This window comes from Oncorhynchus kisutch, linkage group LG6 (genome assembly GCF_002021735.2).
Source record: "Oncorhynchus kisutch isolate 150728-3 linkage group LG6, Okis_V2, whole genome shotgun sequence".
In the NCBI taxonomy this organism is placed as follows: Eukaryota; Metazoa; Chordata; class Actinopteri; order Salmoniformes; family Salmonidae; genus Oncorhynchus; species Oncorhynchus kisutch.
Window position 1 is genome coordinate 30,148,913 of NC_034179.2, and position 69,513 is coordinate 30,218,425.

Genomic DNA, 69,513 nt, shown 5'->3' on the forward strand with positions numbered 1-69,513 from the left:
TCTTCACAAGGTTTTCACACACTGTTGCTGGTATTTTGGCCCATTCCTCCATGCAGATCTCCTCTAGAGCAGTGATGTTTTGGGGCTGTTGCTGGGCAACACGGACTTTCAACTCCCTCCAAAGATTTTCTATGGGGTTGAGATCTGGAGACTGGCTAGGCCACTGCAGGACCTTGAAATACTTCTTACGAAGCCACTCCTTCGTTGCCTGGGCTGTGTGTTTGGGATCATTGTCATGCTGAAAGACCCAGCCACATTTCATCTTCAATGCCCTTGCTGATGGAAGGAGGTTTTCACTCAAAATCTCACGATACATGGCCCCATTCATTCTTTCCTTTACACGGATCAGTCATCCTGGTCCCTTTGCAGAAAAACAGCCCCAAAGCATGATGTTTCCACCCTCATGCTTCACAGTAGGTATGGTGTTCTTTGGATGCAACTCAGCATTCTTTGTCCTCCAAACACGACGAGTTGAGTTTTTACCAAAAAGTTCTATTTTGGTTTCATCTGACCATATGACATTCTCCAAATCTTCTTCTGGATCATCCCAAATGCTCTCTAGCAAACTTCAGACGGGCCTGGACATGTACTGGCTGAAGCAGGGGGACACGTCTGGCACTGCAGGATTTGAGTCCCTGGCGGCGTAGTGTGTTACTGATGGTAGGCTTTGTTACTTTGGTCCCAGGTCTCTGCAGGTCATTCACTAGGTCCCCCCGTGTGGTTCTGGGATTTTTGCTCACCGTTCTTGTAATCATTTTGACCCTACGGGGTGAGATATTGCGTGGAGCCCCAGACCGAGGGAGATTATCAGTGGTCTTGTATGTCTTCCATTTCCTAATAATTGCTCCCACAGTTGATTTCTTCAAACCAAGCTGCTTACCTATTGCAGATTCAGTCTTCCCAGCCTGGTGCAGGTCTACAATTTTGTTTCTGGTGTCCTTTGACAGCTCTTTGGTCTTGGCCATAGTGGAGTTTGGAGTGTGACTGTTTGAGGTTGTGGACAGGTGTCTTTTATACTGATAACAAGTTCAAACAGGTGTCATTAATACAGGTAACGAGTGGAGGACAGAGGAGCCTCTTAAAGAAGAAATTACAGGTCTGTGAGAGCCAGAAATCTTGCTTGTTTGTAGGTGACCAATTACTTATTTTCCACCATAATTAGCAAATAAATTCATAAAAATCCTACAATGTGATTTTCTGGATTTTTTTTCTCATTTTGTCTGTCATAGTTGAAGTGTACCTATGATGGTAATTACAGGCCTCTCTCATCTTTTTAAGTGGGAGAACTTGCACAATTGGTGGCTGACTAAATACTTTTTTGCCCCACTGTATGTATTCCTCTGTTCCCCATCATGTCTTTGTGTGAGATTGTTTGTGTTACGTGTGTATTGTTGACGCGCCAGACTGGCTTGTTTTTTCCGTGTTATTTTTCACAAAGATGTTGATTGTTAAACATAATTATTGTGACTGTTCTGCGCTTTCTGCACTTTTGCCTAAATAAAGTGTGCGCCTGTTCACAAATCTCTGCTCTCCTGCACCTGACTTCGCTACCAGTACGCACACATCTGATACCTACTCTGTAATATTGTATACAACAGTTTATGGACATAATTCTTAAAATACTCGCAATATTATGAATTGCAACTTAGTTCACAAATTTTTCTGAGAAACCAAACAGACTCTTTGGATGTAGACTGACCCATTAGCTGCTCACACACACTCAGAGCACAGGGACAGATATGAGTCTACAAGGGTAGAGTAATAATAGCAGGAGAGAGGAGAGAGCTTCCCCAAAGATATAAATTATTCACAGATAATGGGGAAATTAATAGCGACATAAAAGTTCCATTCATAACTTGCAAGGAGAAAATGAACTGAACAGTTGTAATTTAAGGCTCTTGTATTTCACATGCCTGTAACAGATATCATCCTCTTCGTCTGAGGAGGGGTAAGGATCGGACCAAAGCGCAGCGTGGTAAGTGTTCATGATGATTTTAATTAAAGAAAGCACTGAACACTGAATCAAAACAATAAACGATAACGTGAATTTCCAAAACCGAAACAGTACCATGTGGCCCAAACACACACACAGAAACAAACACCCACAAACCAAAAGTGAGACCCAGGCTACCTAAGTATGATTCTCAATCAGAGACAACTAACGACACCTGCCTCTGATTGAGAACCATACTAGGCCGAACACAAAACCCAACATAGAAAAACAAACAGACTGCCCACCCCAACTCACGCCCTGACCTTACTAAAAAAAAAATGACATTTTCGTCTTTTGAGCTTCTAGTCATGAAATCTATGCAGCCTACTCAATCACTTTTTATAGCTACTGTTTACAGGCCTCCTGGGCCATATACAGCGTTTCTCACTGAGTTCCCTGAATTCCTATCGGACCTTGTAGTCATAGCAGATAATATTCTAATCTTTGGTGACTTTAATATTCACATGGAAAAGTCCACAGACCCACTCCAAAAGGCTTTCGGAGCCATCATCGACTCAGTGGGTTTTGTCCAACATGTCTCTGGACCCACTCACTGTCACAGTCATACGCTGGACCTAGTTTTGTCCCATGGAATAAATGTGGTGGATCTTAATGTTTTTCCTCATAATCCTGGACTATCGGACCACCATTTTATTACGTTTGCAATTGCAACAAATAATCTGCTTAGACCCCAACCAAGGAACATCAAAAGTAGTGCTATAAATTCACAGACAACACAAAGATTCCTTGATGCCCTTCCAGACTCCCTCTGCCTACCCAAGGACGCCAGAGGACAAAAATCAGTTAACCACCTAACTGAGGATCTCAATTTAACCTTGCGCAATACCCTAGATGCAGTTGCACCCCTAAAAACTAAAAAAATGTCACATAAGAAACTAGCTCCCTGGTACACAGAAAATACCCGAGCTCTGAAGCAAGCTTCCAGAAAATTGGAACGGAAATGGCGCCACACCAAACTGGAAGTCTTCCGACTAGCTTGGAAGGACGGTACCGTGCAGTACCGTAGAGCCCTTACTGCTGCTCGATCATCCTATTTTTCTAACTTAATTGAGGAAAATAAGAACAATCCGAAATTCCTTTTTAATACTGTCGCAAAGCTAACTAAAAAGCAGCATTCCCCAAGAGAGGATGACTTTCACTTTAGCAGTGATAAATTCATGAACTTCTTTGAGGAAAAGATTATGATTATTAGAAAGCAAATTACGGACTCCTCTTTAAACCTGCGTATTCCTCCAAACCTCAGTTGTCCTGAGTCTGCACAACTCTGCCAGGACCTAGGATCAAGAGAGACGCTCAAGTGTTTTAGTACTATATCTCTTGACACAATGATGAAAATAATCATGGCCTCTAAACCTTCAAGCTGCATACTGGACCCTATTCCAACTAAACTACTGAAAGAGCTGCTTCCTGTGCTTGGCCCTCCTATGTTGAACATAATAAACGGCTCTCTATCCACTGGATGTGTACCAAACTCACTAAAAGTGGCAGTAATAAAGCCTCTCTTGAAAAAGCCAAACCTTGACCCAGAAAATATAAAAAACTATCGGCCTATATCGAATCTTCCATTCCTCTCAAAATTTTTAGAGAAGGCTGTTGCGCAGCAACTCACTGCCTTCCTGAAGACAAACAATGTATACGAAATGCTTCAGTCTGGTTTTAGACCCCATCATAGCACTGAGACGGCACTTGTGAAGGTGGTAAATGACATTTTAATGGCATCGGACCGAGGCTCTGCATCTGTCCTCGTGCTCCTAGACCTTAGTGCTGCTTTTGATACCATCGATCACCACATTCTTTTGGAGAGATTGGAAACCCAAATTGGTCTACACGGACATGTTCTGGCCTGGTTTAGATCTTATCTGTCGGAAAGATATCAGTTTGTCTCTGTGAATGGTTTGTCCTCTGACAAATCAACTGTAAATTTCGGTGTTCCTCAAGGTTCCATTTTAGGACCACTATTGTTTTCACTATATATTTTACCTCTTGGGGATGTTATTCGAAAACATAATGTAAACTTTCACTGCTATGCGGATGACACACAGCTGTACATTTCAATGAAACATGGTGAAGGCCCAAAATTGCCCTCGCTAGAAGCATGTGTTTCAGACATAAGGAAGTGGATGGCTGCAAACTTTCTACTATTAAACTCGGACAAAACAGAGATGCTTGTTCTAGGTCCCAAGAAACAAAGAGATCTTCTGTTGAATCTGACAATTAATCTTAATGGTTGTACAGTCGTCTCAAATAAAACTGTGAAGGACCTCGGCGTTACTCTGGACCCTGATCTCTCTTTTGAAGAACATATCAAGACCATTTCGAGGACAGCTTTTTTCCATCTACGTAACATTGCAAAAATCAGAAACTTTCTGTCCAAAAATGATGCAGAAAAATTAATCCATGCTTTTGTCACTTCTAGGTTAGACTACTGCAACGCTTTTTTTTTATGGCTACCCGGATAAAGCACTAAAATAAACTTCAGTTAGTGCTAAATACGGCTGCTAGAATCCTGACTAGAACCAAAAAATTTGATCATATTACTCCAGTGCTAGCCTCTCTACACTGGCTTCCTGTCAAAGCAAGGGCTGATTTCAAGGTTTTACTGCTAACCTACAAAGCATTACATGGGCTTGCTCCTACCTATCTCTCTGATTTGGTCCTGCCGTACATACCTACACGTACGCTACGGTCACAAGACGCAGGCCTCCTAATTGTCCCTAGAATTTCTAAGCAAACAGCTGGAGGCAGGGCTTTCTCCTATAGAGCACCATTTTTATGGAATGGTCTGCCTACCCATGTCAGAGATGCAAACTCGGTCTCAACCTTTAAGTCTTTACTGAAGACTCATCTCTTCAGTGGGTCATATGATTGAGTGTAGTCTGGCCCAGGAGTGGGAAGGTGAACGGAAAGGCTCTGGAGCAACGAACCGCCCTTGCTGTCTCTGCCTGGCCGGTTCCCCTCTTTCCACTGGGATTCTCTGCCTCTAACCCTATTACAGGGGCTGAGTCACTGGCTTGCTGGGGCTCTCTCATGCCGTCCCTGGAGGGGGTGCGTCACCTGAGTGGGTTGATTCACTGTTGTGGTCATCCTGTCTGGGTTGGCGCCCCCCCTTTGGGTTGTGCCGTGGCGGAGATCTTTGTGGGCTATACTCAGCCTTGTCTCAGGATGGTAAGTTGGTGGTTGAAGATATCCCTCTAGTGGTGTGGGGGCTGTGCTTTGGCAAAGTGGGTGGGGTTATATCCTTCCTGTTTGGCCCTGTCCGGGGGTGTCCTCGGATGGGGCCACAGTGTCTCCTGACCCCTCCTGTCTCAGCCTCCAGTATTTATGCTGCAGTAGTTTATGTGTCGGGGGGCTGGGGTCAGTTTGTTATATCTGGAGTACTTCTCCTGTCCTATTCGGTGTCCTGTGTGAATCTAAGTGTGCGTTCTCTAATTCTCTCCTTCTCTCTTTCTTTCTCTCTCTCGGAGGACCTGAGCCCTAGGACCATGCCCCAGGACTACCTGACATGATGACTCCTTGCTGTCCCCAGTCCACCTGGCCATGCTGCTGTTCCAGTTTCAACTGACCTGAGCCCTAGGACCATGCCCCAGGACTACCTGACATGATGACTCCTTGCTGTCCCCAGTCCACCTGGCCATGCTGCTGCTCCAGTTTCAACTTCCACCTGACTGTGCTGCTGCTCCAGTTTCAACTGTTCTGCCTTATTATTATTCGACCATGCTGGTCATTTATGAACATTTGAACATCTTGGCCATGTTCTGTTATAATCTCCACCCGGCACAGCCAGAAGAGGACTGGCCACCCCACATAGCCTGGTTCCTCTCTAGGTTTCTTCCTAGGTATTGGCCTTTCTAGGGAGTTTTGCCTAGCTACCGTGCTTCTACACCTGCATTGCTTGCTGTTTGGGGTTTTAGGCTGGGTTTCTGTACAGCACTTTGAGATATCAGCTGATGTACGAAGGGCTATATAAATAAATTTGATTTGATTTGATTTTGATTTTGATTTGATTTAAAACAAATATTAAAATAACAGAACTATGGTCAGAATGTGACAATGCCAGTCTTGCAAAGCAGATGACACATTCTTCTGTTTAAATTAGTCAGAGATGCTGACAAAGATACCTCCACACAGAGCAAATGTATTCACATACCCATAGGGGTGGGGCAGAGGAGCAAGAGCCATTGCTAATCTTACATAAATAAAACAAAGGACAAGCCAAGATGCTTTGATTTAACAAAGCAAGACTTGGTGGTTAACAGCTATTGTCCTATGAGATAGGCCTATATAATATGTTCTTATCTTGTGTATCGCTTCCTGTATATCCTTAGACTTCAAACACTCATTTTTTGATATACATCTTGATTAATATCACTGAGAATTAGTCTTTGAGGCATTTTAGAACATTAGAGGCTGACTCTTTGTTGTACCATGATTCTGGGAAGAACAACCATCTTACGTCAATAACACGATGGTGACTAATTTGACACAAAACATTAACTGTGCAAAGCCTGAACAATATTGTTGCACAAGTCAGGGGTCATGGAAAAAGAGTGGTTCTTTGTTCTGATGCTCAATAGGCTCTCTCATAGAGGTATTGTGCATTTTGGGCTAGTGTGCAACAGTCTAACTACCAATACTGAGGGGTTTGAAGTGGCTGTATCCGTGCTTTAGGTTAGATTATTATTTACAGACTACGACTCAGAATAGTTCAGTGTGCAGATACATTACATCACATCTGGTTAAGGCCATGAAAGCCACATATGCACATTATGCCAAACCAGTAAAGCAAAATCACATCAATTAATCTGAGCTTGTTGTTTCCATGAGCCTACTTTATGAGGCAGCATGTCAACCTATGGTGGGCCTATTCATGTTGCAGTAGTGGGATGCATTCATGCTAGTCTTCTACTGCTTTCACCTGAGTGAGTGGGATGTTTGTTATGTCAAAGAGATTCATTGTAGTCGTGACTGAGTCTTGAGTCTGTTGGTGGATTTATTTAATGGGGGGTGTAATTGATGTGACGGTCAGCCCCTGGCGCTCTCCAGCCCCAGTGAACTGGGTGTGCCTTGATTGACCCAGGCTATGCTGACAGGCAGCAACATCCCAAGGCCTCCAATTGATATGTGTGAATTAAAGTTAGAATCCTTAATTGCTACATTCATTTTTGGACTTATAAATGAATGATATATTCTTCTACATCTGCATTGCTTGCTGTATGAGGTTTTAGGCAGGGTTTCTGTATAGCACTTTGTGACATTGACTGATGTAAAAAGGGCTTTATAAATACATTAATTGATTGATTGATTGATTGATGGATTGATATATACCCTTTGATTCTTTAAGAATATAACTTATAAATGAATGCCTCATGAGCTTAGTTCATCTGTCATACCCCATCAGATCCCAAAATATCAGCTTGTTTTCCTGTCAATGTGCACACTGTAATGCCTCAAAACATGGTTAAAACTAGAATTGTGATATCATGGACGGTCAGTTCTTGCATAACTCTTTCTATGAATTTGAGAGTGGTTATATTTTTCCAGGCCTCTCACTCAGCGTTTTACCAAAACAGGCGAGGTGTCAGCTTTGTAATTGTTTCAATTAAGGGTTTTTATTTTTAAGCAAGGCTAATTATTTTCTGTTAATGGATAAAAGCGCCCACTCTTTCATAACCAGCTTAGTCCTGTAATGTATGGTGTTTGTGTAACCCTGATACGGTCATATTTAATATAAATAGGCCTACAGTATCATATGCCTTCAATAGAAACTCATAATGCATAGTGAAACTATTGGGTATAAAACATTACAAATTGTGAGTTACAAACTTGTAATGGATGATTGTTCGGTTATTTCAAATAACAAAATATATATTGCAATGCCCTATGCCCATTCATTCTTCTCTTTCATACTCTCAATTAGACAGATCAATTCATGGTATATTGAATAGGGCTACATCTCAACTTTCTTCGTAATGGATGATAATAAGAGAGGGGGACATTACAGCATCCTCAGCCTCTGTTTACGACCGTATTTTCCGCTAGGCAGCGCTTGTATGATGGAGGCGTGAACAGCGACAAAGAGGCGAGGGAGATACAGTGAACGTGCATCTGATGAGGATTAAAAAAAGCCTGCAAGCGCTAGTGTGACTCAGTGGGTTGGTCTGAAGGAGAATACATGGACTGCACAATGCGACTGGGAAATACACCCACAGATGCCAGTGAATGCGTTCTCTATTGGATTGTTGGAGGCTGGCTGTATTGATCAGTTGATACTAGTCTGGAGATTAATTGGCGATAGGGTCGCAGACGGTTCCACCAGAATCATGCAGTGTTGGCAGCAGCCGACATGAATGACAAATAAAGGAGATATTCGCGATATTCGAGCGAACAACACAAGCACCAAGCGCAGAGGATTGTGTAGACATCTATCGGACTTGAATCAAGCCACGCATAACGTCGCCTCGGATCGGATGGACCTCCCTCGCCGTTGTTAGAAAACACGCAAACGGACTACAGAATCAAACATTGGTGAATTTGGTGAATGTAATAGATTGAAGTGTTAAAGCGTTTATTTTGTCAGGCGAGACCTGAAAAACTTCCACAATGGCTCTGGTCATGGAGCCTGTGAGCAAGTGGAGTTCGAGTCAAGTGGTGGACTGGATGAAAGGTACGCCACGGTTTTAAGATATATGTACATTAGTTGTTGGCAACCAACCTGCACACAAAATGCAGTGAAATATATATTCTCTTGACTCAAGTATAACGGCACTAAATGCGCCCACCCCGATCAATAAACAGTGCGAGGCTAGAGCCATCACTGGGGATTGGGGAAAACAAAAACACCTGCTGAACCTCAGTATATGTAGTCAATTATATAATGGCAACATACTGATATTTTATTATATTATTATATTCTATGTGGTATCTCTATACCACAAATGGAATGACATTTTCAGTAGAAATGTGGGGTGTGGAATTGGCAGTGATATAGATTTGGACCTGAGAGAATCTCAAAGCACTGGAGGATGTGTTGGTTCAGTTGGTTCAGTTCAGTTGGTTCAGTACAGTCTTTGCCTTTTAAACGGCCGATCAGAAGGGTCTGAATATTTCCATTATGGGATTAATGATCCACTGAAATTAAGGCATTGGGATGAATTTGACTCTGAAGTGAAAAAAGTATTTTTAGTAATGTAGACCTGTAGGTATTTGAAGTGTAGCATGTTAGACACTAATATATGTAAAATGACTTTAATTTCTGTAGAGGTTAGTTATAGGGAATGTAAAAGATGGATTTTGTAGAGAATATATTACTAATAGCTATTACATTCCTCTGGAGTGGATCAAGTGCATATGCTAAATATATTGATTATTTATGAACTACATCCCAAAATATTATTTCACATCTGCAATACAGCGTGTGATAATGCAGTAATAATTCAATCTTAAATGAAGACGAGAAGACAGACGATTCTTACAGTATGTGGTGCTAGTTCAGGGGATTCATATGAGAGATGTAGTGTGTGTGAGGTCATGGATCAAGGCTGGAGGTAGGCCCATGTTGTTTTGGAGAGATGCTTAACCAGATGGTGGTAAATCCCCATGTGTTGCTGAGCCACTGTGGATTGATGGAACAGCAGTTGATAAGACTATCTTTAACACACACACACATGCGCCTGTATGCACGCACGCACGCACGCACGCACACACGCAAACACACACACACACACACACACACACACACACACACACACACACACACACACACACACACACACACACACACACACACACACACACACACACTTTCCATTTGAGAGAGAGAATGTTTTCTGTTCATTCTATGGTTATTGATTCCATAGATTGTGTGTTACTGTCATGTGTTTCATGTGTATCTCATGCCTGTGTACCTCTGTGTTGATATGTATCATTATTACTGTGTATTGTGTTGGTGGTCTGTGCTGAGCAGGGTACTCATGTGGATGAGAATACCCTCGCAGTGATGCTCAAACTAATGTGTTAATTTACTTATTCATGCCTCCACACTGCCTCAACACACGCTCATTCACAGACGCAGTCACGCTCCAAACATACACAGGTGCTTGGCTGGCTGAGTCAGACATACTCCTGACTGGCTACTGGGATTAGACACAAAGCAGTTCACAAGTTCTGTAAAAGAGTACATATTAGTCTAGGTGTCTGTGTGTGTGTGCATGTGTGTGTGTGAGAGAGAGCTTTTGCTTGGAAAGACTAGTGGAACAGGAGGATTATGTAATGGAAGAGTAAGTGGGAATGGCAGAGGAGAGAGTAAAATGATAATAATGAGGAGATTCAGAGCTGATTTAGAGAAGAGAAAGAGATTGTATATTGGAAGAGATGGAGAGGAGATGAGGAAGGGAAGACATTTCAGAGGGAGGGCCCTATGGTAGCCGAGCCACATCTGATGACTAGAGCTGAGACAGGTTCTAGGCGCAAAGCCTATAGTAATGTTGATGTAAAGTGAGGGATGGAGGAATGGAGGGAGCCACAGTCACAGAGAGAATGAAAGGAAATGGAGTTTGTGTAATCTTGTCTAAGATCCATTCTTATACTCCCAGTCCCAAGGGCCCACAGCATCTCGGTCTCATCATTACCATTCAGAGGTTCCATTATTAGCATACAGCTCAGTGATATCCTGAGGCCATATAGGAGCACCCAGTGGCCTTCCCATAGTGCCACTCTCTGCATCCTCCGGTGTTTCCTGTGTCCAAGCCTCTCTACTCCATCAGCACCGACAAAGGCCTCTCCACAGAGAATACCCTTTAAATTAAGGGCGAACTGTGCTTATTTAGACATATATTGCAGTTTAAACAGCTGCAAATACTTGGTTCATGTTCGAGCTAAGTGTTTTATGAAAAGAGAAACAGTTTCATAAATTATAAATTATTTTCACACAAAACACCTGCCATACATTTGTGCTAAAGGCGATTAGTAAGATGATCATGGGGCTAGCTAAGCTCTAATGCACTGTCCAAGTAGAATCATGTTGAAAAAGACCAATCTCCTCACTTGGGTTGCATAGCATGCATATTTGATGTTTGAATATTATGAGCCATATGTTGGGTATGGGAGTGAATGTATAGCCTAGAGTATGTGTGTGCACATTTACACCATGTTTCTCTGGTTAGAGTGTGTTTATCATCTTCATTTATTTTTTATTTAACTAGGCAAGCCATTTAAGAACAAATTCTTATTTACAATGACTGCCTACCCAGGCCAAACCCTAACCTGACAAGACTGGACCAATTGTGCACCACCCTAAAGGATTCCCAATCACTGCCAGTTGTGATACAGCCTGGAATCAAACCAGGGTCTGTAGTGACACCTCTAGCCCTGAGATGCAGTGTCTTAGACCACTGCGCCACTCGGGAGCAGGTGAGCAATTAGGGTTAAGTGCCTTGCTCAAGGGCACATCACAAGATTTCCCCCCTAGTCAGCTCAGGGATTCAAACCAAGCTCGTGGATTCGAACCAGCAACCTTTCGATTACTAGTCCAACGCTCTTAACCGCCCCGTCAAACTTTATGTGAGTATGTTTTGATCTGAATGGCTGGCACCCTGCCCATGTCTCTTGACAGTGATAAAATATGTAGATTAACATAGTGCCCCTCCCCTAGAAAGCCAACTCAGTAATGTATCACAACACTAAACAGAATTTACTCACCTCAGCCTCAATTACTAGTGGATTAATAGTCTCTTAATCAGATCTCTCATTTCATCTCTCTCTGTGTCTCTTTGTGTGCTCTTCCCAGTCTGGGTGGCTGTCTGTCTCCTCCATTGATCTCATCACAAAAATAGCTCTGTTTTTTAATTAACAGAAGGCCAGGCCCGTTGATTAAGGGGGGATTTCTGGGGTAAAGCTATAGGCTAGTTTGTTATGGAGGGGTTGCTCTGCCCATTTAGATGGACGAAGCCCATCTCTGAATTGAGGTGTAATATAGATGTTTAAAGAACAAATACGTGTTTGTCCTTTAGAATGGTTTATCTGTGTGTTTATATATGTTATCTGGAGAGAGCATTCATACTTTCGACAATGTCCCTGCTTGTTTTGGTGGGTTGAAGTTTAGATGTTTTATTTCTATATCCATAACGTTTCAATTACATGTTTACTTACAGTATTGTTGTCTTGCAGCAGACTCTACTCCAAACCCCACTGCATGGTTTCTATAGCAACATGGGCATTTTTTCATTGACAAGTGGGTCTCCATTAACTTGGTAAAGAGGTGGATTTGTTAAGCCCTTAAATTGTGTACAAAGCCATGGAGCTCTCTTCTTGCAGCTTCTCCATCATTTAGCTGCCAGCTGAACTTGAGCTGAATCCTTCATTAGGTCTAGGCCCAAGAAGACATTGAGATTAAATCAAAAGGAGGAGATGAGGGCTCCACCGCCTTCTTTGTGGGAGGCAGACCAAGGGAGGAGAAAGGATAGAAAGAGTGTGAGAGAGTGGATGAGGGAGAGATGAAGAAACACTGAGATAGAGAGATGAGGGAAATGGAGCTGCTGTGCTCTGGACCAAAACACAGACAACCTGACTGGTTCTGCTTCCTCTCCAGTTCCTTCTTGTCTGTTGTATGTAAAAGTGTGTTTACATGGATGTTTGTGTGTTTATATGTTTATCTGTATTTTAGCCAATGTAAGGAATAATGGCTTCCATGACTAGGTGACCGTTAATTAACATAACACATTTACCATCCCCTGGCTTCCACACATAGCCTACAAGCCATTTTAAAAAGTCTAATAAATCCATGTAATATAGCCTCCCCCTTCACAATGAATCAACTATTTATTTTAGACAGGTCTAAAGAAGCACGATATGAAGAAAATGTAGTCTATTTCAGAAGAACAGAATAGTATACTCTTGAGTTGCCCTTATGTTAGGTCCTGATCTGGCTATGACAAATAGCTGTGGGCAACACTAGTTCATTTAGCAGACAATATTTGCTTATAATTCAATGGCATTATTTTATAGTATGAAGAATACAATTGAACAAAGTGCGCATAAGCGGCTATTCTGTGTAGAGCGGTTAACAAAGAAATAGGTACTCCTAGAGTTATTGTAACTTTAGTTGTTCTACAAACGTTGGGCTATACGTTTTGATATTTAATACATTGTAAGGCTGCATGATGAGATTCTAATGATGATTTGAAAAAAAGTCCCTTGAAAGGCACAAGGCGTACAGCGCAGGCTGTACACACCAATAGTCTTCCATTCACAATTTGTCAAGCACTTGATAATGCCTCGATTTTCACGGCGGCATCTCCTTTGTGGCCGTAATGACCCCTAAACAAATCCATGCCTTTTGCGGCCCGGAGTGCTGTGATGTGCGGTTCTCCCTGAGAGTGCTGCACAATCCGAAGCGTCTCTCACTCGCAGTGCTCTCCGTCACCTGATCGGGTCTTTCTCACAGGCTACAAGTCAGACACACCCGGGACGCAACTGCGCGCGTCCTAATCCAATTCCGAAGTGCATATTGAAGATATTGGAAGAACCGTTCACATTTACTTTTCGTCAGCCAACAAGATGAGTAGGCCTAACGAAGAGCGAAACCAATAGCCTATGTGTCACGTTCACTGTCTTCAAACTTCCTGTCATAAATGAGCCAAGGCGCAGCGTGCATGTAGTTCCACATCTTTAATAAAGTGAAACCTTCACAAAAACCAACAACAGGTAAACAGAACCCGACCGTGAAGCACACAACCACACACAGAAAATAAATAATTACCCACAACATTAGGTGGGGAAAAGGCTGCCAAAGTATGATTCCCAATCAGAGACAAGGATAGACAGCTGCCTCTGATTGGGAACCACACTCAGCCAAAAACAAAGAAATAGAAAACATAGAATGCCCACCCAAATCACACCCTGACCTAAACAAATAGAGAAATAAAAAGGCTCTCTAAGGTCAGGGCGTGACACTATGTCAATCTACTATCCTCCATAGTACAAAAGTCGACCTATTATATTCTGTTTCTGTTTGAGAAATAAATATTCTAAACATAGTATGGGACAGTTGTGGGATGCAATAGATCACAAATTATTTGAGATTCTTCAAATATCCATCCTTTGCCTTGATGGCAACTTTGCACACTCTTGGCATTCTCTCAACCAGCTTCATGAGGTAGTCACCTGAAATGCATTTCAATTAACAGATGTGCCTTTTTAAAAATTAATTTGTCAAATGTATTTCCTTCTTAATGCGTTTGAGCCAATCAGTTGTGTTGTGACAAGGTAGGGGTGGTATACAGAAGATGGCCCTATTTGGTAAAAGACCAAGTCCGTATTATGTCAAGAACAGCTCAAATAAGCAAAGAAAAACGACAGTCCATCATTCCTTTAAGACATGATGTTCAGTCAATAAGGCTCATTTCAAGAACTTTCAAAGTTTCTGTGCAGTCGCAAAAACCCTCAAGCTCTATGATGAAACAGGCTCTCATGAGGAACACCACAGGAATAGAAGACACAGAGTTACCTCTCCTGCAAAGGATACGTTCCTTAGAGTTACCAGCCTCAGAAATTACAACCCAAATAAATACTTCACAAAGTTCAAGTAACATACACATCTCAACATCAACTGTCCAGAGGAGACTGTGTGAATCAGGCCTTCATGGTCGAATTGCTGCAAAGAAACCACTACTGTAGGACACCAATTAGAAGAATAGACTTGCTTGTGCCAAGAAACACGAGAAATGGACATTAGACCGGTGGAAATTTGTTCTGGAGTCCAAATTGTAGATTTTTGGTTCCAACGGCCGTCTTTGTGAGATGCGGTGTTGGTGAACGGATGATCTCAGCATGTGTGTTTCCCATCGTAAAGCATGGAAGAGGAGGTGTTATGGTGTGGGGGTGCTTTGCTGGTGACACTGTCTGTGACTTATTTTGAATTCAAGGCACACTCAACCAGCATGATGTGTGTGTGTGTGTGTGTGTTTGTGTGTGTGTGTGTATCTGTAAGCAGTGTGTGTCAGTGCTGGAGAAATTGTGTGTCAGTGTTGAGTCCACATTTAGATAGACACTGACTGATGGTATTTGTACAGCTGTGAATTAAAGCTTTCAGAGAGGATCACTGAGATGGTGCCATCTCTGTTTTTGTATGCCAGGGGGATGGGAGGATCAATTTGAAAAGCTCCTCTATTCCTCCCCCAGGGATGAAAGGATGGAAGAATGGAAGGATGATTCTGTGTGTCCATTGGGTTTAATGTGGGACTAAATGTTTACTCTTTGACAGGCCTCTGTCAACTGTTGGTTATGAGTAGGCTGTCAACTGTTGGTTGTGAGTGGGCTGTATGTGTGTAGTAAATGCAGTGAGTGTTTGAATATGTCATGGTCTTAATAAATATATGATGTGTGTCAGTTCTGTTAATAATAGGAGGAAGGTTGTATGTAATGGTATGCGTAGGGGGAAAGGGTTGATTGTGTGTGGGTTGTATGTACCATTGTAATTTGTTGGACATCCGTGGAGGTCTGTGTAACGTGGGTGATTAAAGCCTGCCTATGGCTGGCTAAGGCTGTGTATCTCTGTGTATGTCTGTTCAGCTGTGCCCAGAACAGCACTATGTTCAGCTCTGCCACGTGTGTTCATCTTTGAGATCTCTGTGTGTCAGTTAGTATTAAACCAAGCACTGGCACACACTCAAAGGCTACAGTTTCAAAGCCCAGAAATGAGAGATGCGGAGACACTCACACACACACAGACGCACGTACGTACGCGCACACGCACGCACACACTCACATGCAGATGCATGCACACACACACTCACACACAGAGGCACACACACACTTAGAGGGAGAGAGTGAAAGAGGGGAAGTGAGAAAGAGAGAGAGAGAGAGAGAGAGAGAGAGAGAGAGAGAGAGAGAGAGAGAGAGAGAGAGAGAGAGAGAGAGAGAGAGAGAGAGAGAGAGAGAGAGAGAGAGAGAGAGAGAGAGAGAGAGAGAGAGAGAGAGAGAGAGAGAGAGAGAGAGAGAGAGAGAGAGAGAGAGAGAGAGAGAGAGAGAGAGAGAAGATGAAGTGATTGAGTCACTGTAAACCCCTCAGGACTGCAGAGCTGAACTGATAAGAGGGAGTTTCTTCACACAGCCCTGACCAGATAACATAACATCTTCACACACAATATTTAGACTGATGTCTGGAAGGGACTGAGGTTGTTGGGGCTTACATCTGAAACACACTGCCTGCGTAGGCCTTAGTTGGTCATAATAACCTGGATGGATGGATGGATGGAGTTGATACAAAGACTATTGTAACTTGAATAATATTATATTGTTTCTCAAAGTTATATGCTATTACAGTTCCTTACCAGAAACATTTTTCAATGAAACATCAAGACATGTCTATGAGGTAGTAGCAGACAGGAGCAAAGAGGAGTGAGCCAGAACAAATTCATTTATCAAATTAATATTTCCCTTTGTAATTAGTCTTCACAGCGTCATCTCGTCTCCTCTCTCTCCAGGGCTGGATGACTGTCTGCAGCAGTACATTAAGACGTTTGAGAGGGAGAAGGTGGGGGGAGATCAGCTGCTTCGTATCACTCACCAGGAGCTGGAGGACCTGGGAGTGTCCCGTATCGGACACCAGGAGCTCATCCTGGAGGCTGTGGATCTACTCTGTGCTCTGGTGAGTAGTCATGATGGAGTCAGGGGGCGCTGGTCAGGGGTTAGGGCTAGCTAGAGTTAGAGCTTATCCTAGAGGCTGTGGACCTACTCTGTGCTCTGGTGAGTATTCATGATGGAGTCAGGGGGTGCTGGTCAGGGGTTAGGGATAGCTAGAGTTAGAGCTTATCCTAGAGGCTGTGCCCTGGTGCACAGGATGTGACTCCACCCCCTTCACTCCACCCCTATTCCTCTCTAGAGTCACCACCAGGCTGTGTGGAGTCATGAATCATACAGAGAATCTACGATTTAAACAGAGATTCAATGACTCATCCAGAGGATCCATGAACCCTCCAAAGAGTGTGAATCAAGTCAGAAAATCAGAGAACCATCCAGAGACTCACCAACTGAAGTAGCTTTTTAGTCCAAGCCTAGGCGTAATCTGTGTCTGGGAAGTCAGGTTTTGGTGTTTAATCTGTTTTGCTTAGAAGTTTTTGGACATAGTGAAGACCCCTTTTATAGAGGTCAGACAGGCAGCTGGTGGGGACAGTGCTTAACTGTAAGAGTCTTTACAGCTTAGGAGTACAGTGCTAGGATATGTTGAAGCATTTTTGCTCTGACAGCATTTCAGACTCTTGTTCAATCTTATACGTTTTATTTTGCCTGACGTCTGTGTCAATCTTAGGAGATATCATTTTATAATCCCCTTTAGGTTGCATTTTCTTTCTGATTATTGATAATTAATTATTAGTTGCCACCTTCACAGCTGGCTAAACTTCTGATTTAGGCTGATAGTGTTGCGTTAGACCAGGTAATTACCCTGTTTGTCAGTTCACTTCCACTGGTCCTTGTGTATGCTGGAGGGATAGTCACTCACTGAAATTGATTCCAGAGAAAATAAACACACACACATACTGTACAATCACACCACCCCACACACAGACGCAAAACAATACACAGCTTCTAGGGTGGTTTGGGTGGGTGTGACACGTGGATGATAGAGAGTGATGACCAAGAGAATAGAACAGATAGAGAGAAAGAGGGGGAGAGAGAGGAAGAAAGAGAGGATAGAGAGTGCAAGCAGAGATTGAGTGGGTGAGATTAATGGGACTAAAGGGAAACGAGTGACGCGTAAAGAGGAGGTGGGATGGAGAGTGGGAAGGAGTGATGTAGAGAGAGAGGAGATAGAGAGGAGGGGACGGAGAGTTAGGAGACAGAGGTCACAGATGTTATCTGAAGCCCACTCATCCTCCATAGCCATATGGGTAAGCCTCGTCTTCACTCCCAAAGCCCCTTATGTAACTGGGATTTGGTTAAATCAGTCCGTCAGGCATGCTGTATTAAATATGATTACTCATCGGCCAGCCCCCATCCAAGAAACCCTGGTGTTGCGACTTCACTTTCATCTGATGACTGTTATTTATCTAATCAACTAACTATGCAACAATTAACTAATTAGGATTTGAGGCACCACGAGAGCGGTTCTTTAAAGAGTAACCATCTCCCAAATTAAACCCTTAAGGTCTTTACCTATCACATACATAAATAATCAACTTATTAATCATAACCCCGTATCATATCATCATTCTGAACAGTCATAACCTCCTTGCATCTGCAAAAACCTGGGCCTTACTTATGATTCAGTACTACACAAATTGATTTAATTATTTATTTACTAGCTAACTAAATGATAACACAGGATAAACATACACAATACATTAGAAACAGGTCCCTAGCGACTGACAACAATATGGCTGCTTGCTACAAAAGAAATGGAGAGGGTGAGAAAGAGAGACAGAGACACTTAACGTTGGTCAATTTAGAAACTACTCTCACAGTAATCATATACTTTGCACACGAACCGCCGCCCGCTTGGAGTAAGAAATCATGAATGTATTTACGTGAAAATGCCTTGGTTCGCCGTGTATCTCTCCTAACCGGGCCGCCTTGGAAAGGGGGTTGGACCTTTTCACGGCACGCTTCTAAGGCTCTGATTTCCAAAAGGGTTTTCTCTGTTGCTCTCCTCTGCTTGTCGTCCGGTATCCGGTGACTTGTCGTTTAGTCCTGAACAGAACTACAAGTTCATTTTCCTTCCATTCGCTCTGGAAGAAGCTTCTTTGAAGATAGGCTAGCCAGCCGTGTTGATGGTGCCCAATGGAGTAATGGGAGTAGCGTACTACGATGGCTTGAAAAGAGTAGTATAGTGGTCCCACTTAAGTTCACTTTTCTAGATACTTTACTTAGGACAGCTAGCAGTGATTGTCCGGAAGGTAACTTCATCGTCTCTTCCTCGTGTTAAGATTCAGAGCTCAAACCACTTTAAACGTGAGTTCATTCAAAAGGGGCGGTTCCGTCAGGCTGACACGCTCTCTGACCTCACTCAAGGAGGCGGTGACTACTTACTGTGCACAGTTATAGAAACAATTTTTTCTTACAGTTTCTAAAATCACAACCCGCTCTTAGCAAAAATACTTTCATTATTTTTCATATAGCATACACAAGGCAGAGAATGGAAACTTCATTCATGTAGTGTGTATAATTTTCAAGTTACAGTATTTCCTTTATAACATTTTTAATGACATCACAAATGACATTAGTGTTCTTTTAGGTCGCCTCTGTCCATTCCCAACGTTCAATGTTAGAAAAATTGTTCCAGTAGTTACTTTTGAACGTGTTAGAGTTTCGGCTAGAAAAGTCTTTCCTTGGGGGAATTTGGAGAGGGATGTCTGAGTGTTCTGTCCTTGATTTACAACAGGACGTGAGGTGTTAACCCCCACATACAGGTGAGAGGGGGTCTGCTTTAAGTTATTTATTGCAAAGCTGATCTGACCTATTTGGATCCTCACAGGACAGTCATGACACTGGCATGACAGAAGCCCACAGACCTCCACGTACATAGGGGGCATTGTGGGTAGTGCATAATGAGTGTTCTGGTTTCCCCACACATGCGAGGTGACAGCTGGAGGGAGAGTGGGGGTGTGTCTGATGGATCGCTGGTTCTGTTAGATCCTCACATGTTTGTCACACAGCGAGGCAGGCGTAAGCAGGCGGGCAGGAATCCCTATGAGCCCCTGCCAGTACGACTGACTTTTTATTTACCACACTTTTAATCCCTGTACTTTCATTGCCTGCATGGAAAGAAACGTTACAGTGAATTATTTGTTTATGCCACAATCACTTCCTTTGAACGACAGTGTGAACAGTGCTTACGCACAAGGGAGTTTAGGGAGCGTTTTTATAATTACCGTAGACTTGTTTATCTCAACAACATTATCATACAGTATATTTACAGCTCTTGGGGAAGGTTATACCTAATACGTTTTTTTGCACTATTTGTTAGAGCCTGTAAGTAAGCATTTCACTGTAAGGTCTACACCTGTTGTATTCGGAGCACGTGACAAATAAACTTTGATTTGATTTGAGTAGCCTTTCATTTTCTCTTTTAGTTGCCTTCACATGTACAGGATGTGACTCACTGGTTAGTGTGCACTCATTCTTCACACACTATAGTGAAGATCTCCTTTGGTGAAATGCACCTGTGGCAGTCGACTTCCTGTAATTGTGTATAATATTGGCTGTGACATTGCTTTTGCTTTTTTGAAATTTATATCTACAGGGTAAAACCACTTGAGACCCATTGAGACACAACATCACCTCTTTCTGAGGGTTCTGTAGAAACATAAAACAACAGAAAGCATCAACAATCCCATGTAAATTATAACGACAACAAGAATCGACCAAAACTAAAAAAATAATGTTCCCTCTCCTCTCTCTCTTTCTCACTCAGAACTACGGTTTGGAGACAGAGAATCTGAAGACTCTATCCCATAAGCTTAATGCCTCAGCCAAGAACCTGCAGAACTTCATCACAGGGCGGCGTCGCAGTGGTCACTATGACGGCCGTGCCGCCCGCAAGCTGCCCAATGACTTCCTCACCTCTGTGGTGGACCTCATCGCTGCAGCCAAGAGCCTGCTGGCATGGCTGGATAGGTGAGATTTGCAATGAGCTACAGTACACACACAATCACACGCATACATGCTCAGGCACACTATTCTACCCAGACTAGTTTCATAGGTTGCTTTTCAAATCACACACTTCTCTATGTAGTGCACTACTTTTGCCTCAACCCATAGGGTGTGTCATGTCTCTGAATTCTTTAATATGACATGCTATTTTATCAAATCGATTACCTAACATGAATTGATTACGTGATTGAATTAAATCATGCAACAAAAATGTACTCTTTAATAACCTGGGGCACCACGGAAGTATTAGTTTATATAGTTAGTTAGTTAGTATAGTTTGTTAGTTTACATAGTAATTATTCTTGACCTAATATCAGTCTTATCTGAATGTCGTAAAATTCTTGGTTATCTGCACGAACCCAGACTTTACTTATGAATCATCCATACACAAATTGGCTCAATTATTTACTTACTAACTAATTCAACAATTACAGAATGTACAATACATAATAACATTAAACAGTAAATTCCGTCCCTAGTGGACTGAACAAAAACAGTTTGGTTATAACATGATAGATTCAGAGAGAAGAGAAAGGGGGTTTGGAAGGAAGACTAAGGAACATGAGTCTCTATTGGACCTGGAAAGCTATTCTCACATAAATACAGTGCCTTGCGAAAGTATTCGGCCCCCTTGAACTTTGCGACCTTTTGCCACATTTCAGGCTTCAAACATAAAGATATAAAATTCAGTCTCTCGATGTGCAAAACTGATAGAGACATACCCCAAGCGACTTACAGCTGTAATCGCAGCAAAAGGTGGCGCTACAAAGTATTAACTTAAGGGGGCTGAATAATTTTGCACGCCCAATTTTTCAGTTTTTGATTTGTTAAAAAAGTTTGAAATATCCAATAAATGTCATTCCACTTCATGATTGTGTCCCACTTGTTGTTGATTCTTCACAAAAAAATACAGTTTTATATCTTTATGTTTGAAGCCTGAAATGTGGCAAAAGGTCGCAAAGTTCAAGGGGGCCGAATACTTTCGCAAGGCACTGTACATATGCCACTAACGATAGCTCATTGGGAAAAGCAATGCATTGTATTTACGTGAAGCTGGCTTCGATAGTAGAGCTGGTGAGGCTCTGGTTTGCACAGTCGATGTCGCCATTGTCCTTTGTAGATTCTTCCGGGTCGTCGTGTGAGAGTTTCACGTGGTCTGAGAGGTTCATCTCACTCTGGAGATTCGTCTACGTCAGTCAGTGTTCTCGTATTAGATTTGCTACCTTTCCAGCTACAGTCTGTTAGGCTGTCATCTAGGACTCACTTCTTGAGTGATCAATAGAGTAGTTATACTGGACGGGCAGGCAGGTATGGGCAGCGATCGGTTGAAGAACATGCATTTAGTTTTACTTGCATTTAAGAGCAGTTGGAGGCCACTGATGGAGAGTTGTATGGCATTGAAGCTCATCTGGAGGTTAGTTAACGCAGCGATAAAAGAAGGGCCAGAAATATACAGAATGGTGATGTCTGTGTAGAGTTGGATCAGAGAATCACCTGCAGCAAGAGCGACATCATTGATGTATACAGAGAAGAGAGTCAGCCCGAGAATTGAATCCTGTGGCACCCCTATAGAGACTGCCAGAGGTCTGGACAACAGGCCCTCTGATTTGACACACTGAACTCTGTCTGCAAAGTAGTTGGTGAACCAGGCGAGGCAGTCATTAGAAAAACCAAGGCTATTGAGTCTGCCGATAAGAATACGGTGATTGACAGAGTCGAAAGTCTTGGCCAGGTCGATGAATACAGCTGCACGGGATTATCTCTTATCGATGGCGGTTATGATATCGTTTAGGACCTTGAGCGTGGGTGAGGTGCACCCATGACCAGCTCAGAAACCAGATTGCATAGCGGAGAAGGTATGGTGGGATTCTAAATGGTCGGTGATCGGTTTGTTAACTTGGCTTTCGAAGACCTTAGAAAAGAAGGGTAGGATAGATATAGGTCTGTAGCAGTTTGGGTATAGAGTGACTCCCCCTTTGAAGAGGGGGATGAACACGGCAGCTTTCCAATCTTTGGGGATCTCAGATGATACGAAAGAGAGGTTGAACAGGCTAGTAATAGGGGTTGCAACAATTTTGGCAGATAATTTTAGAATGAGAGGGTCCAGATTGTCTAGCCCGTCTGATTTGTAGGGGTCCAGATTTTGCAGCTCTTTCAGAACATCAGGTATCTGGATATGGATGAAGTGGGAAATGGGGGAGGCTTGGGCAAATTGCTGTGGGGGGTGCAGGGCTGTTGACCAGGGTAGGGGTAGCCAGGTGGAAAGCATGGCCAGCCGTAGATAAATGCTTATTGAAATTCTCAATTATTGTGGATTTATCGGTGGTGACAGTGTTTCCTAGCCTCATTGCAGTGGGCAGCTGGGAGGAGATGCTCTTATTCTCCATGGACTTTACAGTGTCCCAGAACGTTTTGGAGTGTGTGCTACAGGGTGCAAATTTCTGTTTGAAAAAGCTAGCCTTTGCTTTTCTAACTGCCTGTGTATATTGGTTTCTAACTTCCCTGAAAAGTTGCATATCACGGGGGCTATTCGATGCTAATGCAGTACACCACAGGATGTTTTTGTGCTGGTCAAGGGCAGTCTGGTCTGTAGTGAACCAAGGGCTATATCTGTTCCTGGGTTTGCATTTTTTTAGATGGGGCATGCTTTTTTAAGATGGTGAGGAAGGCACTTTTAAAGAATAACCAGGCATCCTCTACTGACGGGATGAGGTCAATATCCTTCCAGGATACCCGGGGTAAGTCGATTAGAAAGGCCTGCTCGCTGAAGTGTTTTAAGGAGTATTTAGGTCACCTAGCAGCACGAGTTTAGGTCACCTAGCAGCACGAGCTCTGAAGATAGATGGGGGGCAATCAATTCACATATGTTGTCCAGGGCACAGCTGGGGGCAGAGCGTGGTCTTTTGCAAGCGGCAACGGTGAGAGACTTGTTTCTGAAAAGGTGGATTTTTAAAAGTAGAAGCTCAAATTGTCTGGGTACTGACCTGGATGGTAAGACAGAACTCTGCAGGCTATCTCTGCAGTAGGTTACAACTCCACCCCGTTAGGCAGTTCTATCTTGTTCGGAGATTTTGCTGGTCTTCCTAAGCCAGGATTCAGACACAGCTAGGACATCCGGGGTTGGCAGAGTGTGCTAAAGCAGTGAATAAAACAAACTTAGGGAGGAGGCTTCTTATGTTAACATGCATGAAACCAAGGCTTTTACGGATACAGACAAATGAGAGCACCTGGGGAATACATCACCAGAGGAACAGAGGAGGAGTAGGATAAGGGTACAGCTAAAGGCTATAAGAACTGGTCGTTCTAGTACGTTCGGAACAGAGAGTAAAAGAAGCAGGTTTCTGAGCACGGTAGAATAGATTCAAGTCATAATGTGCAGACAAAGGTATGGTAGGATGTGAATACAGTGTAGGTAAACCTAGGCATTGAGTGACCCTTGTCCCTAGAAACATAATTTAAACCAGGTGAGGTCACCGCATTTGTGAGAGATGGAACTAAAGGGTTAGCTAAGGCATATTGAGCAGGGCTAGAGGCCCTACAGTGAAATAAGACAATAATCACTAACCAAAAAAGCAATGGACAAGGCATATTGACATTAGGGAGAGGCATGCGTAGCAGTGTGATCCTAGGGGTCCAGTGAGTTGCTAGGCGGGCTGGAGACACTGCAATTCAGACAGATAGTGGGCCGGGGCTAGCAAGCTAGCAGAGGGGCCTTAGAGGGACGTCGCGACGGAATACGTTTTTATGTAGCCCCCTCGTGCAGTTACTTCGGCAGACCTGTCGTGATGGATCAGCATGACTCCGTGTAGTAAAAGCATACAGGCCAATTGGCAAAATAGCTATAGTGGCCCAAGAAATTGGTCAATGGGCCTCTTCAGCTAACAGTCCGATATGCTCTAGACAGCTAGCGGGCCGCTGCTAGCAGGCTAGCAGATGGGCATTCAGGGGACGTCGCGACGGAGGAGCCTGTTGAAAACCCCCCTCGGGCAGATTACGTTGGAAGTCCAGTCGTGATGGATCGGCGGGGCTTCGTATCGGCAGTAAAAGGGGTCCAACCCATTTGGCAAAAAAAGGTATTGTAGCCCAAGGAGTGGCTGATGGACCTCTTCAGCTAGCCGGGAGATGGGCCTAGCATAGGCTAGCTCCAAGCTAGTTGGTGTTTGTTTCAGGACAGAGATGTTAGCCAGGAGAAGCCACTCGGATAGCAGCTAGCTAGCTGCGGTGATCCAGGTGAAAAGGTTCAGAGCTTGCAGTAGGAATCCGGAGATATGGAGAAAAAGAACTCCGATATGCTCTGGTTTGAATCGCGCTATGCAGGCTAAAGTTTAGCTGATGGCCGCTAGCAGTGGCTAGCTGACTACTATCTAGTAGATAGTTAGCTGGCTAGCTTCTGTTGGGGGTTCCGGTTCTAAAGTAAAGAAAATAGCAAATCCATACCACATTGGGTGAGGCGGATTGCAGGAGAGTATGTTGAAGTTGAGGAAAATAGAAAAAAAAGAAAAAAAAGAAAAATAGAAAAAGTATATGCGAAGAACAAAGATCAAAAAATATATATACATGGGACATGACAAGATGAAGACTAAGAAGTCTGACTGCTACGCTATCTTGGAATATAACTAACACTTAACACTGCATTGTTGGTTATGGGCTTGTAAGTAAGCAATTCACTGTAAAGTCTACATGTTGTATTTTGAGCATGTGACAAATAACATTTGATTTGATTTTGACCACTCAAACATGACTAAGTTCATGTCCTCACATAATTTCCATTAGCAATCAGCTGACAAACAAAAGATGAGTAAGCTTTTATGTAAGTGTTGTTTTGAGAGGTTGGCCATGAGAGAGCGTGTCTGTTAGGTGCTGCTGTTTATCCTCCTCAGGTCCTCTGTGAGATGCTGCCAGACAGTGTGTGTGTGTGTGTGTGTGTGTGTGTGTGTGTGTGTGTGTGTGTGTGTGTGTGTGTGTGTGTGTGTGTGTGTGTGTGTGTGTGTGTGTGTGTGTGTGTGTGTGTGTGTGTACGTGTGTACGTGTGTACGTGTGTGTGTGTACAAAAACATAAACGCAACATGTAAAGTGTTGGTCCTATGTTTTATGAGCTGAAATAAAAGATCCCAGAAATGTTCTGTACGCACAAAAAGCTTATTTCTTTCAAATTTTGTTTACATCCCTGTTAGTGTGCATTTCTCCATTTCCAATATAAACCATCCACCTGACAGGTGTAAAATATCAAGAAGCTTATTAAACAGCATGATCATTACACAGGTGCACCTTGTGACGTGGACAATAAAAGGCTGCTCTAAAATGTGCAGTTTTGTCACACAATAATGCCACAGATGTCTCAAGTTTTTAGGGAGCTAACTGCAGGAATGTCCACCAGAGTTGTTGCCAGGGAATTTAATGTTTATTTCTCTACCATAAGCCACCTCAAACATCTTTTTAGAGAGTGGCAGTACGTTCAACCGGCCTCACAACCGCAGAACACGTGTATGCGAGTGTTTGAAACGTTGTGAATAGAGTCCCCCATGGCGGTGGCGGGTTTATGGTATGGGCAGGCATAAGCTACGGACAACGAACACAATTGCATTTTATCGATGGTAATTTGAATGCACAGAGATACCGTGACGAGATCCTAAGGCCCATTGTTGTGCCATTCATCTGCCGCCATCACCTCATGTTTCAGCATGTTGCAAAGATCTGTACACAATTTTTGAAAGCTGAAAATGTTCCAGTTCTGCATACTCACCAGGCATGTCACCCATTGAGCATGTTTGGGATGCTCTGGATTGACGTGTATGACAGTGTATTCCAGTTCCCGACAATAACCAGCAACTTCGCACAGCCATTGAAGAGGAGTGGGACAACATTCCACAGGCCAGAATAAACCGCCTGATCAACTCTATGCGAAGGAGATGTGTCGCGTTCCATGATGCAAATGATGGTTACACCAAATACTGACTGGTTTTCTAATCCATGCCCCTTCCTATTTTGTTAAGTTTCTGTGACCAACAGATGCATATCTGTATTCCCAGTCATGTGAAATCCATAGATTAGGGCCTAATGAATTTCTTTCAATTGACTGATTTCCTTATATGAACTGTAACTCAGTAAAATCTTTGAAATTGTTGCATGTTGTGTTTATATTTTCGTTCAGTATATATTGGGACAGTGCATTTTTTTCATCTTTTGGCTCTATACTCCAAAGGTTTGGATTTAAACCCAAACAATGACTATACGGTTGAAGTGCAAACTGTCAGCTTTAATTTGAGTGTATTTTCATCCATATTGGGTGAACCGTTCCGAAATTACGGCACTCTTTGTACATAGTCCCCACATTTTAGGACACCAAAGGTTTTGGGACAAATTTAATTACAGTATATGTGTTTTCAAGTAATAAAAAGTTACGTTTTTGGTCCCATATTCATACCACGCAATGACTACATCAAGCTTCTAACTACAAATTTGTTGGATGCATTTACTGTTTGTTTTGTTTGTGTTTCAGATTATTTTGTGCCAAATAGAAATAAATGGTAAATAATGTTTTGTGTCACTTTTATTGTAAATAAGAATAGAATGATATTTGTGCGTCTGTAACATTCTCACTGATCATTATTCAGTATTAATTCAGGATTATCCGTAACCATGGTAGCATCCACATTAATGTAGACGTGTTTAGAAACATATTTGTTCTTAACTGACTTGCCTAGTTAAATAAATGTTAAATGAAAAAAAAGAAGTGTGAATTTGTCCCAAAACATATGGTCCCATAAAATGGGGGAACTATGCACTGAAAGTGCTGTAATTGATAAACGGTTCACACGATATGGATAAAAATACCCTCATATTAAAGTTGACAGTATGCACTTTAACATTGTTTTATTAAAAATCCAAACTTTTGGAGTATAGAGCCAAAAGAAGAAAATAACTAGGGAGGGCACTGTAGATGCCTGTCATTGTCATATATAATATGGCACACGATATACACTTCATACTCACCCACATGTATTGTCCAGCCAAAGGGATTAGAATGAAGAATGATCTAATGGTTAATTCCAGGTGCTACTTCTTTTTCAGGTCTCCGTTCGCAGCAGTGGCAGACTACTCCATGACAAGAAACAATGTGATTCAGCTGTGTCTAGAGCTCACCACGATTGTACAGCAGGTAAGCCATCAAACACAGTTCCATATACAGCTGTACCACGAGCTAGAATTACCACCGTTACTGTTTCCCAAAACTGGGTTATAAACAAACATTTCTCAAAGGCCTTTTTTCAATTAAGTTAGTCAACACAGGAGCTGTGTGCTCTGCTCTGCTATTGGAAATTACTATATGTGTCATCATGCCCATGGAGAGAGGACAGCCTCTGGCTACTCAAATGTAGCCTTACCTTTTGTAAAGAGCATGACGGTCTGCATGCCTACCATACAGTATGTGTGCACGCTGGGAGGATGTATTTCTCTGTGTTGCTCTAATTCATACTGCGGGAACAGTGCTGAGGTGTTCCAATAGATATAAATAGGGGAAGGCTGGCACTGTGTAGAGGCATCCATCTTCACTAGAGCAGGACATGATGCTGTAGGGGAAGGGCTGCAGGGAGGGAGGGAGTGTTAGTTCAGCCCTGGGTCCTGCAGGGATTGGCACAAGGACAGGCAGGCACATACGAGAGGCAGTGGTGGAGGACGCACCCCCGCAGTCCACCCAAAAGCTCAAGACCCCCCAGATAGCAAATTAACACATCATAAGCCATAGCAAAATGTTTAGAATTACAGGAACATAGCTTTAAAACTGCAACATTTTCTCTCAGCCTCATGGATTTATTTTAGGATAGCATGTTAGCTATGAAACTGCACATTTTTCTCTCAGCCTCATGGCAAAATGTATAGAATTGCATGAGATTAGTTAGGGGGGGGGGCTTGCTTAGACCTTGCAGGGGGCCTCGCGAAACGGTGCTATGCCACTTAGGAGAGGGTCTGGTCAAAGGCTGGGGAGGTGCTCCAAAAGAGCAGCAGGTATTGCAGCGGAGATTTCATCCGTGTGTGGCTGTCCTTAGAGTCTATCTGATGGCAGAGAGATATCGCCTGTAGAGAGAGAGAGAAGGAGTGGAGAGAGGTAGCGAGGGATGCAGGCCCCGTAAGGGCAGAGTGACTCACGGTGGACTGTTTGTGTGTGTGTGTGTGTGTGCTGAACCTCTCTGTTCTTTGCAAATAGCCACTTTGTTATAACTGGAATAATAATCACTTCTCTGACACATTGTCCTGTGGTGACCTCTGCCTCTCCATCTCCCTCTGCATTTCAGGACTGTTCTGTGTATGAGACCGAAAATAAGATTCTGCATGTGGTGAGTGGGCCCACTTATTTCAATTCCCTTCAACACATCCAAACAGAATTAGAATCCCCATAATTTAGTTACTGGCTGGTGACTCATCCCTAATCGATCTAAAATCACTGTTCACTCTTTTCCCCTTACCACCACCTTCCCTTTTCCAGTGTAAGACTCTATCTGGAGTGTGTGATCACATCATCTCTCTGTCCTCTGACCCGATGGTGTCTCAGTCAGCCCATTTGGAGGTAGTTCAGCTGGCCAACATCAAGTCTACTGAGGGACTGGTAAGACCCCAATTACTCAGGCATACAGTACATACTAGGTATTGCGCCTTGTACTTATTTTCTCTCTCTCACACAAATACAAAACAGGCACTCTTTCTGGGTAATAGATCAATATTATGGGTAACTCTTATAACCAGTGCATTCGGATAGTAATTCAGACCCCTTGACTTTTTCCACATTTTGTTATGTTACAGCCTTATTGTAAAATATATTACATTACTTTTTTCAATCTACACACAATACCCCATAACAAAGCTAAAACAGGTTTTTAGAAATGTTTGCAAAAAAAAAAAAAAAAAAAACAGAAATACCTTATTTACATAAGTATTCAGACCCTTTGCTATGAGACTCGAAATTGAGCTCAGGTGCATCCTGTTTGCATTGATCATCCTTGAGATGTTTCTACAACTTAATTGGAGTTGACCTGTGGTAAATTCAATTGATTGGACATGATTTGGAAAGTCACATACCGGTCTATATAAGGTCCCACAGTTGATATTGCATGTCAGAGCAAAAACCAAGCCATGAGGTTGAAGGAATTGTCCGTAGAGCTCCGAGACAGGATTGTATCAAGGCACATATCTGGGGAAGGGTACCAACACATTTCTGCAGCATTGAAGGTCCCCAAGGACACAGTGGCCTTCATCATTCTTAAAAGTTTGGAACCACCAAGACTCTTTCTAGAGCTGGCCGCCTGGCCAAACTGAGCCATCGGGGGAGAAGGGCCTTGGCCAGGGAGGTGACCAAGAACCCAATGGCCACTCTGACAGAGCTCCAGAGTTCCTCTGTGGAGATGGGAGAACCTTCCAGAGGGACAACCATCTCTGCAGCACTCCACCAATCAGGCCTTTATTCCAAACGGAAGCCACACCTCAGTAAAAGGCACATGACAGCCCGCTTGGAGTTTGCCAAAAGGCACCTAAAGGACTCATAAACAAGATTCTCAGGTCTGATGAAACCAAGATTGAACTCTTTGATCTGAATGCCAAGCGTCACATCTGGAGGAAACCTGGCATTATCCCCAAGGTGTAGCATGGTGGTGGTAGCATCATGCTGTGGAGATGTTTTTCAGCAGCATGGACTGGGAGACTAGTCAGGATCGAGGGAAAGATGAATGGAGCGAAGTACAGAAATCATTGATGAAAACCTGCTCCAGAGCACTGAGGACCTCAGACTGGGGCATAATTTCACCTTCCAACAGGACAATGACCCTAAGCACACAGCCAAGACGACACAGGAGTGGCTTCTGGACAATTCTCTGAATGCTCTTGAGTGGTCCAGCCAGATTGCGGAATTTAACCTTATCGAACATCTCTGGAGAAACCTGAAAATAGCTGTGTAAATATCTGTGAAAATAGCTGTGCCAACCTGACAGAGCTTGAGAGGATCTGCAGAGAAGAATGTGAGAAACTCCCCAAAAACAGGTATGCCAAGCTTGTAGTGTCATACCCAAGAAGAATCGAGGCTGTAATTGCTGCCAAAGGTGCTTCAACAAAGTATTGAGTAAAGAGTTTGAATATTTATGTAAATGTGTTTTTTTCAATTCTAAAAAGCTGTTTTTGCTTTGTTATTATGGAGTATTGTGTGTAGATTGATGGGTGGGGGGAACAATTTAATCAATTTTAGAATAAGGCTGTAAGGTAACAAAATGTGGAAAAAGTGAAGGCGTCTGAATACTTTCCGAGTACACTGTATTTACTTAGTAGATTTCTCCTGTACAATATGTGGACATAAACTGTTATCTAAAACCTCCATGTTTGCTCTGACTTGCACTTAGATATGACTGTCCTGCTTGGGGCTGTAAGCTCCCACCCCCACACACAAACATATGCACAGGCCACACAGAGGGCCACAGAGCTTTTCACATACAGTACAGTCAATATAACCTGAACAGAGGAGTGGGCCGAATGGGATAAAAATAAACCTCTTACTCTCATCTCACTCAGACTGAAATGCACTGAGTGTGTGTGTTTGTGTGTGTGTGTGTGTGTGTGTGTCTGTGTGTCTATTTGTTATGCACTTACAGCCCATCAAAGGGCAGGCTTGAGCATTTTAGTATGTTTGTCTGTTTGCCTCTACGATTGACAGGGACCGATTGAATATTTACGATATGGATTTACGGAGATGTTATATGTTTCTTTTAAACTGAATTAATTTCTGTGTCTGTGTTTGTTATGTACTGCATATGGATGTATGAACTTGTCAGGATATGGCTGTAAGCTACCTCTCTCTGTCTCTCTATAGGGCATGTACATCAAATCCACATATGACGGCCTGCATGTCATCACTGGAACTACAGAGGGAGTGAGTAAATCTTCAACATGCTCAGTCAGGGCTATGAAGCCATTTGGCATGTAGATCATTCTCCTATGATACAGACAGAGAAGTGTCACTCATGGCTGTGTCACAGTGAATCCCATTAATGACAGTGAACAGCATCAGGCCAATCTGTTTTTATAGCTGTGTGATGTGTCTTCCTCTCCATAAGTCTCTGGCTGACCGCTGTAAGAAAATCCACGCAGGCGATGAAGTCATCCAGGTCAATCATCAGACAGTGGTGCGTCTCTCTTTCTTCTTACCTTATATTATCTCTCTGCCCATCCCCTTTATCTTATTCTCATTGTACGTTTACATAATGGTATATGACTACCCTATGATTACTACTATGCTTGTGTGAAAGGTCGCCCTATGTGTTTTTCATTGTGTGTTTGTTGGCGTGTGGCGCTAGGTGGGCTGGCAGTTGAAGAACTTGGTGAATTCTTTGCGCGGGGATCCCGGGGGTGTTATGCTGACTCTGAAGAAGCGCCCACAGAGTACACTCACATCCACCCCAGCACTACTGAAGAACATGAGATGGAAACCCTTAGCCCTGCAAGTATGACAATACTTTCAACCTCCACACAACTGATGAATGTGTTTGTTTTTTGTTGTTGTTTTTTTCCACCTTTATTTAACCAGGTAGGCTAGTTGAGAATACGTTCTCATTTACAACTGCGACCGGGCCAAGATAAAGCAAAGCAGTTCGACACATACAACAACACAGATATATAAACGATATATACAGTGTGTGCAAATGAGGTAAGTTAAGGTAGGTAAGGCAATAAAATAGGCCATAGTGGCGAGGTAATTACGATATAGCAATTAAACACGGGAGTGATAGATGTGCAGAAGATGAATGTGCAAGTAGATATACTGGGGTGCAAAGGAGCAAAATAAATAAATACAGTATGATGAGGATGAGGTAGTTGGATCGGCTATTTACAGATGGGCTATGTACAGGTGCAATGATCTGTGAGCTGCACTGACAGCTGGTGCTTGAAGTTAGTGAGGGAGATAAGAGTCTCCAGCTTCAGTGATTTTTGCAGTTCGTTCCAGTCATTGGCAGCAGAGAACTGGAAGGAAAGGCGGCCAAAGGAGGAATTGGCTTTGGGTGTGACCAGTGAAATATACCTGCTGGAGCGCGTGCTGTGGGTGGGTGCTGCTATGGTGACCAGTGAGCTGAGATAAGGCGGGACTTTACCTAGCAAAGACTTGTAGATGACCTGGAGCCAGTGGGTTTGGCGACGAGTATGAAGCGAGGGCCAGCCAACGAGAGCATACAGGTCGCAGTGGTGGGTAGTGTATGTGTGGCCGAATCTGAAATAACACACTATTCCCTTTATAGTGCTTACGTTATAGTATATATGGAATAGGGTGGCATTTAGTGAGAGGTGATTTATGTACGGTATACCTCTATCTTATCAGTAGATTCATGACTGAGATGGTGTGTGAACTTTTGCATGTGCATAGTATGTGACTGTCTGTGCATTGTGTCGGTGAGTATGCAATCAGGAGAATGAACTTGTATGTTGGTGGGTCTCGGTAAAGCAGTGAGTTTTTGTTACTGTGTCTGTCTGTGTGTCATATTCTGCCCCAAAATGTTGTGTAATATAGGTGTTATATCTGAACTGGTGCATGGAGGAAGCGTGTGTGTGAGGGGAATATTTGACTTCATCCCTGCCCCCCCTCTGAGTCCCGTGCTGGGCTAAGTGCTGTTTTCCTCCCTCCCCCTGGGGCCCTGACCAACTGGAGCGCATCAGAGTTCTGCCACCTCCTGATCCCCCCCCATCTTACCCACCTCCCCCTCACCTTTTCCTTTACCTCTTCTCTGCTACCTCTCTTCTCCTCTCCCTACATTCCTCTCCCTCTTGTTTCATCATGCATCCAGATTCAGTTATTGTCTTATGCTTTGAATTTATAGTTCATCAAATGCAAAGGATCAATTATATGTTCCATTCCCTAACCCTGCTTCTAGCCATTCTCCAACTGAGAAACAAAGAATTCCCACATATTGAAGCTCTAATGGTTTGATTAAGCTTAGTCTTAAACTGTTTACGAGACTACACATCACTGCAGTATGTCAGAAAAGTAACCCCCCCCCCCTCTCCCCCTTCTCCCCCCTCTTTATCTCTCTCCTCATAGCCCATCATCCCTCAGAGCCCCAGCAGCAGTGTGGCCACGCCCACCAGTACCCTGAGCACCCCGTCCAGGAGAGACAGCTGTGCCCTGCAGGACCTCTTCATCCCCCCGCCCCCTGATGAACCATACACCCCCAGGTACACACACAAGCTGCCTCACTATGACATACTGTATGCCTTACCTTAGGGATTACAGTATAGTCACTGTTCATATGTTGTGAGTAAGCTAACTGCAGTGAAATATTGTACAATGGTTTTACCTGTGTAATTACGATAGTCTGTGTATTTAGTCAGTTTGTTCCCTTTTGAGGGGTGATATATGTGCCTTGTAGTATATGAGTTTGTTTTGGTTTACCTATGCAGTCGATGCTCCATAGGCAAACAGACTCTCTCCATGATCTGTGCTGCAGAGATGACAAGGGGAATCTACCAGGTGACGATGACCTTCAAGCTGAAGTCCCGGTAGCCAAGGGCTCTGAGTCCCCCAACTCCTTCCTGGACCAGGAGTGTCGCCGACGTTTTCCTCTGGTGGAGGAGGATGCCGTTCTCTACTGCTACGAGTACGACCAGAACCATGGACCTCCACCTGCCCGCAGAGACAGCACCCCCACTTATGGTATGACCCAGTCCAAGCCTGCATATTTGTATGAGGGATGTCAGCCCCCTACATACTGTATGGTAAGATCAAGTCCAAGCCTGTGTATTTGTATGAGGGATGTCAATCCCCCACATATGGGATGACCCAGTTCAAGGCTATGTGTTTGGATGTGGGATGTCAATCCCCCAGATATGGCATTAACCCAGTCCAAGGCTATGTGTTTGGATGTGGGATGTCAATCCCCCAGATATGGCATTAACCCAGTCCAAGGCTATGTGTTTGGATGTGGGATGTCAATCCCCCAGATATGGCATTAACCCAGTCCAAGGCTATGTGTTTGGATGTGGGATGTCAATCTCCCACATATGGTATGACCCAGTCCAAGAATGTGTGTTTGGATGTGGGATGTCAATCTCCCACATATGGTATGACCCAGTCCAAGGCTGTGTGTTTGTATGAGGGATGTCAATCTCCCACATATGGCATGACCCAGTCCAAGGCTATGTATTTGGATGTGGGATGTCAATCTCCCACATATGGCATGACCCAGTCCAAGGCTGTGTGTTTGGATGTGTGATGTCAATCTCCCACATATGGCATGACCCAGTCCAAGGCTGTGTGTTTGGATGTGGGATGTCAATCTCCCACATATGGCATGACCCAGTCCAAGGCTATGTATTTGGATGTGGGATGTCAATCTCCCACATATGGCATGACCCAGTCCAAGGCTGTGTGTTTGGATGTGGGATGTCAATCTCCCACATATGGCATGACCCAGTCCAAGGCTGTGTGTTTGGATGTGGGATGTCAATCTCCCACATATGGCATGACCCAGTCCAAGGCTGTGTGTTTGGATGTGGGATGTCAATCTCCCACATATGGCATGACCCAGTCCAAGGCTGTGTGTTTGGATGTGGGATGTCAATCTCCCACATATGGCATGACCCAGTCCAAGGCTGTGTGTTTGGATGCGGGATGTCAATCTCCCACATATGGCATGACCCAGTCCAAGGCTGTGTGTTTGGATGTGGGATGTCAATCTCCCACATATGGCATGACCCAGTCCAAGGCTATGTATTTGGATGTGGGATGTCAATCTCCCACATATGGCATGACCCAGTCCAAGGCTGTGTGTTTGGATGTGGGATGTCAATCTCCCACATATGGCATGACCCAGTCCAAGGCTGTGTGTTTGGATGTGGGATGTCAATCTCCCACATATGGCATGACCCAGTCCAAGGCTGTGTGTTTGGATGTGGGATGTCAATCTCCCACATATGGCATGACCCAGTCCAAGGCTGTGTGTTTGGATGTGGGATGTCAATCTCCCACATATGGCATGACCCAGTCCAAGGCTGTGTGTTTGGATGTGGGATGTCAATCTCCCACATATGGCATGACCCAGTCCAAGGCTGTGTGTTTGGATGTGGGATGTCAATCTCCCACATATGGCATGACCCAGTCCAAGGCTGTGTGTTTGGATGTGGGATGTCAATCTCCCACATATGGCATGACCCAGTCCAAGGCTGTGTGTTTGGATGAAGGATGCCTGTGGTGCACTTGTTCCTATGCAATCCCTTATGTGTTTGTAATGTTAGTGTTTGTGTCACTATGGTGTTAATATAGGCTGTTTGTAGCTCTTTGATGTTCCTGGGTAGGTCTGTAATGTTGTATGTTATGTGTGCTGTGTGCTCCAGGCAGGCTTAGGCCCATCTCCATGCCAGTGGAATATAACTGGGTGGGAGACTATGAAGACTCGGCCAAGCTGAAAAGAGAGAGCAGGAGAGGTGAGTGGGAGGCTGGGATGGAGAGAGAGGGAGAGATAAAGAGAGAGGGGAGACAGAAAGAGAGAGATAAAGCAGCAGAGGTGAGTGGGTGGATATCTCTCATAATTGGGCCAGGGACGGGTTTTCTACCTCCCCATCTCAGATGTCTTAGCCAAGGGACCAGGAGGCTGAGCAGCCATGTGAGGCAGGGCTCAGTACATGATAGATATGATACTGAATTAGCTATCCTCCTCTTTATCTGTCCCTCTTTTCCTGTATCTTCTTTCTGTGTATCTCAATTAGTCCTTCCTGCTCTCTCTCTTCCTCTCTCACCTCTTTCTCTCGGTCTCTTTCTCTGCTTTTGGGTCTTGAAGGTACTGTATGTCGTTGCCTTGGCAACTGTAGCCAGGATCTTCCCAAGATTCGTGCCTTTCATTGGTTGCTGCCAAGCCCAGTGGCAAACAGAGTAGGAAGAGAGCGAATGGCCTTGTTTCAGTCTGAGAGGCAGACATTGTGGTGTTATGTTTGTGCTTCCTGAAGGGGGTGGTGGCAGGCAGTCTATTGTTCCTGTGGGCTTTTGAGCATCATTGAGGGTGCTATATTTATCTGCCTTTTTGGCAAGAGGCAGTATCTTTGACATATTGAATTTCTTCCTGAATGCAACATTTATTTATATTTTTGAGGGAAATGCCCCATAAGTGAGATGGAGGACATTCGTCAATGGGCCTTGCTCCAGTCTTAAGGCCTTAATGCTCACAAGTCACACAACTGTCCACTTTCATCCAAGCAATCATTACACAATCTCAAGAATTGGATTTTGGCTTGGCTTGTTTTTCCGCTGTTGTTTAAATTTGCATTAAACCTCTTAAGGATCGGACCCTTCAGCTCAATTTCTTCCCAAAATGACATACTCAGGACCTTTAGCATGGATATGCAAATTATTGATACTATTTGACAGGAAACACTTTAAAGTTCGTGGAGATGTGAAATTAATGTAGGAGAATATAACACATTAGATCTGGTAAAAGACAAAACAAACAAAAAAGCATGCATTCTCTATTTTTATTTTTGTTGCATCATCTTTGAAATGCAAAAGAAAGGCCATACATTGACATAGGAAGCTGGGTGTAATTTAGATGTTTCCCACAAGAGGGCAGCAGTGTGTGTGCAAAGTTTCAGACTGATACATTGAAGAATGAGAGATCTACATAATATTTTGTATCAAGTCTCCCAGGTGTCCTGAGTTTGCCCAAATGTACCCAAGTGGCCAAATTGGGAACATACAAAAATGCTATGGTAATAAAGTTTACACACTCCCAGGAATGTCATACATGATGGATCATTAGCTTCCATACATAAAAGGTACTAACCTTCACACCTCTAGATTGCCGGGCGGGGTTAGGGTGTGTAGCGAGACACAGCAGGGGGTCAGACTGGAGGATTCAGGTCCTATGTTTGAGTGAGTGGGGGATGGAGGAGTCTCTAACACTATTGAGGATTTTTTTAAATCAATTAGGACTCAAGATTACCATTACTTATTTTATTTAACCTTTATTTTAGTAGGGGGTTAGCACTACATCAATACATCAAATACACAACACAAACACTACCGGTCAAAAGCTTTGCCTTGATAACAGCTTTGCACACTCTTGGCATTCTCTTAACCAGCTTCATGAGGCAGTCACCTGGAATACATTTCAATTAACAGGTGTGCCTTCTTAAAAGTTCATTTGTGGAATTTATTTCCTTCTTAATGCGTTTGAGCCAATCAGTTGTGTTGTGACAAGGTGGGGGAGGGGGGGGGGGGGTATAAGGAAGATTGCCCTGTTTGGTAAAATACCATATTATAGCAAGAACAGCTCAAATAAGCTAAGAGAAATGACAGTCTATCATTACTTTAAGACATGAAGGTTAGTCAATACGGAACATTTCAAGAACTATCAAAGTTTCTTCAAGGGCAGTCGTAAAAACCATCAAGCGATATGATGAAACTGGCTCTCATGAGGACCGCCACAGGAATGGAAGACACAGAGTTACCTTTGCTGCAGAGGATAAGTTCATTAGAGTTACCAGCCCAAATAAATGCTTCACAGAGTTCAAGTAACAGACACATCTCAACATCAACTGTTCAGAGGAGACTGTGTGAATCAGGCCTTCATGGTCGAATTGCTGCAAAGAAACCACTACTAAAGGACACCAATAAGAAGAGACTTGCTTGGGCTAAGAAACACGAGCAATGGACATTAGACCCGTAGAAATTTGTAATTTGGTCTGGAATCCAAATGTGAGATTTTTGGTTCCAACTGCCGTGTCTTTGTGAGACGCGTTGTGGGTGAACGGATTATCCCAGCATGTGTATTTCTCACCATAAAGTATGGAAGAGGAGGTGTTATGGTGTGGTGGTGCTTTGCTGGTGACACTGTCTGTGATTTATTTCGAATTCAAGACACACTTAACCAGCATGGCTACCACAGCATTATGCATCGATACGCCATCCCATCTGGTTTGGGCTTAGTGGGACTATCATTTGTTTTTCAACAGGACAATGACCCAACACACCTCCAAGCTGTGTAAGGGCTATTTTACAAAGAAGGAGAGTGATGGAGTGCTGCATCAGATGACCTGGCATCCACAATCCCCCTGACCTCAACCAAATTGAGATGGTTTGGGATGTGTTATGTGTTATTTAACAGTTGTGATGTCTTCACTGTTATTCTACAATGTAGAAAATAATAAAAATAAAGAAAAACCCTTGAATGAGTAAGTGTTCTAAAAATGTTGACCGGTAGTGTATCTATATGGATATTACATAGAGTATGGGGAACACAATCACTATAATGAAATACGAGGACCAATAGCCTATAAGACGGTCAAAAGCCACAGCCACAGCATTTCATAGCCAACATAACATACACAGACTATACTAATATATTGTATGCCTTAGGTCTATATATTATATATACTGTACATATATAGAAATCAAAGACAAATATCTTAAATGAATATGCATCCATTTAAACAACTGGATTAGCACGAGAAGAAAAAACCTATTTTACTTACAGATATAAAAGTAACGTTACCTTCTCCTTCCAATCTTTCTTGCTCGCAGGACTCCTCTTGTCACTCTCACGGTCAATTTCTGCAATAATATCATCCAAATGTGTGTACTTGAAGTTCGATTTAGCATTTATACTCTTAGCAGCCATGTTGTACTTTTTCAGTTTTGAGAAAACTTTGTGGATTTTCAATGGGGAATGAATTGTGTTTCGCGCAGCCATAGGACAATGGCCATTAGTCCTACAAAGGGCCATCACATACTCATGTAAAGCATAATGATGGCTGTCCTTCATGGGCTAATTAACATGTTGTGTAGCCAATACGTAATGTAAAATGATTAACACTTTTTGGGTTGCCTTCTAGAGTGTCTGAGGATTACACAGAAACCAAACTTGACCGGGTGAAACAAGGTTTAGCCGGTTAGATTTCATAGATTGTTTTGTTGCAAGTTGAAAGAGTTGGAATTCATGCAAAACGCTGTATAAAACATGGATCGTGTTAGGATATAAAAATAGATTTGATCAAACAAAACTATGCTACATTTTGTCTCTGGGACCCTCAGGATGACAAATCAGAGGTAGATTACTGAATGTAAGTACATTATATACCATCAGAAGTGAATGTATCAAACCAGTTGCCTTGATAAAAGTGTTATGTTGTTGTGCACTATCCTCAAACAATAGCATGGTATTTTTTAGCTGTAATAGCTACTGTAAATTGTACACTGTGGTTAGATTAACACCATTTAAGCTTTCTGACCATATAAGACATGTCTGTGCCCTGGAAAGTTGGCTTTTGTTTACAATGCCATTCAAGTCAAATATTGAGTAGCAACTGTCCCGATTTCGGGGTTTTAACTAAGTTACAGCGCAGTTAATATTCAGTTGGTAGAAATAATGTACACATTGTAGGTCTATAGAATCAAATGGCATTAGACAAAGTGATAGAATTGCTGACCTTTCCTGCTCCCATAGAAAACTCCTTGCTGCGCTATGTGAGTCAGAGTGAGGACAAGGCCATGCCAGAGGAGTACATGACAGGACGCAGCAGGAAGAAGAGTGACAAAAGCAGCCCTGCCCACTACGCCCTCCACCCAGCCCTCCAGATGGAGGTCTCCATGTCCACATCCAGCTCTGACTCTGCCTCCCTCTACCATGTAAGTCCCATTGGTCCCAGACCCCTGAGACAACACTGGCTTATACAGTTTGTTTGTTGTAATTATGGTAAGTTATTTTGAGGACTGATAACAGTGGAGACGGATCAATGTGTATTGCTATCTCTCAATTTCATGTGTGCTATTTTGTAGATGTTTGAACGATCCTCGCTGCTCTCAAGGTCTAGGAAGAAAAGTAAAGGTGAGTTATTCAAAACCTACAGTTGATACCCTATGTACAGTCTCAAATATGCAGTACATACACCTCCTGTAGATACATAAATGTATGCTGACGCAGATCATCCAATACAGTCCCTTCATTGCTACCCATCTCCTCCTCTCTCCTCACTTCAGTAGGTGGCTCTCTGTCCTCCATCAGTAAGAGGCGTATCTCCTGTAAGGACCTGGGACGTGGGGACTGTGAGGGCTGGCTGTGGAAGAAGAAGGATGCTAAAAGTTATTTCTCCCAGAAGTGGAAAAAGTACTGGTTCATCCTGAAAGATACCTGCCTGTACTGGTACATGAATGAGGAGGTGAGTGTGTGAGTGACACTGACACTGACAGACTTGCTGATTTGTAGTACTGTGGCTTCCTGTCCTGATTATCTGATCTAAAATGTGAACCATCCCTTTATATTTTTTGTATGTGTCAGAAAATGTATGGATGTCAGAACAATATATGATATTGTGTTTTTTCCCCCCTCAGGATGAAAAGGCAGAGGGCTTTGTAAGTCTCCCTGAATTCAAGATTGATCGTGCATCTGAGTGCCGTAGGAAGTAGTGAGTACATGCATTTGTGTTTGTATACCGATTCATTCATATTTGAGTCTTGGGGTCTGTTTGTCTCTGTGAACCTCAACATGTGTTTGTTTGAATATGACGAGAACATGTGTGTGTGTGTGTCTTTAAATGCAAGACATGTTTATGGGTGTCTTGTGTCTCTATGTACAGTACAGAATATGCAGTCTGTGTATGTGCCCCAGGATATTTACAGTATGGTGGAATCTGTCCTTAACATCATGTTTCTGTGTTCCAGTGCTTTCAAGGCCTGCCATCCAAAGATCAAGAGTTTCTACTTTGCAGCAGACAATGTGGATGACATGAATAGGTGAGAGTCACTGTCAGTGACGATTACTGTAGCTGACACAGAGCTGAGATATGAGAGGGGGAGACAGGAAGAGACAAGGAGGTGAGACAGACTGACAGAAACCTGGAAAGTCTAGGAAAATAGGGCTAGGCAAATGACCAGGTGAGCTGATGTGAGATGCAAAAACAACAGGGAATAACAGAATGGTATGTGGTGTGTGAGATCTGGAATGGTGTGTAGCTGTCACATTTCATTAGTGTTGTTCCCTCACAGGTGGCTGAGTCGTTTGACCATGGCAGTGGCAGGTTACTCGGAGCAGGAGAGGATCCGACAGGACCAGGGTGAGAATACATGAATACACATTAATAAAGCTGGCAATAATAAAGGACAATAGCTGCTTTGTTTGCCCTACTTTAGAAAATCCCCCCCACGTTGTCTCTTTCTGATGGTGACGTGTCCTCTTTTCTGCTTCTTCCTTGCCATTGTCACCAGACTACTGGAGTGAAAGTGATCATGAGGACACGGAGATGCCGTCAACCATACCCAAACAGGACAGCCCTCCACCCCCCTACGACAGCTACCCCAGGCCCCCCTCGGCAAGTTAATCTCTCTTTAAAAAGTTAGACAACAACTCTGTGCGTAGTTTTAATATGTTATTTACATTATTTTTACAATGCAATTATATACCTCTCTAGCTGTGTCTCTTCCTTTTTTATCATTCTGGTATTTATATTAATAACCGTTACAATGCCATTACACCTCTCTGTCTGGTTCTCTTTAGGTGTCCCAGATGAGTCCATACCTGGAGCCCAAACACGGCCGCCTCTCCTCTGAAACCTTCCAGTCACACTCCTCTCATGAGGAGTTCCACCCCGAGCCACAGGAGGGCAGCGGGAGCGGCTCCCCTGGTCAGAAGTCTTCCAGTCAACGGCGTTCGTGGCAGGACTTGATTGAGACTCCCCTGGGCAGCACGGGGCTCCACTACCTGCAGACCCTGCCCCTGGAGGAGGCCCTGCTGCGTTCCCCTGGAGGAGGTGGCCTTTCTGTGGAGTACCGCCGCCAGTCAACCCTCCCTGCTCAGCGCAGCCTGATGCAGGAGCACTATGGCCCACTGCCCCTGCAACTCAGCCCCAGTGTCCCTGTAGAGGCTGGGGGGAAACCCCGTAGCTTCACCCTTCCCCGAGACAGTGGGCTCCATGCCATCCTCTCAGCCTCGGCCAGCGCCTCTGACCACACGGACCACCACCGCTACCAGCTGGCCAGAGACACAGGTGAGACATTACTGAGACACAGGACAAAGAGATGTGACAGCCACGATGACGCCATGAAATGGAGAGACATGACACTGTGAGGCAGAGAAGAAAGAGATTTGACAACAACCTCACTCTCACTCTCTCTGCCACATTCTAGGATATAACTTGATGGGTATAAATAGTTGAATATACTTAAATGGAAATTATTACTTGTAGGGTTATAACCTGGTAACCAGTAGTGAGTGACGTTGCTAATTAAAGGCATTGTTCAGACAGTCTGTGTCACAGACTTTGCTGATTGTCTGAAATTTAGACCGGCCCCATCCCCCATCCCTACAGACCTCCAGGACACTATTCTAAAGTGAAGTGAAATCTTAGTGTCCTAATTGACACTAATTCATCCTGGCAGCCCAACCCCCTCTTCGATGTCTTACAGGCACACACACACGCACAATGAAAAACACATAGGGCGACAAGCATAGTAGTAATCATAGGGTAGTCATATACCAGTATGTAAACGTACAATGAGAATAAGATAAAGGGGATGGGCAGAGAGATAATATAAGGTAAGAAAAGAGAGAGACGCACCACTGTCTGATGATTGACCTGGATGACTTCATCGCCTGCGTGGATTTTCTTACAGCGGTCAGCCAGAGACTTATGGAGAGGAAGACACATCACACAGCTATAAAAACAGATTGGCCTGATGCTGTTCACTGTCATTAATGGGATTCACTGTGACACAGCCATGAGTGACACTTCTCCGTCTGTATCATAGGAGAATTTATTTATTTATTTATTTTACCTTTATTTAACCAGGTAGGCAAGTTGAGAACAAGTTCTCATTTACAATTGCGACCTGGCCAAGATAAAGCAAAGCAGTTCGACAGATAAAACGACACAGAGTTACACATGGAGTAAAAACAAACATACAGTCAATAATGCAGTATAAACAAGTCTATATACAATGTGAGCAAATGAGGTGAGAAGGGAGGTAAAGGCAAAAAAGGCCAAGATGGCAAAGTAAATACAATATAGCAAGTAAAATACTGGAATGGTAGTTTTGCAATGGAAGAATGTGCAAAGTAGAAATAAAAAAATAATGGGGTGCAAAGGAGCAAAATAAATAAATAAATTAAAATTAAATACAGTTGGGAAAGAGGTAGTTGTTTGGGCTAAATTATAGGTGGGCTATGTACAGGTGCAGTAATCTGTGAGCTGCTCTGACAGTTGGTGCTTAAAGCTAGTGAGGGAGATAAGTGTTTCCAGTTTCAGAGATTTTTGTAGTTCGTTCCAGTCATTGGCAGCAGAGAACTGGAAGGAGAGGCGGCCAAAGAAAGAATTGGTTTTGGGGGTGACTAGAGAGATATACCTGCTGGAGCGTGTGCTACAGGTGGGAGATGCTATGGTGACCAGCGAGCTGAGATAAGGGGGGACTTTACCTAGCAGTGTCTTGTAGATGACATGGAGCCAGTGGGTTTGGCGACGAGTATGAAGCGAGGGCCAGCCAACGAGAGCGTACAGGTCGCAATGGTGGGTAGTATATGGGGCTTTGGTGATAAAACGGATTGCACTGTGATAGACTGCATCCAATTTGTTGAGTAGGGTATTGGAGGCTATTTTGTAAATGACATCGCCAAAGTCGAGGATTGGTAGGATGGTCAGTTTTACAAGGGTATGTTTGGCAGCATGAGTGAAGGATGCTTTGTTGCGAAATAGGAAGCCAATTCTAGATTTAACTTTGGATTGGAGATGTTTGATATGGGTCTGGAAGGAGAGTTTACAATCTAACCAGACACCTAAGTATTTGTAGTTGTCCACGTATTCTAAGTCAGAGCCGTCCAGAGTAGTGATGTTGGACAGGCGGGTAGGTGCAGGCAGCGATCGGTTGAAGAGCATGCATTTAGTTTTACTTGCATTCAAGAGCAATTGGAGGCCACGGAAGGAGAGTTGTATGGCATTGAAGCTTGCCTGGAGGGTTGTTAACACAGTGTCCAGAGAAGGGCCGGAAGTATACAGAATGGTGTCGTCTGCGTAGAGGTGGATCAGGGACTCACCAGCAGCAAGAGCGACCTCATTGATGTATACAGAGAAGAGAGTCGGTCCAAGAATTGAACCCTGTGGCACCCCCATAGAGACTGCCAGAGGTCCGGACAGCAGACCCTCCGATTTGACACACTGAACTCTATCAGAGAAGTAGTTGGTGAACCAGGCGAGGCAATCATTTGAGAAACCAAGGCTGTCGAGTCTGCCGATGAGGATATGGTGATTGACAGAGTCGAAAGCCTTGGCCAGATCAATGAATACGGCTGCACAGTAATGTTTCTTATCGATGGCGGTTAAGATATCGTTTAGGACCTTGAGCGTGGCTGAGGTGCACCCATGACCAGCTCTGAAACCAGATTGCATAGCAGAGAAGGTATGGTGAGATTCGAAATGGTCGGTAATCTGTTTGTTGACTTGGCTTTCGAAGACCTTAGAAAGGCACGGTAGGATAGATATAGGTCTGTAGCAGTTTGGGTCAAGAGTGTCCCCCCCTTTGAAGAGGGGGATGACCGCAGCTGCTTTCCAATCTTTGGGAATCTCAGACGACACGAAAGAGAGGTTGAACAGGCTAGTAATAGGGGTGGCAACAATTTCGGCAGATAATTTTAGAAAGAAAGGGTCCAGATTGTCTAGCCCGGCTGATTTGTAGGGGTCCAGATTTTGCAGCTCTTTCAGAACATCAGCTGAATGGATTTGGGAGAAGGAGAAATGGGGAAGGCTTGGGCGAGTTGCTGTTGGGGGTGCAGTGCTGTTGTCCGGGGTAGGAGTAGCCAGGTGGAAAGCATGGCCAGCCGTAGAAAAATGCTTATTGAAATTCTCAATTATGGTGGATTTATCAGTGGTGACAGTGTTTCCTATCTTCAGTGCAGTGGGCAGCTGGGAGGAGGTGTTCTTATTCTCCATGGACTTTACAGTGTCCCAGAACTTTTTTGAGTTAGTGTTGCAGGAAGCAAATTTCTGCTTGAAAAAGCTAGCCTTGGCTTTTCTAACTGCCTGTGTATAATGATTTCTAGCTTCCCTGAACAGCTGCATATCACGGGGGCTGTTCGATGCTAATGCAGAACGCCATAGGATGTTTTTGTGTTGGTTAAGGGCAGTCAGGTCTGGGGAGAACCAAGGGCTATATCTGTTCCTGGTTCTAAATTTCTTGAATGGGGCATGTTTATTTAGGATGGTTTGGAAGGCATTTTTAAAAAATATCCAGGCATCCTCTACTGACGGGATGAGATCAATATCCTTCCAGGATACCCCGGCCAGGTCGATTAGAAAGGCCTGCTCGCAGAAGTGTTTCAGGGAGCGTTTTACAGTGATGAGTGGCGGTCGTTTGACCGCTGACCCATTACGGATGCAGGCAATGAGGCAGTGATCGCTGAGATCTTGGTTGAAGACAGCAGAGGTGTATTTAGAGGGGAAGTTGGTTAGGATGATATCTATGAGGGTGCCCGTGTTTAAGGTTTTGGGGAGGTACCTGGTAGGTTCATTGATAATTTGTGTGAGATTGAGGGCATCAAGTTTAGATTGTAGGATGGCTGGGGTGTTAAGCATGTTCCAGTTTAGGTCGCCTAGCAGCACGAACTCTGAAGATAGATGGGGGGCAATCAGTTCACATATGGTGTCCAGAGCACAGCTGGGGGCAGAGGGTGGTCTATAGCAGGCGGCAACAGTGAGAGACTTGTTTTTAGAGAGGTGGATTTTTAAAAGTAGAAGTTCAAATTGTTTGGGTACAGACCTGGATAGTAGGACAGAACTCTGCAGGCTATCTTTGCAGTAGATTGCAACACCGCCCCCTTTGGCAGTTCTATCTTGTCTGAAAATGTTGTAGTTTGGAATTAAAATGTCTGAGTTTTTGGTGGTCTTCCTAAGCCAGGATTCAGACACAGCTAGAACATCCGGGTTGGCAGAGTGTGCTAAAGCAGTGAATAGAACAAACTTAGGGAGGAGGCTTCTAATGTTAACATGCATGAAACCAAGGCTATTACGGTTACAGAAGTCGTCAAAAGAGAGCGCCTGGGGAATAGGAGTGGAGCTAGGCACTGCAGGGCCTGGATTCACCTCTACATCGCCAGAGGAACATAGGAGGAGTAGAATAAGGGTACGGCTAAAAGCTATGAGAATTGGTCGTCTAGAACGTCTGGAACATAGAGTAAAAGGAGGTTTCTGGGGGCGATAAAATAGCATCAAGGTATAATGTACAGACAAATGTATGGTAGGATGTGAATACAGTGGAGGTAAACCTAGGTATTGAGTGATGAAGAGAGAGATATTGTCTCTAGAAACATCGTTGAAACCAGGAGATGTCATTGCATGTGTGGGTGGTGGAACTAATAGGTTGGATAAGGTATAGTGAGCAGGACTAGAGGCTCTACAGTGAAATAAGCCAATAAACACTAACCAGAACAGAAATGGACAAGACATATTGACATTGAGGAGAGGCATGCTTAGTCGAGTGATCAAAAGGGTCCGGTGAGTGGAGATGTTGGTTGGTGATTTAGACAGCTAGCCAGGGCATCGGTAGCAGGCTAGCATAGGATGGAGGTCTGTTGTTAGCTACCTCTTGCGTCAGTAGATTAGTGGGGTTCCGTGTGGTAGAGGGGATTAATCCAAATCACACAACAACAACAAAAATAAAAACAATAGATATAGTTATAGAGGCCCAAGAAGAAAACATAATAATAATAATAATAAAAAAATAAAAAAATAAATATAAATATATTTAAAAAAAAATGTCCGATTGTCTATTCAGATAGCAGCCGGTAAGACAGCTAACGGTTAGCAGGCCGCAGATGGGCGTTCAGGTAACGTCGCGACGGAGGAGCCAGCCAAATAACTCCTTCGGGTAGATAACGTCGGCAGTCCAGTTGTGAAGGCCCGGTGGGGCTCCGCGAAAGCAGTAAAACGGGTCCGGATAGGTGACTGCAGCCCAGGTGTGATTGATGGAACTCAGGAGTGATTGACGGAGCTTGCTAGCTCCGGAATAATTGATGTTTGCTCCGGAATCGACGAAGGCCGATAGTCACACGGATAGCAGCTAGCTAGCTGTGAGATCCGGGTATGAATGTCCAGAGAGCAGTCGAAATCCAGGGACATGGAGAGAAAAATTGGTCCGGTATGTTCCGTTCCGAGCCGCGCTGCGCCGTACAGAACTGGCGATAGATTTTCGAGCTAAAGGATAGCTGATGACCACAAACCGTGGTTAGCTGGATACTAACGATTTGCCAGTAAAGGAGCTAACTAGCTTCTGAACTAGCTTCTGGATTAGCTTCTGGCTAGTTTCAGGCTAGCTTCTTGGAGTTTCTGGCTAGCTTCTTGGAGGATTACAGATCTGAGGTAAATAATACTTTTTTATAAATATACATTGGTGAGGCGGGTTGCAGGAGAGTGTTTTGAAGATGAGTTGATGGAAAATAAAAATAAAATGTATGTGAAAAAGTTGTAAATATATATATATACAGGACACGACAAGACGAGGACAAAAGACGTCTGAACTGCTATGCCACCTTGGAGAGTTGATCTACATGCCAAATGGCTTCATAGCCCTGACTGAGCATGTTGAAGATTTACTCACTCCCTCTGTAGTTCCAGTGATGACATGCAGGCCGTCATATGTGGATTTGATGTACATGCCCTATAGAGAGACAGAGAGAGGTAGCTTACAGCCATATCCTGACAAGTTCATACATCCATACACAGTACATAACAAACACAGAAATTAATTCGGTTTAAAAGATAAATATTCAATCGGACACTGTCATGTGTAGAGGCAAGCAGACAAATGTCCTTAAATGTTCAAGCCTGCCCTAAGATAACAAATAGACACACATACACACACACAAACACATCCGTGTCCTTTCAGCCCATGTTAATGTTGAATTTTGAAGAGGACAAAGAAACATGCCTAAGGGGACTTTTTTCTGTCCTAATTTCTCTACTGCTCTCTCTGTAGACTATATCTAACACAAAACATGCAGCAAACACTGCATGATACACTTCAAGAGGCACAGATTTACAACTGACCCCCGAAACACACAGCACGTCTCACAAATGGACAACATAGTATGACAACCACCAGACACAAAACCTTTGGGTCTGTTTGAGTCCACAAAGCTTGCCAGATAACTTAACATAAAATAAGAGCTATGTGACAATAGCACCATAAGAGGGCAGTATACAGGGCATTCGGGAAAGTATTCAGACCCCTTCACTTTTTCCACATTGTTACGTTACAGCCTTATTCTAAAATTAATTTAATCGTTTTTTTCTCATCAATCTACACACAATACCCCATAATGACGAAGCAAAAACTGAAATACTACACTCAGTACTTTGTTGAAGCACCTTTGGCAGCGATTACAGCCTTGAGTCTTCTTGGGTATGGCGCTACAAGCTTGGTACACCTGTCTTTTGGGAGTTTCTCCCATTGTTCTCTGCAGATCCTCTCAAGCTCTGTCAGGTTGGATGGGGAGCGTCGCTGCACAGCTATTTTCAGGTCTCTGCAGAGATGGTGGCTCCAGAGTTCCTCTGTGGAGATGGGAGAACCTTCCAGAAGGACAACCATCTCTGCAGCACTCCACCAATCGGGCCTTTATTTAACTAGGCAAGTCAGTTATGAACAAATTCTTATTTACAATGACGGCCTACCAAAAGACAAAATGCCTCCTGTGGGGACCGGGGCTGGGATTAAAAAATTAAATAACATAACATAACATACATCATGACATAACACACATCATGACAAGAGAGACAACACAACACTACATAAACAGAGACATAAGAGGAAAAGCATAGCATGGCAGCAACACATGACAGCACAGCATGGCAGCAACACATGACAGCACAGCATTGTAGCAACACAACATGACAACAACATGGTAGCAACACAACATGGCAGCAGCACAAAACATGGTACAAACATTATTTATTATAGTCTTAAATCATTTTCCACACACAGTCTGTAACTGTATCTGGTGAGGGCCGAGAATCCACTCTCACATAGGTACGTGGTTGAAAAGGGCATCAGTGTCTTAACAGCGCGATTTGCCAAGGCAAGAAACTCTGAGCGCATCCCTATCCAGAAATCTGGCAGTGGCTTCTGATTCAATTCAAATTTCACAGAACTGCTTGTTGCAATTTTGATGAGGCTGTCTGGTTCAGATATCGGTAAATGGACTGGAGACAGGGCATGAAAGGAATAATGAATCCAGTTGTTTGTGTCGTCTGTTTCGGGAAAGTACCTGCGTAATTGCGCAACCAGCTCACTCAGGTGCTTCGCTATATCACATTTGACATTCTCCATAAGCTTAAGTTAATTTGCACACAAAAAATCATACAATGATGGAATGACCTGTGTGTTGTCCTTGTTAATGCAGACAGAAAAGAGCTCCAACGTCTTAGTCATAGCCTCAATTTTGTCCCGCACATTGAATATAGTTTCGGAGAGTCCCTGTAATCCTAGATTCAGATCATTCAGGCGAGAAAAAACTTCACCCAGATAGGCCAGCCGTGTGAGAAACTCGTCGTCATGCAAGCGGTCAGACAAGTGAATATTAGGGTCAGTAAAGAAAACTTTAACCTCTCTGGTACAAGTGGGACGCACCAAATTCAAAAACAACAGAAATCCCATAATTAAAATTCCTCAAACATACTAGTATTATCCACCATTTTAAAGATAAACTTCTTGTAAATCCAACCACAGTGTCCGATTTCAAAAGGCTTTACTATGAAAGCACACCATGTGATTCTGTTAGGTAAGCACCTAGTGACAGAAAACCTAAGACATTTTTACAGCCAAAGAGAGGAGTCACAAAAAGCAGAAATAGAGATCAAATGAATCACTAACCTTTGATGATATTCATCAGAATGCACTCATAGGACTTCATGTTACACAATACATGTATGTTTTGTTCGATAGAGTTCATATTTATAACCAAAAATATCAGTTTACATTGGCGTTATGGTCAGAAATGCATTGTCTCAAACAAACATCCGGTGAAAGTGCAGAGAGCCACATCAAATTACAGAAATACTCATCATAAACATCGATAAACGATACAAGTATTTAACATACATTTAAAGATAAACTTCTCCTTAATGCAACCGCTGTGTCAGATTTCAAAAAGGCTTTACGGAGAAAGCACACTTTGCAATTATGTTAGGTCTGCACCTAGCCACAGAAACCCATTCAGCCATTTTCCAGCCAAGGAGAGTGTCACAAAAGTCAGAAATAGCATTAAAATGAAATCACTTACCTGTGATGATCTTCATCTGGTGGCACTCCCAGGTCTCCATGTTAGACAATAAATGTTTGTTTTGTTCGATAATGTCCCTCTTTATGACCAAATACCTCCTTTCTGTTCGCACATTTTGTCCAGTATTCCGAATGCTTAAGGCGCGTGCACTAAGTCCAGACAAATGTTTTTTTAAAGTACAATAAAGTTAGTAGAAACATGCCAAACGATGTTTAAAATAAATCATCCGGTTGTTTTATTCATAAATAATCAATCATATTTCAACCGGACAAAAGCTTCGTCAATAGAAAAGGAGAAACAAGAAAGGTGCGTTCCCGATCAGGCTGATGAATGGAAATTTCCACTGGCCAATGATTGAAAGTGCTGTATCTCCCTCATTTTTCAGAGTAAAAGCCTGAAACAATGCCTAAAGACTGGCCACACGTAGAGGAAGCCACAGAGCCCGTGAACTGGGTCATAAGTCTTTGTATGGTGGATAGGCTTTCAATGGAAAAACAGCCTTTCAAAATAATAGTACTTCCTGGTTGGATTTTCCTCGGGTTTTCGCCTGCCATATCAGCCAGAAGAGGACTGGCCACCCCACATAGCCTGGTTCCTCTCTAGGTTTCTTCCTAGGTTTTGGCCTTTCTAGGGAGTTTTTCCTAGCCACCGTGCTTCTACACCTGCATTGCTTGCTGTTTGGGGTTTTAGGCTGGGTTTCTGTACAGCACTTTGAGATATCAGCTGATGTACGAAGGGCTATATAAATCAATTTGATTTGATTTGAGTTATGTTATACTCACAGACATTATTTTAACAGTTTTGGAAACTTTAGAGTGTTTCCTATCCAAATCTACTAATTATATGCATATCCTATCTTGGATGAAAAGGTGCCCATTGTAAACAGCCAGCTCCTCAGTCTCAGTTGCTAATATATGCATATTATTATTAGTATTGGATAGAAAACACTCTGAAGTTTCTAAAACTGTGAATTATATCTGTGAGTATAACAGAACTCATATTGCAGGCAAAAACCTGAGAAGTTCTACTTCCTGTTTGTATTTTTTCTGGGGGTGGCAGATTTTCAACCAAGCTCTCATTGAAATTACAGCGAGATATGGATGAGTTTTCACTTCCTACGCCTTCCACGAGATGTCAACAGTCAATGGAACTTTGTCTGATGACTCTAATGTGAAGGGGGGTCGAATGAGACAGGAAATAGTCACCACTGCCACGAGTTGACCATGCTTTCACTATGCGCGTTCACAGGGGAAGGACCTACGTTCCACTGGTCATCTGAAGTCATTTTAATTCTCCGGTTGGAACGTTATTCAAGATACAGTATATGTAAACAACATTCTAAAGATTGATTCAGTACATCGTTTGACATGTTTCTACTGACTGATACGGAACTTTTGGACATTTCGTCACGTTATAGTGGACGCACTTTGTGACGTTGGAATTGTTTACCAAACACGCTAACCAAAGTAGCTAATTGGACATAAATAACGGACATTATCGAACAAATCAAGCATTTATTGTGGACCTGGGATTCCTAGAACTGCATTCTGATGAACATGTATGTATTGTGTAACATGAAGTCCTATGAGTGTCATCTGATGAAGATAATTCAAGGTTAGTGATTAATTTTGTCTCTATTTCTGCTTTTTGTGAATGATATATTTCACTGGAAAATGGCTGTGCTTATTATGGTTTGGTGGAGACCTAACATAATCGTTTGTAGTGCTTTTGCTGAAAAGCATATTTGAAATCGGACACTTTGGTGGGATTAACAACAAGAATAGTTTTAAAATGGTATGAGACACATGTATGTTTGAGGAATATTAATTATGAGATTTTTGATGTTTTGAAAATGGCGCCCTACACTTTGACTGGCTGTTGTCAAATCGCTCCCGTTAACGGGATTGCAGCCATAAGAAGTTAACAAAGTTAACCATTTTCACAATCGTGTCCAAAACATCTTTCAGGCTGTCAGGCATTCCCTTGGCAGCAAGAACCTCTCGATGGATGCTGCAGTGTACCCAAGTGGCGTCGAGAGCAACTGCTTGCACGCGTGTTACCACTCCACTATGTCTCCCTGACATGGCTTTTGCGCCATCTGTACAGATACCAACACATCTTGACCACCAAAGTCCATTTGATGTCACAAAGCTGTCCAGTACTTAAAAAATATCCTCTCATGTTGTCCTTGGTTTCCAGTGGTTTGCAGAAGAGGATGTCTTCCTTTATTGACCCCCCATAAACATAATGGACATATACCAGAAGCTGTGCCAGGCCCGCCACATCTGTTGACTCATCCAGCTGTAATGCATATAATTCACTGACTTGTATGCAAAGCAGTAATTGTTCCAAAACATCTCATGCCATGTCACTGATGCGTCGTGAAACAGTGTTGTTTGATGAAGACATTGTCTGTATAGTTTTTTGGGCCTTTTCCTCCAGCATTGTCCCTGCCAAATCCAAGACAGCAGGAAGAATGAAGTCTGTAGTATGGGGCTTGCCTGTCCTAGCCACTCGGTAGCTCACCATAGAAGACACTTCTAGCCTTCTTATAAATGGTTGTTTTTCATAAATAATAATAATAATTTTTCATGTGAATCAAATTTTTATTTGGCATACCCCCGACGGCATTGCTCGTACCTCTGGGGGTTTGGAAATACCTGGTCTACCGTATCAAAAGCTTTGGCCAAGTCGATAAAAATAACAGCACAACATTGCTTAGAATCAAGGGCAAAGGTGACATCATTGAGGACACATCCATAACCTGAGTGGAAATCAGATTGCATACCACTTTTGATGAACAGGGCAAAATAGAAATAGGCCTATAACAATTAGGATTAGCTTGATCTCCCCTTTAAACAAAGGACGAACTGTGGCTGCCTTCCAAGCAATGGGAACCTCCCCAGAGAGAAGAGACAGGTGAAAAAGTTCAGAGATAGGCTTGGCGATTATAGGGCCAGCAACTGTAAAGAAGAAAGAGTCTAAACCATCTGACCCAGATGTTTTTTGGGGGTCAAGTTTAAGGAGCTCCTTTAGCACCTCGGACTCAGTGACTGCCTGCAGGGAGAAACTTTGTAGCGGAGTAGGGGAAAAATATGGAGGAGCATCGGGGCTAGTCATATTAGAAGGGGTCAGAGATGAGGAAATGTAAAAGGCACATGACAGCCCGCTTGGAGTTAGCCAAAATGAAACCAAGATTGAACTCTTTGGCCTGAATGCCAAGCGTCATGTCTGGAGGAAAAAAGGCACCGCTCATCACCTGGCCAATACAATCACTACGGTGAAGCATGGTGGTGGCAGCATCATGCTGTGGGGAAGTCTTTCAGCGGCAGGGAATGGGATACTAGTCAAGATCGAGGGAAAGATGAACAGAGCAAAGTACAGAGAGGTCCTTGATGCAAACCTGCTCCAGAGCACTCGACTTCAGACTGGGGCGAAATTTCACCTTCCAACAGGACAATGAGCCTTAGCCAAGACAACGCAGTGGCTTTGGAACAAGTCTCAGAATGTCCACGAGTGGCCCAGCCAGAGCCCGGACTTGAACCCGATTTAGCATCTCCGGAGAGACCTGAAAATTGTGAAAATTGTGCAGCGATGCTCCCGATCCAACCTTACAGAGCCTGAGAGGCTCTGCAGAGAATGGGAGAAACTCCCCAAATACAGGTGTGCCAAGCTTATAGCATCAAACCCAAGATGATTTGAGGCTGAAATCGCTGCCAAATGTTCTTCAACAAAGTACTGAGTAAAGGTTCTGAATATTTACATTGTGTAAATGTGATATTTCAGTTTTTTATTTGTAATAAATTTGCAAACATTTCAAAAAAACTGTTTTTGCTTTGTCATTACGGGGTATTGTGTGTATTTTGATGAGGGAAAAAAACTATTTAATCAATTTTAGAATAAGTGTCATGATTTCTTCCGAAGTCAATGCCTCTCCTTGTTCGGGCGGTGCTCGGCAGTCGACGTCGCTGGTCTTCTAGCCATCGCCGATCCCTTTTTCATTTTCCATTTGTATTGTCTTGTTTTTCCACACACCTGGTTCTCATTTCCCTCATTATGTGTTGTGTTTTTAACCCTCTGTTTCCCCCATGTCTTTGTGTGGTATTGTTTATTCTGTTTCATGTTATGCGCATGTTAGTCTGTTGTGCTGGGTTATGTTAACCCAAATTGTTATTTCGTGTTTATTTTGCCATGGGCTTTTTGTTTGCCTAAATAAAAGGCTCCATTGGCTACCCAATATCTGCTCTCCTGCACCTGACTCCCTTACAGCCATTTACGCATACCTGACAATAAGGCTTGTTACGTATCAAAATGTGGAAAAAGTGAATACTTTGAATGCACTGTATGTAAAGGATAACATGGGAAATTCCACAGTAGCAGCCTACCGTGTGTGTGTTGCCTGCCCTTGAGGAAGTGCAATGCTGTGCTGAGATCTAGATTCACATGTATGTTGTTGTTGTTGTTTATGTGGTGCAAAATAAAACAGCACATGAATGACACGTATGGTGAATCTGCTTGTCCTCAGGCTGCGAGCGGGAGGGACGTCCTCAGGCTGACTCTTTGGGGGACCTGTACCGGGCCCTGGAGAGGGCCAACCTGTCCTCCATAGGCGATCACCGGCCCTCCTCCCGTCTGGAGTACAAACGCTCCTTCGTCCGCCGCGTCAACGACCCACTGCTCAGTGAAAAGCTGCACCGTCTCCGCATCCTACAGAGTGCTCTCAAGGTATGAGAGGACCTATAGAATATAGTGTATGTACAGTGTGTGTGTACTGTGTAGTGTATACAGTGTATTACCTCTTAAATCGTACTCTTCTCTCCTCCTGACAGAATGTCCCTCTTCAGGACTCTGACCCATCGTTGGGTTTTTTAGGATAGCCTATGTGGAACAGACCATGGACACAGCAGCGCCATTACAGTCATCCCATACATCCTGCCAAGGGACGTGCCCTTACTGCCCTACCCCAGACATCCCCTCATCACTGGAAGACAACCATAACAACCAGTGTTACACCCCTCTCTTTCTCTCTCTCTTTCTCTCTCACACACTCACTCAATCTCACTCTCTCTGCATGCCCACATCTGCTTCTAAGGACCTTTCCTCATGCAAAATAATTTGTTCAGTGAGCAAAATAACGATAACATATTAAATAAATGGGATGACTAATTATCCAAGTTTGCATCATAAAATGCGTGCAATGCATGTTCACACTATTTACTTAAACTCTGGTTCAATAATAGTCTTCTTCTCATTGACATTGTTAATCCTTTGACGCGTACAATCACATTGTGATCATTGTTGAGTGGTCCCTGCAGCGTGCGATCTCAAATACGTGATTGGAACAGTAGTAACAGAATGTATGATGCAACAAACGCGTCTAAACACCATTGTTGTCTGAACAGCATCTAAATATTTTTGTTGTATTGATGGAAAATAAAGTTCTTAAACTTTATTCCTCAATTTTATATTTTATTGTAAAAGATAAATGCGAACTTCATCATCCAAGCATCACACGGAACACATCCACAGCCAAACTCATTCCATAAACCAGTCTAAATAACAGGTTGCGCTGACAATTTTTTTTAACTGAAGTTAGTGACCTAACAGCTAGGCTAGTTTACAATGTACCACATCTCTGGTGAGCATGAGACTAACGTAATGTTGTTTAGAAAAGAAATGCGTGTCAGCTATGCTAACAACAGCTCAATTCTTTAAGATGGCAGCCATGTTGGTTTACGTTTGACAAGCAAAAACTCTCTAATCCCAGAATGCTATTCACTATAAAACGCAAATAAACAAAATCAAAGATTGCTGCGCTTATTGCCTGAAAAATATTAACTTAGTTCAGCCACTTTTCAGCATATTACAAATTGTTGATGTACTTGTTACAGTGTATACAAGAACTGGAGCACATGACTTGACAAGTCATTAACCGTTTCTGACAGATCACAAAGCAAATAAAGGTTTTTACCTCGCAGAGCATCACATCAAATACAAGCCTACTGCCTAGCCTAACCATAGTGCAAAACCTAAACAGGGATGAAACCATTTTAGGGGGGTTTGTGGGAGGGTTCCTTTCATTTGTGGGGGGTTTTCAAATCCATTAGGGGTAGAAATGGGGGAAGGTATCTTGTGGGGATAGGATGCAGGAAATACTACTAAGATGGGGGATTTATCAATAAATGGGGGGCAAACACAAGAAGGTTATAAATAAAAATAAACCCCCTGGAAAGAGGGATCGGAGCTGGTAACCCTGAGGTACCAAAGTTACAATCTGATGCCGCGTTCAAGACAACTGGGAACTTAGGAAAAAAGTTTTGAACAGTTATCCAATTCGGAATTCCTACTTGGGAACTCGGGCCTCTTTCTAGAGCTCCAACTTTCTGACCCAAAGATCATTGATGCCATGATTTTGCCTAGTTTTTTTCAGAGTTCACAGTTGTCTTGAAAGTACCATAAGTCAGTCGAGTTGTTATAACATCTTTGGTCTGACAGACGCTAACGTGACAAACAGAATGTTCACAAACATGGCGCCTCACATAGCCAGCAAATAGCTTAGCATTAGCTCATCATAATCAGTACAACATTCAAGTATTTTACACGCATCATATGTGTCCATTACAATCTATGCAAGAATCGGAATACGTTATTTGTCACCAGTACTTGAAAACATGTTACTAAAAGAGTAAACACATTATGATCCATACAAATATCTTGATCGTGATGTGTGTTTTGTCCTATATTTGTATTACATTTAAATTGATTTTTAATCCCAGCCCCCGTCCCCGCAGGAGGCCTTTTGCCTTTTGGTAGGCTGTCATTGTAAGTAAGAATTTGTTCTTAACTGACTTGCCTTATTAAATAAAGGTTAAATAAAACATAAATAATATGATATACAGAAAATAAGCCGCTTACTTCGATAGGAACGTACACATGTCCAAAGTCCAATTTGTAAGACAAAGAACCAGCCAGAAAATGTGCTGGGGGAAAACGTTTGTGCAAGGCCTGTTTTGATGAGAGATGCGCAATATCTTGGGCTCAAGTTGAAGAGAGAAGTTTGTCTGCTCAGTAAAGCCTCAAACATAAATTGTCAGCAAGAGTGAAATGGGCTACTTCTTATGCAAATTAACGAGGAGGCGGAACACACCTCAATCCAAACTTGTTAGAAAAATGTTGAAATTGACAAGTCGAAACATAGCCTATTGATAATTAGCAGGCAGCGTGCCTTGGTTTGAGGGCAGCGCAGGTAACTGTCCTGTTGTGTAACAATCACATTTTGGAACAGTGAGAGCATTCTGACATCACGCTCATGAAAAAACTCACGCAGGGGCGACAGTTAGAGATATTTGGAACTCAAGTATGAAAAGGTTAAAGGAAAGTTACAGCAGAAATTGCACTGTAGTGAGGCCAGGATTCAATCAGATCAGCGTTAACCCACGGTAACCGACAAATGCATGGCTTAACCTTTCTGGCGCAGGCTTTCCGCTAGCGACCCACCTCGACAACATCCGGTGAAATTGCAGAGCGCGAAATTTAAATGACAGAAATAGTCATATTTAACTTTCATGAAAATACAAGTGTCATACATCAAAATAAAGCATAACTTCTTGTTAATCCTGTGTCAGATTTCAAAAAGGCTTTAGGACAAAAGCACACGATGCGATTATCTGAGGACAGCGTCCCGAACACAAATGCATTAAAAACATTTTCCAACCAGACAGGTGCGCCACGAAAGTCAGAAATAGCGATAAGATAAATGCCTTACATTTGAAGATCTTCTTCTTTTGGCACTCCAAAAGGTCCCAGCTACATCACAAATGGTCCTTTTGTTCGATAAAGTCCTTCTTTATATCCCCCAAACTCGCTTCATTCAATAATCCACCGGTTTCCCTCCTTCACAATGCATACAAAATTAATCCCGAACGTTACCAATAAACTTCTCCAAACAAGTCAAACAACAACGTAGAAAGACTACACATTCTAGCTAATTTTTCCAAAAACAAGCCTGAAACTCTTTCTAACGACTGTTAACATCTAGTGGAAGCCCTAAGAACTGTAATCTGGGAGATTTTCGCCTCATATTAAAAATGATAGCTATTATAAACAGTGGTAAGCTGAGTCTTTTTTTTTTGTTGGGATCGTTTGTCCTCGGGTTTTCACCTGCCATATCAGTTCTGTTATACTCACAGACATTATTTTAACAGTTTTAGAAACTTTAGAGTGTTTTCTATCCAAATCTCTATATATATGCATATCCTAGCTTCTGGGCCTGAGTAACAGGCAGTTTACTTTGGGCACGCTTTTCATCCAGACGTCAAACTACTGCCCCCTAGCCCCAAAGAGGTTTAAATATTGCTTTTGTTTAGGCGGTGGAAGATTGACTGTGTTGGAGCTGTCAAAAGCAATATTTAGCTATGCGTTTGTCACTACCGGGGTTAGCGCTGATCTGATTGAATCCTGGCCTGTGTTTGATGGTATTTTTTTGCACAATTCATTGTTTTGTATGAGGAAAATATCACGTTATGTGTCTTTACGCCCATCTCCCTCCACCTATTTCAGAGGCTCTTCAACACACATACATCTCACTCTGGGTTTCTGTCCACCCCATCTCGTTGACTCACTCACTCACTCTCCCACTCGCACTCAGAACATTGTCTGTGGAGGAATGTATTGTTTGATTTATTTTTCTAGAAGGCAACCATGACATCCACAGCCTTTTCTGGTTTGATAATATTGGATATTTCCACCCATCTGAAAGACTGCATTAGTGGGGCGCCCTTTAACTCACTGCTCACCTGCATGGCCATGTTAGAATCTTCTGCTTCTGTACAGTACTGTCTGTTCTGAAGACTATGCCAGGGTTGTGCACAGTATCACTACAATTAATCTTGATCCTAAATTAACTATAATAAGCAATTGTATTTTTGATGTCTACAATGTTTATGTTATGCATGTGTGAATGGTAAATGAGTATGTGCTGTATGTCTGTGTGTTATGAGAGTGTACAGTATGTTAAGCGTATATATTTATTTCATAAACTGGATATCACGCAACTGCTATGTCAGCACAAAATGCAAGGAGATTATCTTTCAACTTCAGTGTTGTGCCTCAGAGATTCTGAAAGTATTAACACTCCAGGACTGGGTGAACATAGATTATGGCTGCAGGGTGGAATTTCTCTCTTATAATAAACAGAAACTGGTGCACAGAGAAGAGGACTGGCAATAATAAACCAGTACTGTAAATTGTGAAGCATTGATCAGAAACACGTGTTTATTTTTGTATGCATGCTATCTATCCAAATGTTTGTAAATGGTTTTGTATTCCGAGGTGTGTGTGTGTGATCTGGAAACTGCTGGTGTGAACCCATCGTCCACATTGTGTTTCAAAGAAATATTTTACATTTTAAGTAAAAGCGACAGGAGAAAGTGTTTGTTTTTGAAGTGATCTCTGCTAAAAGGTAAATAACTGTATTTATAAACTGTTCAATGTTTGAGCATGCTTTGTATAACTTAAACAGAATACCATGCCATTTGAAATATATGGAAGTTGCACATGTTTGCCGTATTGTGGCTAATTTACTTTTTTATTCAATAATAATAAACAAAGGCTTGTCCATCTCCAGAACTCTCCCTTAATGATGATTCCTCCATTTCAAATGTTTTCTTTGGTGCTCTATTCTTGATGAGGGGACAAGGGCGGATTGGCCATCAGAGCTGGACCATTTTTTGTTTGGTGTAAAAAAAAGAATGTAAAAGGTGACGTGGCCAGCGGCCCATGGGCCTGTTAATTTGTCCTTTTTTTACTAGATTTTTTTTTGCAATTTCTCTGTTATACTGATCAATTAGGAGCCTTTGGCTGATCAGTGGGAAACGGCTGGCCCGGTTTTCTGAGATGAGGTCATGCAAACTCAAATTCTAAGTCAAACTTGGCATCAGAAAAGAGACCTGCTCTTCTGACTCTGTCATCAGTTAGACAGCTAAGATCACGGATCGTAAAAAACGGAAAGGGTGCCTATAAAAGTAGAAAGACCACATTCTAAATTGTCACCTCATCTCATGGGTGGATAAAACCATGATTTGGTCCAACAGTGCATTAACCTCATGATTCTTGTAATGAAAGTGTGTGCCCTGTCCCAGTGCCTGTTTTGCTGGGGCCTGCTGCTGTAATGAGCGAGCCATGCGCTTGTGAGGAAAATGTGTTCTTATGTATAACATCTCAAAATGAAGCTTCATCCCCTTGTCCCTGTCGAACAGAGGAGGGCCTCAGCTTTCTGTAGATATCATTTATATTTCTCAACTCTCAATATTCAGATCAATAGCAACTATTTTACAACCAAGATATTTTTTAAGGCTTTGAGATATGAAGCAGCATGCACGAAATGCATATCCGCCATTGCGAAGGCCTATAGGCCTATAGGTCTCATGGGTAGATGTCACGCCCTGGTCAAAGTATTTTGTGTTTATCTTTATGTATTTGGTCAGGCCAGGGTGTGGCATGGGGTTTTTGTAATTGTGGTGTGTTTGTCTTGGGGTTTTGGTGGTGGTATTGGGATTGTAGCTTAGTGGGTTATCTAGCAAAGTCTATGGCTGTCTGGAATGGTTCTCAATCAGAGGCAGGTGCTTATCGTTGTCTCTGATTGGGAACCATATTTAGGCCATATTCTTTGAGTTTGTCGTGGGTGATTGTCCTTAGTGTCCTATGTGTACTCTCGGTTAGTTTGCACTAGATAGGCTGTTTCGGTTTCGATTACGTTTATTGTTTTGTGTAGTGTTCGTGTTTCTTTATTTGATTAAACATGAATCTCAATCGACACGCTGCAGTTTGGTCCGACTCTCCTTCATCACCACTAGAAAACCGTTACAGTAGAAGCCAACAAATGCAATGGTTTTTTAGGACATTAAATTGACTGTTGGATTAATACATGGCTACTAGCAGTGGGTAGTATATTTATAGTTAGCGATCTAGTTAATGTGTTTTGAGTTTCCACTTCCTCAAGTAATTAATTGCTATTCAACAAAAACAATCTGGAAATTCTGGAGTCCTATTTTGAAAGTAAAATAAAGCAACTATAGTCTAACCGTCATCCCAAATGTTATGACAATCACGTGATTAAATTGCACGAAATATCTTCAGTTGTGCATTCCTGCTTTGACGTGTTGGATGAAACAACGTATTTCTTGAATACCTCAGTAGGCTATTTATTACACTTAATAAAACACTATGAATGATTTAAGATTAATGTTCATGATGATTACTCATGATTTGGGTCTGACCAAATCATGGGCTGGTGCCACTAACTGTAAAAGCTAGTCGCATCAGGAGAAAATGTTAGTCTGGAGCCATGTCATAGTAATTAACACTTAGGGCTCTATTCAATCCGTATTGCGAAAGTTCAGATTTACAACGTCATTGAAATTGAAAGGCAATGTTCCTACTTTAGCGGAGACTACATTCACGGTAAACTCTGCATATGTCGGCTCAATCGGAAATTACCTTCACATTTCTATTGCGGAATCTGTAATGCTTCAGCTTTACAGATTGAATAGAGCCCTTAGGGTAGGTGTGGATTCAGGGGAACACATACTGTATGACAGGTACTAATGTGCATAGTGAGTCTGTGGCGCGTGCAGGAATGTGGGCTGGTGTCGATAAAATGCCAGGGTGAATTCTTGTCCCAGATTGTAGAAGATAAATAAAACGTTTCCTCTAAAAGTGTCTCCCTCAATGTTGGATGGTTCCTATTATCAGCAGTGAGCATTAATAAGTACCTCTTACCTGTAAACTCTTATGTGGATACGCTTTTGAAAAGCTCCGAACATTCTCTATAATATCCATTTAAAGACAAGAGAAGGGAGAAGCTTCAACATGGCTGTCAGTTTATAAGGAGGTTGATGAATGAGGTAGTAGCAGCAGCAGCCGGAGGGGACACCACAGATCAAATCTAACGAACATCAACAGGAGATCATCTCATGATCTGGGATGAAGATCAACCCCAACTCATTATACACTAACTCTTACCTACACAATACAAAAGTATGTGGACACCCCTTCAATTTAGTGGATTCGGCTATTTCACCCATTCCACCCCGTTGCTGACAGGTGTATAAAATCGAGAACACATACATGCAATCTCCATAGACAAACATTGGCAGTAGAATGGCCTTACTGAAGAGCTCAGTGACTTTCAAAGTGGCAGCGTCATAAGATGACACCTTTCCAACAAGTCGGTTCATCAAATTTGTGCCCTGCTAGAGCTGCTCCAGTCAATTTTAAGTGCTGTTATTGTGAAGTGGAAACATCTAGGAGGAACAACAATTCGAAGTGGTAGGCCACACAAGCTCACAGAATATTCTAGACGATTCTGTGCTTCCAACATTGTGGCAACAGTTTGGGGAAGGTCTTTTCCTGTTTCAGCATTGCAATGCCCCGGTGCACAAAGCAAGATCCATACAGAAACGGTTTGTCGAGATCGGTGTAGAAAAACTTGACTGGCCTGCACAGAGCCCTGACCTCAACCCCATTGAACACCTTTGGGATGAATTGGAATGCTGACTGTGTGCCAGGGTTAATTGTCCAACATCAGTAATCAACCTCACTAATGCTATTGTGGCTAAATGGAAGCAAATCCCTGCAGCAAAGCAACATCTAGTGGAACGCCTTCCCTAAAGAGTGGAGGCTGTTATAACAGTAAAGGGGGACCAACTCCATATTAATGCCCATGATTTTGGAATGAGATGTTTCGACGAGCAGGTATCCACATACTTTTGGTAATGTAGTGTACCTAGCTCAATGCAAAACAATATTCTTAACCTGCTGGTCTTGAATCCAGTTTGGATTCCAATAAATTTGAACATATGCATTTATAAGTCTGCTCCACAATGCATAGTTACACAGATTGCATGAATAACACACTGAACACACAAATCAACTTGCTTAACGGTATGTTAAACAAAAGGGGATGTCTAACCATGTCACATCCAATCAGTAGCTGTGCGTGGGTAAACTCACTGGGGAAGCCAATCCAGAAAAACAGCCATATTACAATCTATGTGTTGCGTTGTTTGATTGGTTGCTCATATGCCTTGACACCATGATACAGTATATAGGCCTAAACCCGAGGCAATAAGAAGACACAGTGGCAGAATACATTCAACCACACATTTGTTTCATTACAAAACCTGAGAGAGACATCTGTCTGGTGAAGTCTACAAAACATATTGCATGTAACAAACAGTTAAATGACCTACAGCATGGTCAAGCAAGGTAATGTTTCCGATATTTTCGGACTGCTAAACAATTATTGATTTAGAACCACAGAGAGTTACCGCTATTGTGAATTTTTCAGTGCGTATGTGGCAATTATTTATTTCAGAAGGAGCCAGCAAAACTGGTTCACTCTATGTGCTCTAGGTCATTGGACACCATGAGACATGCATGTGGTTATTCTTGTAACTGTTATGGCCAACTATGGTTACACCTAATAACATCTATTGGTTATTCCTGTAGAGTGCCAAGGTCTGTTGCTATGGTCCTACATACTTGAAACTATTTCTGTGACTCTACAGGTTGCATGTCCTAATATGAAGGCAATATGATAACTGTGGCTAAATGCCAGAGGTGATAAGCCATTAAGAGAAGTTACTATGAGTATGAAGTAAGGAGGACAAATGTATAAGTAGTTTGTACCAATACTGAAAGGGAGTTGTTTTCATGATTCCAGCTCAGGCTTTTATTATGAAGTAATAAAACGTCTATTTGAACTTACATGCTCCGGTATTTGTGAAATATGATTGACCAAATATTTCCACGACACCGCAAGTCGCAAATAAAACAGGAGCTGCCTCACCTTTTCCAGCACCATTTGAATTTCAACATTTCAACATCATCTAATCACATATACTTAGTCTAATACAGTTACAACTAAAAAATACCCCAAAATATTTTTGGGTCCAATCCACGTAAGCTAAATATGATTTTTTTTTTCTCACCTTTATTTAACCAGGTAGGCTAGTTGAGAACAAGTTCTCATTTGCAACTGCGACCTGGCCAAGATAAAGCATAGCAGTGTGAACAGACAACACAGAGTTACACATGGAGTAAACAATTAAGTCAATAACTCAGTAGAAAGAAAAAAAAGAGAGTCTATATACATTGTGTGCAAAAGGCATGAGAAGGTAGGCGAATAATTACAATTTTGCAGATTAACACTGGAGTGATAAATGATCAGATGGTCATGTACAGGTAGAGATATTGGTGTGCAAAAGAGCAGAAAAGTAAATAAAAACAGTATGGGGATGAGGTAGGTAAAAATGGGTGGGCTATTTACCGATAGACTATGTACAGCTGCAGCGATCGGTTAGCTGCTCAGATAGCAGATGTTTGAAGTTGGTGAGGGAGATAAAAGTCTCCAACTTCAGCGATTTTTGCAATTCGTTCCAGTCACAGGCAGCAGAGAACTGGAACGAAAGGCGGCCAAATTAGGTGTTGGCTTTAGGGATGATCAGTGAGATACACCTGCTGGAGCGCGTGCTACGGATGGGTGTTGCCATCGTGACCAGTGAACTGAGATAAGGCGGAGCTTTACCTAGCATGGACTTGTAGATGACCTGGAGCCAGTGGGTCTGATGACGAATATGTAGCGAGGGCCAGCCGACTAGAGCATACAAGTCGCAGTGGTGGGTGTTATAAGGTGCTTTAGTGACAAAACGGATGGCACTGTGATAAACTGTTGTGGCTGTCCATGGTACTGATTTGTCTGCGTGCAACTAGAAAAAGCATGTTGACACACTTACTTGAAGAAAAACACCAATGCCATCCTCCTCTCTTTCATGTTGCCGAAACAGTCTATGACTCTGTCATACATTACACGCTTTTAGTTTTTGTAGTCCTAGGCTACCTGGCTAAAATGCTTGTTTGCTAGCCTAACTACCTTTCATGGGCAACGATGCACCAGGCTAGCTATTTAACATTAGCATACCACATGTTGAACTTCCATCCTCTCAGTCCAGGGGCACAATGTATGAATTAATGGTTGGATCAGAATCACCGTTTTATAATCATTGGCCAGTACGGAGAATTAAGTAAAACCAGTGGTGGAAAAAGTACCCAATTGTCATACTTGAGTAAAAGTAAAGATACCTGAATAGAAAATGACTTAAAAAGTAAAAGTGAAAGTCACCTAGTAAAATACTGCTTGAGTAAAAGTCTAAAAGTATTTGGTTTTAAATATACTTAAGTATCAAAAGTAAATGTCATTGCTAAAATATACGTAAGTTTTTAATTATATATTTTTTAAATGTAGTATTATTTTTTAATATATATTTTTTATTATGAACACAACAAATACAAAAAAACTGAAATATACAAACAAGAGTACATAAACCTAACAGACAGGGGTGTTACATATCAGATTCATTTTCTATTTGTTAAATACTTTTATGGTGCGTATTGCTTTTTTGTTTTTACATTTACTGATCCTTTCAAAATAATATTTACATTCTATCTTAAATAATGTGAAAAGGGGTTTCTTCTCTGCCCACTTAATTTTATGGACAAAGAATCTTCCATGAAAGATAAACAAATGAACAATGAAAGTTAAATCAGGGTCCATATCATTTGGTTCAAAATAAAACATAATATCAGAGTCTTTCATATTAACATTCATAGTTGTTTCTTTTAAAATAAAATCTTCTAACTCACACCAAAGTCTTCTGGCATAAGAGCAGTCCCAAGATAAATGGTCAAGAGTCTCTGGGTCACAATCACAAAATACACATTTGTTATTATCATCTTCCAACAGTCTACTATTGAGTTTCCAATAACTCCGATTTGGTTTAACTTCAGATCCATTCATATTTAAAGATAAGAATATAACTTTATGATCAGTAAGAATTGATGGTTCAATTGATACCTTGAGTACAGAATTATCTAATGAATTAGAAATCAACCAGAAGTCAATTCTTGACTGTCTGGGCATGTCCTTGTTACTCCAAGTGAATTCCTTTTTATCAGGACATTTACATCTCCAAATATCTACTAATCCAAGACCAATACATAGGAGGTGGATATCTGTCAATCATCACATTAGATACAGAATTAAAATCTCCACCTAAGATAATTTTGATATCCTGAAATACACCTATAACTCTATGAATTTCTTCTTCAAATTCTTGAAATAATATCCTGTTGTTTTGTTTGTTGTTGGATGCATAAATATTCCCTAATAAAAACATTTATCTGTTGAAATATACTGTTAAAATTAACCAACATCCAGAGTGGTCTTACAAAGTCCAGAGTCTTACTACTGATGATCTTCTCTTTAAATGCACCTCTTAAAATTGCTACACCTGCAGAGTGGTTGTTGCCATATGATAACCAGATAGTGTTACCCCATTGATTTTTCCAAAAAGATAGATTGGAAGAACAAGCTTGTAAAAAGTATGATTCTGCATTAAACCGTTTGCAATACAGGAAAATAGCCTTACGCTTGAGTAAATTACGAATAGCCCTGACATTAATTGAACAAAGAGATAAAGACATAAACTTCAACCAACAACCTTGTTGTGGTAATATAAGCTTTTCCTAAGGATATGTAACTAAAAAGGATTTCCATCCCATTATTAAACACACTACTTTTCATGAAGCGGTCGGGAAATGGGTCTATACTACAAAATCACGGTGATTGGAAAAATAGTGTGACGAGCTATAAAACAAAGATTCTATCGATTGGGGGTGAACATCTCAATATATTTTAAATTGTTTGAGCTTGTTCTTTTTAAAATGACTAAAGTATGTGTCCTGGAAGCCATATCATAACCTTTGGCAGCGTCATGTTAGAATCACATTTGGCAGTGATTACAGCTGTGAGTGTTTAAGGGGTAAATCTCTAAGAGCTTTGCATACCTGTATTGTACAATACTTTCCCATTATTCTTTTTTTAAATTATTTAAGCTCTGTGAAGTTGGTTGTTGGTCATTGCTAGACAGGCATTTTCAAGTCTTGTCATAGATTTTCAAGACGATTTAAGTCAAAACTGTAACTAGGCCATTTAGAAACATTCAATGTCATCTTGGTAAGCAACTCCAGCGTATATTTGTCATTTTAGGTTATTGTCCTGCTGAAAGGTGAATTTGACTCCCAGTGTCTGTTGGAAACCAAACTGAACCAGTTTGTCCTTTAGGATTTTGCCTGTGCTTAGCTCTATTACGTTTCTTTTCATCCTAAATAACTCCGTAGTTCTTGACAATCATAAGCATACCCATAAACCTGATGCAGCCACCACTATACTTGAAAATATGAAGAGTGGTACTCAGTGATGTGTTGTGTTGGATTTGCCATGAGCATAACACTTTTTATTCAGGACAAAAAGTTAACTTCTTTGCCACATTTCTTGCAGCATTACTTTAGTGCCTTATTGCGAACAGGGTGCATGTTTCAGAATATTGTACAGGCTTCCTTCTTTTCACTCTGTCAATTGCATCAGTATTGTGGAGTAACTACAATGTTATTGATCCATCCTCAGTTTTCTCCTATCACAGCCATTAAACTCTGTAACTGTTTTAAAGTCACTGAGCGGTTTCCTTCCTCTCCGGCAACTGCTTTAGGAAGGACACCTGTATCTTTGTAGTGACTGGGTGTATTGACACACCATCCAATGTGTATTTAACCCTCTAAGGTTGATGTCCCCCACTGAAATATAATTAGCATAATACAAAAATCCCCATAAAATCTGTAAGTTATTTTGGTTAGTATTGTGGAGCATTGATACACCATCCAAAGTGTAATGAATAACTTTACCATGCTCAAAGGGATATTCAGTGTCTGCTTTTTTAAATTTTCACCCTGTCTACCAATAGGTGCCTTTCTTTGCAAGGCATGGACAACCTCCCTGATCTTTGTGGTTAAATCTGTGTTTGAAATTCACGACTGAGGGACCTTACATATAATGTTATGTGTGTGGTACAGAGATGGGGTAGTCATTAAAAAATCATGTTAACTACTATTACTGCACACTGAGTGAGTCCATGAAATGTATTATGTGACTTGTTAAGCAAGTCTTGTTAGTCCTGTACTTATTTAGGCTTGCCATAACAAAATGTTTGAATACTTTCTGAAGGCACTGTGTATGTGTGTAATTCCACGGTACCAGAATGATACTGAGATTCAGATTTTCACTTTAAAATGTTTACCAAACAAAAAACATTGATTGCATAGTTAAACAAACGATACAGCTCTATGCAAAACTCTTTGACTATATGTAACATTTTCCTCCGAAAATCTTACAAAAAATTTACTTGAAGAAGCAGAAATAAAGTTTTCCCAAACCCTGTTTCAAATCTACTCAGAATTAAGATACAAAATATCTTTGCAAAAGGTGTGCCAGCTATGATATGACACCTTGAGTTTGAAAAACTATATTTTGGTTATTCAACTACAGTAAGCAGGGCTCTGAAGTGTGACCAATTCGCATGTGCGACAAAATATTTTGGTCTGTGACCAGGAGCTTTATTTTTGGGGAGCACTGTGCAATGTAATGTAAAGTCTTGTAATGATAAGACTTGGCTGTAGTGTTGTTTCTGTACGCCC

At 42.4% G+C, this 69,513-nt stretch overlaps 1 protein-coding gene across 1 annotated transcript; it reads left to right on the top strand.

Moving 5' to 3' along the window:
- The first annotated feature begins 8,151 nt into the window (after positions 1-8,151).
- On the top strand, positions 8,152-60,653 carry LOC109892670 (connector enhancer of kinase suppressor of ras 2-like). Its single transcript, XM_031826572.1, has 22 exons — positions 8,152-8,678; positions 16,495-16,658; positions 20,421-20,623; positions 27,731-27,818; positions 28,954-28,995; positions 29,145-29,264; positions 31,509-31,568; positions 31,753-31,821; positions 31,993-32,139; positions 33,726-33,859; positions 34,132-34,337; positions 36,017-36,106; positions 40,117-40,298; positions 40,449-40,497; positions 40,653-40,828; positions 41,001-41,074; positions 41,331-41,402; positions 41,655-41,722; positions 41,874-41,977; positions 42,163-42,652; positions 55,451-55,650; positions 55,755-60,653. Exons 1-22 carry the CDS (start codon positions 8,615-8,617, stop codon positions 55,800-55,802), a joined length of 2,850 nt encoding a protein of 949 aa, XP_031682432.1. The 5' UTR covers positions 8,152-8,614; the 3' UTR covers positions 55,803-60,653.
- Positions 60,654-69,513: the final 8,860 nt, after the last annotated feature.

Excerpts from the sequence above, each read along its gene's own strand:
- LOC109892670 (XM_031826572.1), top strand. The coding sequence starts at position 8,615 with ATGGCTCTGGTCATGGAGCCTGTGAGCAAGTGGAGTTCGAGTCAAGTG. Across the intron at positions 40,829-41,000 it reads ACTGGTACATGAATGAGGAG|GATGAAAAGGCAGAGGGCTT; the intron begins GTGAGTGTGTGA and ends TTCCCCCCTCAG. Across the intron at positions 41,403-41,654 it reads AATGTGGATGACATGAATAG|GTGGCTGAGTCGTTTGACCA; the intron begins GTGAGAGTCACT and ends GTTCCCTCACAG.